Below are 70,675 nucleotides of genomic sequence, written 5' to 3' on the forward strand. Positions count from 1 at the left end.
CAAGCCTCTTTTCCTCGCTTATATTGTAAGCAGGATACCCCCCAGGGAAGGTGTAGCACTCACACCACCAATATCCTCCTCTTGCACAGGATGAGGACGTTTACCTGTAAGTAGGGACCTTGACTCCCCGCTGAGTCCCCTAGTTAAACTTCTAAACTTTTCAAGTTGATACAATGTATCAACCATTACACTACCCCACACAGGGCAATAAGGCATCTAGTGTCTGGGGTCGGGTAGAACCTGGCTCCTCTTCTCCCACAGGGCATAGTAGTGGGCTCCTATCAGTAGTGGGTTACAAATCTCTCTCGCCCTGTCCTGTAGGGCATGCATGTGGATGATTTTCTGGGAAAAAGAATATTTATACTACGTATCTGCTACAAAGTAAATAGAATAAAAAGTATAAAGAAGGAAATCAACCTTAGCAAAACTAGACTCAACAGATAATTGAATTCTAAATGGGTAAAGGACCTTAGTAGAAATGAAGAAAGAGCCAAAATGTACATGATAAATACTCAATCTCAATAATCACGAGGGGAATTCAAGTCAGCTGCACAGTGAGATATCTCTTCTCTCCAATTGGTACTTTTTTTGACTTCATTTTTTTCAGTATATATTTGTTATACAAATTGATCACATTCATCATAGGAAATTTGTACTTGTACATAAAATATTTTATTTTTTCTTATTTTCCATTTATTTTTTCTCCCCTCAACTCTTCTTCCCCTCTCATTTACAAAAGGGTTATTTCCATTTTTTCCTTCCATTCTGTTTTTCCATTTTCCTTTTGCCCTTGCCCCTTGCCGCTGCCTTGTGCCTTCCCAGTTTGAACATTTTCTTCCTAATTAACAACATCTATCCTTCATTATGCTCCTTATTTACAGATTGAGTAACTCGCACAAAAGAACCAATGTAATATTAAATCTTGTGTGTGAAACCTTTTGCACTTATAGTATTGAGTGGCTTCAGTTTTCCTATACATGATTCTGGTTTATCCTTATTTATTGCAGGATAGTCCTTGATTGTATATAAATACTGCAAATTTTTATCTATTTATCTTTTGATAGGTATATGGAATCTTTCCAATTTTTAGCTATTGTAAATTGTATTGCTGTAAAATGGGTATGCATCTATCACTGTGATATGATGCTTTAAAATATTCCAGGAAGATACCAAGAAGGGGAACACCTGGTCTAATGGAACCTCTAGTTTCAGCTTTTCTGAGGAATCACCATACTCATTTCCACAGTGGTTGTACTAGTTTACACTGCCACTACAAAGGAGAAGTGTTCCTTTTCCCTAAAGCCTCACCAGCATTTGATATTGCTTGATTTCTTGAAGGCAGCTATTCTTTCCAGAGTGAGATGGAGTCTCAGAGTTATTTTAATTTGCATATTTCAAATGAGCAGTGATGTTGAGCACTTTTCGTATATTTATTTGGGGTTTGCTTTGGACTGGATCTCTAAACTTGTCGGTCTGATATTTTTGAGTATTTTATATATTCTAAATGTTAGTCCTTGTTCTGAGGAGTAGCTGATAAAATTATCTCATCACTATCTTGGTGGTTTCTTTTGTTCTGCAAGACTCTTAATTTGATGTGATCCTCACTGATGATTCTTTGTAAGTTTTCTGTGAAATTTTACTTTTGTTCATAGCATCTTTGCTCACTCTTCCAGAGTAGATCTTTGCTTGCTCTTGAAGAGTAGACCTAGAGAAAATCTTCTACAATTTTACCTGTTCTCTCTTCAATCAGATTAAGTATTTGGTTTTTATATCTATTCTTTGATCCATTTCCATTTTAGTTTAGGTCATGACGAGAAATATGAGTATAGGTTTAATAGTATAGGTTAATAGGCATGTGGAAAGCCAGATTTCCCAGCACCATTTATTGAAGAGGCTCTATTTCTTCCAGTGAAGGTGTTTGGCCCATTTGTCAAAGACAAGGTAGCTGAACATGCTTTAAGTTGGTTATGCATCCTCCATTCTGTTTCATTGAATTCAGCTCTTTGTTTTAACAGTATGCTTTTTTTTTTAAAGTCATGGTACCTTTGTAGTATAACTTCAAATCCAAGATTGTGATGCCACTTGCTTTGCACTTTTTTTCCAAGATTTTTAAAAAAATTCTAGTCTCTTCTGGTTCCACATAAATTGTCAGATTGTTTTCTCTAATTCTGTGAGGTATGCTATTGGTATTTTGTTTGGGATTGCATTACATATGTATAACAGCTTTGGAATCATGGCCATTTTCACTATATTCATTCTACTTATACAATAACCAGAGATATATTTCCATTTTCTGATATCATGTTCAATCTGTTTTTTCCACAGAATTCTGTTTTTAATGTAAAAGTCTTTTACTTTCTTTAGTAGGTTGATTGCTAAGTATTTCATTTTTCTTGATTATATTGTGAAAGCCGTTGTTTCCCTATTTTCTCCCTCTGGGAATTTGTTATTTGTGTACAGGAATGCTATTTTTTTGTTGTTGTTGTTGTTGTTTTTGTTTTTTAGTTTTTCTCCGGTACCAGGAACCGAACTCACGACCTTGCGCTTGCCAGGCAGGTGCTTTTTGCCGCTGAGCTAAATCCCCAGCCCCAATGCTATTTATTTTTGAGTGTTGACTTTGTATTCCAGTATACTGCCAAATTTGGTTATTAATTCTGAGTCTTTTGATGGAGTTTTGTGGTTGATCTATATCAAGTATCACATCATTAGCATATACTGGTTATTTAGCTTCTTCCTTTCCTACCAATTTTACTTGTATTTCATTGTCTTGACTAATGGACCTGGGTAATGTTTCCAGAAATATAATGGATAATGGATAGGAGTAGTGATAGTGTACATCCTGGTCTTGTTCCTCATTTTAGAGTGAAAGTTTTCAATTTTTGACCATCTAGTATGTTGTTGGCTGTTGGTTTGTCATACATAAATGGCTTTTATCAGACTGAGATAAAGATCTTCTATTCCCATTTTTGTAGGGTTTTATCATAAATAGGTGTTGGACTCTCTCAGGTTATTTTCTATATCTATTGAGATGATCATGTGTTTTTTGTCCTTAGTTCTGTTAATGTGGTGTGTTACATTTATTGATTTGTATGTTGAACCATCCCTGCATCCGTGGGATGAATTCTACCTGGTCATGATGTATATAATCTTCTTGATGATTTGCTGCATTCTGTTTGCAAGTATCTTGTTGAGGATTTTTGCATCTGTGTTCATTAGGGAGACTTACCTTCAGTTCTCTTTTTTGATTGGATCCTTCCTCAGTTTTGGAATTGGTGTAATGCTTGCTTCCAGGAATGATTTTGGGAGCATTTGTTTTCTCTTTCAATTTCTTTTGGTACTGGGAATCAATCTCACACTGACATTAAACTTTAAAACAATTTGAATGAGGTGAAATGCACACACATGCAACTCTGTGTGTGTGTGTGTGAAAGAGAGAAAAACACTTAAAATAATGCAAATTGGAATTTAATTACTAACATTATATCTGTTCCCAGACCACATCTCTCTTTCTCTCTGTCTCTCTCTGTCTCTCTGTCTCTTTGTCTCTCTCACACACACAGAGTTGCATGTGTGTGCATTTCACATTGACATTAAACTTTAAAACAATCTGAATGAGGTAAAACTGAAGGATACAAAGTCATCATAAACTATGCACAGAACCTATATAGCAAGTGTAAGGACCTGAGATTTTCAAAGGAAGAGAAAGATCCACATACAAGAAATTATCACACATTGCCAAAATAAGTTGAAGGAGACATAAATAAATGGGGAAATATCCCATATGCCTAAATCAATAAAATCAATTTCATCACAAGGTATGTATTAACTCAAGTGATCAGGGATTGAATCCCATTACTCTCACAATCTTCCAGTAAAAAACAAAGCAATCCTAAAATTCATATGAAAATACCAAAATATTTAAATAGTTGCAGCAGTCTGGAAGAAGAAGAACAAAGCTAGAGACATCACACTTCTAATTTCAATGTGCATAACAAAGCTACAGCAAAGAAAACAGTATTGTGGAGTGAGATTATGGGAGGAAAGAAAAGGTTGTTGACTGAAAGTCACATTGTCTGAGAAGTAGGACTATGGACAGTGCAGTGGACAAATATTCTGTTATACCATGAATGTTTTTCAGTGCTTTCAATATAAATATCTAAAGCAGAAATCAAGATGTTAATCTCTTTAAAAGAATTTCAAGTAAAATAAAACACATAGGATTAAGTTTTCATGAAGAAATGAGTACTGTGTGAGGAAATAGCTGTGTTGTACTGATATTAACATAACGAAATGTACAAATTGTATTAAAACTTCATGTGGTACCTTACAAATGTGTAAGCCTTTCATGTATCATTTATAATTAAACAAATGACAAATGTCCCTTTCTTTCATCCTCACAGTTCACCTTCTGGTCTCAAATGAAGTGTTATCAAAAAGGATGGTTAATGTTTATATAAAGAAATTATTACACTTATAAATACATTGCCTTAAATCCTATTGAATCTATTCTGCCTTGCTTTGAAAACACTTATTTCCATGTTTTAGGCAATTTCTATTGCAATGTAATCAGTTTTTATTTATTTGAAGATTCACTCGGAACATAACATACCAATATCAGAAGAATCCCCCTCTTACTTCATATCTCAGCCGTTGTCTTTTACTGTATTTCACAGTTTTTCTTCAGTAAGGACCCAGATAATTAAGTTTACCAGATTATCTAGGACAACTTCAGTATCTTAAACTGACCATAAATATTAATAATAACTTCAAAATTGCTTTTACCATGACATGTTACATAGTATCAGGGATAACTGATGGACAGTTCACAAAGCTTTGAACAACTTAGGTTTTTATATTTGTTATCAATTCTATTTCTGAAGAATTACTGTAGAACGTGCTCAGAACAAACAGCATACATGCAAAGATAAATGTGCAGCACCCCAAAGGTTCTGTTCATTTCTCTAGTATTCCAGGTGTTTTTTAATGCTTTGTATCAGTGTTTCCTGTGGTTTTAGGATAAACATTTCAAAGCAGGGAGCTTTCTGCATTGCTTCAGCTGTGCTACCAGTGAGCCCCACTCAGATAAAACAAATCCACCTAAAGAGCCTCACCATATTAAAAGACAAGGTTAGAATGAATCCTAGGCTCCTAACTTTCATTGCTACCTGAGTCTAAGTAGACTCAGAGAAGTTGGTTATCGAACAAGTGAACTCTCTCTAAAGTAACAGTAATACCAGACATTTATACCTTTGCCATTAAACTGGATTCTCTAGAATAAAAAAAGCTTGTGATATAATTATCTCAAATACTGATAAATTATAAACACACTTGGAGTTCCCTGCAGGGTTAGATTCTGAGAAACCAGGATACAGTGCCTAAGAGTCCATGCTTATAGAGTTACAAAATTCCATTATGCGCAGTATCCCTTGTGAGACTCACAGGTTGCTTGGGAGGATGCAGAGAAGACCCACCTCTAAGGAATAGTCTCAAGGAAGTCACAAAGTGCCCAAGTCAGTACTTGAAAGTTCTTTGTCTCAAACCAATGAGTCTCCTCCCACACCTCACACCACCCGCTGACTGCTCGGACCACTCCCATTCAATCCTAGTGGGCGGCCAGCCTCACAGTGGGAGAGCTGTCCCAACATCTGATGCCTTCCTAGATATTCCACCCTCCCTGCTCTCACAGTCAGGCCCTGAAGTAGACATTCTCCTAGGCGGGGCATGTGTATATCCCCTGGAAAGGGAAAAATAAAGAGGAGACCTAAGAGAGCCAGGGCTAAAGACACAAGGATTTACCTTTCAGTGCTTTCCTTTTGTCATTGTTTTCCTTTGATTGACATGGAAAATCAAAAAATAAAAGGCTGCAACCCAATTCCTATCCTGTCTCTAACAAATGGCAGATATCTATTGTTCATAAATACACTGGGTTTTCCCCATCAAGCCAATGAAGGTTTATACTTTCCCTATTATTTGTGTGCATGCACGCGCAAGCTTGTGTGGGCTTGTGTGTATGTATGTGTGTGTGTGTGTGCTCATGTGTGTGTGTGTGTGTGTGTGTGTGTGTGTGTATTTCCTTGAGAATCTCAAATAAAGGCTGACTTGTATGTAACCCTGTAGTGGGCTGATTACTGGTGATCCACTTATAACCCCCAGCTGAACTGAGTAAGTGTGGTGCTGGGTATGGGGGGTCCACCTGGGGATTGTTGCCAGCAGCATAAGAGGCAGAACTGGAGAGAGAGAGGCGAGGCTGTTGGGAGCAGAGGACAGGCTGTTGGGAACTGAGAGAGGCTATCAGGAGCTGGTAGAAGCTGTAAGGAGCTGTTGGTTGTTTTGGAGGAGCTCGTCATGCTGGCTTTCCTGATGAACTTGGCTGTTTTCATCCTCCGAGGAGCTCGGGACCTCGTTGGCACTCAGAATGGCTTTGGTTCACTTTGGGGAGCTCTGGTCCTCACTTTGAGCATCACTTCCTGGCTCCAGAGGGGAAGATGGTGCACTGCCAGTCTCCGGGAGAAGCTTGCTGTGTTGGCTTCCTAGCCATCTTGATCATCAGAGGAGCTTGGGACCTCACTGTTGCTGAGGATGGCTGTGATGCCTTTCGGGGGAGCTCTGGTTCTTCTGAGCATCGCTTCCTAGCTCCGGTGCAGATCCCTCAGCCTGCCAGCCCATCCCTTCATCCTGCTGGCACAGACTTCCTAGATTCCACCACTGACCTTTGGGTCCTCCCAGAGCAGATCCGTGAAACAGGCCTGCATGAGATGTTGTTGTGGGCTCTGGGCCTCCAGTTGGATTCGTGGGAGGCATTGTTATGAGCTCTAGGTATTCAGCTGGACTCATGCAGGACATGTCTGTGGGATCCAGGCCCTCAGCTAGTTTACTTGGTCTGGTGTATGGACAGATTTCCTGAACTCTTTTGTACATCGTTCTTCAGATGACTATTATAAATAATCATATAGAATGTGTCCTGTATATTGTTCCCCTTGTAAAAATAAGCCCAAACCAACACAGACCCTTAGTTGGTTTTTCCATAAACTGTCATGTACTGTGCTCCACTGACAGCATGCTGCTCCACGAGATAGGGTTCCTCTCCCTGAGAGCAGAGCATAGTCTTCTGCATAGGGTGAGGGGTTTTCAGAGGCTGTGCATTGCAATGCAGATGAGCGCCACCACAAAGGCTTAGCTCGAAATCCTCCAGCCCTGAAAGCTGACTTATTATGAACAAATGACATCAGACTCTGTTGTCTTGCAGAGATCTGGTACCCTTTTAATAATATGCCTCAGGACAAACAGAACACTCCAGAATTTTCTCTGGAGCCATCTATGACACATAAGTAGATTGAAAGTTTTGGACAAATGCTTCTTCCTCACTCTGACCCCTGCCCTGCCCTGTCCTGCCCAACCTTATTCTCTAGATGTTGGTGTATATTCTGTTTCTGTCTGGGGCGGCAGGTCCTGAGAATGAAGTGCCTACACATAAAGAGAAAAAACAAGAAAAACAAGAGAGGCAAAATTCTGGGATCAGTGGGCTTCAGCCTCCAGGACTGTCACCTTGATTACCATTTTCAGTAACCTTTAATTGAGAAAGAACAAAGGCCGCAGCAGAGGAACTGGGAGGAATCAACAGGTTTAGCAAGGACAATACAACTTAATTACCACAGGAATGAGACTTGACTTAGTTAGCCATCATGTTATCATTCCTCAGGGCATATCTCAGCAAAGTGTCTAGTGTCCTCCCTTGGCTTTCCACAGGGACACAGGTCCTGCTATCATTTCCTTTCACACTAATGCTTTTGCTAGACTTCCTCCAGAATCAAACAATCATATGGCTTGGCCAGGCCCGAAGTCCCAAATAGGTAATACATTGAAAGATAAAGAATGTCCTTCTTCACGTCTAGAGAAAGGACATTATATCTTTTCTGAGAGTCTGATCACAGATCTTTTATGCTGACATTACTTATTAAGTAAAGTATGAAGAGCAATAGGCAGAGTTTGTGCTTCTTGCAGGATCCAGTGTTATCTTCCTTATGCCTCTGATTTCCTCAAAAATTGATCTTCTCTAGATAGCAGAAAAGCATAAGCTCCAGCCCACAGAGGACGTAGAAATAAAATCTATGCTATATGCGAGCCAAATTGAGTTGAGCCAGGGGCACTGCGTGTCCTCAGAGTAAAGAAACAGTTCTCTATTATCTAAGCGCTCTGTGGCTGTCACTGCTGTCTGCACAGCTGAATCAAAGTTTGCATTGCAGATTAAAGTTCCAGGCCTGTAGCACAGTGATGAAACGGAACACAGAGTTCCTGAGGGTGTGTGGGGGGAGGGATAAAAGTGAGGTGAACCCTGCTGTACCTCCTCCATCCAATGTAGGCCATTCTATCATGCATCCAAAACCAACTCAATCCCTTCACTCTTTGGGGGGGCTCTCCATTTGTTCCACCTCTACTTTCTCATATCAAACATTATTTGGTACAACTCTATTTATTCCCTGTGTAACCTAGACATCAGGTGGGCCTAGGGTCACTCTTAGCTAGACTTCAACCCTACCAATCGACAGCCTTAAAAGTCCACAGATACCCTGTAGCTGTTTGTTCATTCCCAAGGATTTATACTCTGTTCCACAATGTCCTCTATTCACCATTCTCTGTACATTATGCTTTTCCTGTAAGTTAATCACAAAGAAACCACTTTCATATGAAAGACTCATTAAAGAATTTCCCCTTTTTTTTTTTTTTTTTTCAGTACTGGGGATCGAACTCACGACCTTGTGCTTGCCAGGCAGGCGCTTATGCCACTGAGCTATATCCCCAGCCCAAGAATTTCCCTTTTTGTTAAAGACAGCACATGGCTGACAGCAGGAAGTGATACTATCCAGTTCCACAAAGGAACAATCTAATAAGTTCATATTAAGTTTTTTTCTAAGTCCCTCTCCCAGTGAGAGATCACACTTCTGCCTATGCAGTCCCTCACCCTGCTACTTTGCTCTTCCCTATCTCTCCTACATCTTATACTCGCTGTGTGTCTGGTGCTAGAGATTGAACCCAGGGCCTCACACATGCTAGGCAAGTGCTTTGCTGCTGAACTACAACCCCAGCCCTAATATTCTCCATTTTAATGGATCAGTTCTGCTCTCCCTAACCCATTCCCCAATATGTATACTTAAATATGCCCTAATTTGGAGAACTGTGTTTTATCAACACAATCTAACCCCTTAAAAGAGAAGTTAGTTATAAATGGCAATACGGTATGCTTTTGTTTTCTTTGAGATTTTAAAATCACTTTATTAAGGTATGACTGACATAGAAGAAGCTTTAGGCATTTAATGTATACGGCTTGACGGATTTGGAGCTAAGTATACATCTATAAAACTATTATCACAATCAATGACATTAACTCATCTAGTACCTCCAAATACTTATTAGTCCCTTCATTTTTTTTTTTTTTTATAGTTTTGTTGATTTTCTTTCTCCTTCTGTGGCAAAAGCCCTTAAATTAGATCTAGCTTCATTGTAAATTTTAAGTGGTATGCAACATGGTATTGTTAATCCTGTGCCTTTCATTGTACAGAACATCTACAGAACTTACTTATTTTCATGATTGAAACTTGGTATCTTTTGACCAATACCTCCCCATTTCCCTCTCCCTCCAACCCTTGGTAACTGCCAGTGTGCTTTCAGCTTATGTCAATTTTACTATTTTAGATTCCACATATCCAGTAAGAGATACCATACAATATTTATCTTTCTGGACTCTATTTTATTTCACTTTGCATATCATTACAAATGACATCATTTACTTCTTTTTTAAGGCTGGACAATATCCTGCGTATGGATGTGTAATGTTTTCTTTATCCATTCATCTGTGATGAACATTTAGTTTGTTCTCCATCTCTTAGTTGTGGCCATAAACATGGAAGTGCAGGTAGCTCTTCAAGATACTGGGTTCATTTCCTTTGGCTATATACTTAGAGTGGGATTGTTGGATCACACGGTAGCTCTATTTTTAATTGTTTGAGGAACATTCATACTGTTATCCATACTGCTATATCAATTTACATTCTCAGGACTGGTATACAAGGAGTCTCATTTCTCCAACACTTGTTGCCCTGAGATATTATTGCATTGTTTTCAACCATTTCAATCTTTTTACTATCAAGAATTGTGAAAAGCCTACTTGTAAGCTAGCAATTTAGCCTGCTATAATCTCAGAGAGGCTGGGAAGATATGACACTCTTGGTGTCGGTGACAAAGGACTTTGTTATCCATAATACAGAAGCATCTAGTCTTAGGGGAGGATCTAGGAGAAATGTTCCTCTGAATGTTCTGCTTTTCTCTTTGTACAGGATGAAAATCATGCAGTCACTGGCTTAGATGATGACTTTCAAAAACAAAACAACAGCACAGGTTAACAACACAGAAATAGGCATTGTGTGGTCTTCTCATTAGCTCTTTCAGACATTATTTGAAATCTTTTGTTGTGATGAATGTACTGCTCCATTAGCTAGTCATATACATAGGTAAAATGATAGGACCAGGCACAGTATGTTGAAGAGCCCTACAAACATGCGAGCTTTTTATTTTAAACTCCATTAACCTGGAATTCCTGGGGCTGATCATGATGATCGGAAATATCCTTAAAAGGCACATAGTAGCAATAGACACACCTCTGGTCATTTTATGAACATTAAACATAGAAAAAAAATTATTAAATAAACTTAAGTTTACATCAATTTGGGAGCATAGTCATATGGAAAAAAAAGTTCAAGCGATTTTACTGTTTTTGCTTTTGAGACAGTTTCACTACATAGTTTAAGCTGGTCTTGAACTCACAAGATAACCCAGGCCTCAAATTTCTGAAGAACCATCTGCCTCAGCCTCCCAAGTGTTGGAATTATAGGTACAAGCCACCATGCTCAGCTCTTTTAAAGGACTTTAAAACAGTATTTTAAGAAAAGAAAGAAGGGAAAAGAAAGAAATATACATATACAAGATAGCTAAGATAATTATACTAATTTCTATTAGTAGTATTTCTATACTTCTAGTAGTATTGGTAGTATTTCTATACAACTAATTTGTAAAAGAACGGTTGTGCTTACATTGTTTGATCAATTTTGCATACCTATATCTTGTAATCCAAGCAACTACTTTGAAGGCGACAATATGCAATATATTAGCCATTGTTAATTTCTTATTATCTTCTTTTGAAATTCTGTATCATTGTTTTTATTGTTTTTCTCTTTAAAATAAAAAACAAAAACAAAAGCCCACAAACCCCAGTATTTTACCTATACATCCCAAGTTGGAAATCCCTTAAGGGCAAAAGGAATCATACATGTTAAGCAACTGTTCCTAACGCCCGTGGCTGGGAATAGAGCTTAGCGGCACAGCAACTGCTCGGCAAGCGCAAGGTCCTAAATTCCTTTTTTGTTTGTTTGTTTGTTTGTTTTCCGGTACCGGGAATTGAACTCAGGACCTTGTGCTTGCCAGGCAGGCGCTTTTGCCACTGAGCTAAATCCCCAGCCCCAAAGTCCGAAATTCGATTCCCAGTACCAAAAAAAAAAAGGAATCCTGCTGGTCATTTTGAAACTATTATACGTATGTATGACATTTTTATTACATAGTTTATGTAATTAAACACGATTTAGAAATGTAATATCTTAAAATATAACAAATACTATGTAATTATATACATAGGCACATACATACATATCCCAAAATATGGTTAAACAAATAAATGATTATGTTAATGTCATTAAAAACTAAGTTTTTCCTTCCAGGGATAGAAAAAAGAAACAGAGAAACCCAAAATATAAATAAATTAAGGTGCAACACAAAAGACAATAAGAAACAGGGAGACAGATCTTTCGCAAAAGGGAAGGTAATAAAGAGGTGGTGGGGAGATAGAAGCGGAAGGGGACAAAAAAGAATTAAGATGTGTTAAGTACATGTTCTGACTCCACGATGAACGTAATCATTACGTACTGCAAACGTGGACTGACAAAAATTAAAGTACAAAAACAAAACATAGTAAATTGAAAATTCTATTAGCTCTGATTTGAATTGCCATAGTTAACGTAAATTAATGATTAGAAATGTCAATATGAGAAGAGTTCTGAAATGTACATTTTTCTCCCACTACCGACCGCATAGCCCAGGACCAGAGATAACCTGCCCCGCGTTGTCGCCACTGACACCACACACTCAAAGGGGCCAGCGCTTCTGGAAGAGATGAAGAAACGTCTGCTCTAGGGCAGTTCAGGATGAGCCTGGAATACCTGTTCACGTCTGAAACGTGGGGAGGCAGGAAAGGGGTAAAATTCTGTAGAGAGGCGAGAAGGGAACAGAAACAGCACGCCCGAGAAATGGCACGACACGGAAAAGTGAGCGTGTTCGGGCAGCTCTCATTTTCCAGGGATGAAGGAAGGCACGCGGGCAGAGCTCGGACGGGCCTGGAACGCTAGGAACAAAGCAGCTCGCCCCTTCTCTGGGGCTCCGCACAAATCAGGTTCACTCACTCCTCCTCCCACACAAAGGCGCTGGGAGGCAGCCCGCGGAACCCAGGTGGGTCAAGCCAAAGCCTGCACAGCGTTGGAGCCTTCCACGACTTCCTGCCTGACCCGTGACACACACAGAGGCCATCACTCAGACTCACTGAGAACCGGCTTCGCCGCATCCCACTCCCGTCCTCATTGGTGAGCAACAACTGCTAGTCTCAGTCGTTGTCAGTGGCAACGGAGGCGGGCATAGTTTTGGTAGCTAGGATACACATTGCATTTCCGCTTCCTTTCCCCCACCGTAGACTCCGGCAAGCCAATCTTGTTCGTTTGACCAATGGGAAATGGGAAGTAGGCGGGACTTCGTGTGTCTGGACCAAAGAGACGCGGTCTTTTGGCCGTCCAGCCCCTGTGAAGTGGCTCGGGCGCCCCCAAGGCTGCCTTTCCTCCTCCTCGTCCTGCCCCGCCCTAACCCCGCTTCAGCACAGCGCTGGCCGCAGTCTGACAGGAACAGGACGGAGCCAAGATGGCGGCGGCCGACGGCGATGACTCGCTCTACCCTATTGCGGTGCTTATAGATGAGCTCCGCAACGAGGATGTTCAGGTGCGGGGACTGCGGGGGATCTGAGAAGGACGGGGAAGAGGGGCGCGGGGGCTCGTGCGGCCGTGGCAGAGAGGGCTCCGTGTTTGCAGGGAGTGGCGGAAGGGGCGAGGACCAATCAGCGTCCAGCTCTCATTTTTCCAGGTCACCAGGCTCGATGAGATGAGGCCCCGGATTGGGTGCCGTCTCAGCGGAGGGCGGGGGCAGGGCGAGCCTCGAGGGTCCGGATCCTGCAAAGTGCGCGCGGCGGCGGGGATCTGGGACGCGGGCCCTTAGGGGGCTCGGCGAGGCGATGCGGGAGCAGAGGTCTCGATAACAGGCGGCGGGCTCCGAGTGACCCTTGGCAAATGCGCAGGCGCGTGACTTGCCCCGAGATGGGGAGGGGTCGATTGGTTGGTGAGGACCCGCGTTGCTGTTGCATTTTTTGCGTTTTTGCAGCAGAGCCAGGTGGAGACCGAGAGGCGAAGGCCGCCGTCCTGGGTCCTGCTCTCCACCCGCCTATACTTTGTGTAGATCTCCCAAGAGGAAGGAGGCGTGAAAACTCCCCTCTCGAGGGCAGAATTGGCCAAAACTAGGGGTGAATTGTGCTGCTCACCCCCCGCACACAGACACACGCACACACGCACACGCGCACGCACACACACTGCAGTTTGCGGAGCGGGCCAGGATTTCTGGTGGTGGGATCGCATGGCCCTGAAGCGGCCCGGCTGGCGTGGGTTTGAGAAGAGTTCAGACAGCAGGTCCACCTCCCACCGCGGTGTGACCTTGTGCTCGTTATTTCATCGTCCCGGGCGTCTGTTTTCCATGAAATACGGGCTAAGAATAGTCCAGGCTTCACTGGGCGGGGTGAGAAATCGAACAAGCAAAACACGATGGAGTCTGGCCGCATGGAAGGGCCCCGTAACATATTAGCTCTAATTATTGAGAGTGTCAGTTGGAAAGGTCCCATCCTTCCTTCAGGCCTTAGTTTCTCCCTTTATAAAATTGTTTGGGCCACACTTGTAAACCTGCTGAGCCCGGGCCCCGCCTACTAACTTGTGAGTCTGACTTGGGTTCTGGTCTCAGAGCGGTTGCAGCTGTACTCCTGGCTCTTCCACTTCTTGCTGATGGATGTGGGCACGCTATTTTCTTTAAACCTTGGCTCCCTTTTCTCAAATGAGGATAACTACGTAGTTCGTAGGACCGTTGTGTGAATTTATTTGTTCAGTAAATACTTGCCATGATGGGTGTGGCGCTGTGCAAGGACGGGTGCCAGGTAATCAGTGCTAAATATATAGTCTTAACACCTGTAAGAATTATTGGGAAGGAACCCAATGGGATGTTGGGACAGTACATGAGCAAATACTTACTAGGCCTCTACTCTGGGCTCTGTCCAAGGCACAGGAGCAAGACGGGGATTTCCCGTGTAGTGAAGGGAGACAGAAAATGAACAAGACACTGGGTAGAATATATTGTGAGAGGGTTAAAGTTAGGGAGATAAATAAGTCCCAAAGGCAGCACAGTTGTGTTTTCTAGAGAGAGCTCTTGGAGGTCTATGTGCTAAAATCAAGGTGTGGCGAAGGCCGAGTTCCTTTCTGGAAGCTCTAGGGAGAAAATCTGTCTTCCTGCCTTTTCCAGCTTTTAGAGGCCTCCACATTCTTTGGTTCATGGCTCCTTTCTCTACCTTCAAAGCATCTGTTTTCCTGGTCACATCGCCTGAACAGTCAGGAGGATCCGTGTGGTTACTTTGGACGCACACAGATAAGCCAGCGTCATCTCCCCTTCTCAGGGTCCTTCCTTCACCGAGGTCTCCTCTGCAGATTTGTTTTGCCATGTAAGGTAGATACTCATGTTCGGAGGATGAGAACATGCGTATCTTTGGGGACATCAGTCATCCAGTCTCAGGTGCTGTGATTGGAAAGTAGAGACTGAGGGGGAAAGTCATAGAAGGTTGAGGATAGTGAAGTGTCTTGTTTTACTTTAAAGTAATGTGACTTTCTTTTTGTTTATTTTATTGCTTATAATGTTATTGCATTGAGGTCAGTGAAGGGACACTTACTCCACAAATATTTAAGGAGTGCCAGCTGTATGTTGGGCATCGATCTGGATGCTGGGGCAATGACAGTGCACCAAAGGCAACGGTCTGCCTCTGCGTAACTCACCTTCTCGAGCAGACAGTGTGGAAGACGGCAGGTGGTGCACGCGCTCTGGAGAACAGTGAGGCGAGGGTGGGGCCGGGGAAGACTGGCGAGTGTGCCACGGTTTGAGAGAGGGTGGTTGGGCAGTGAAACCCTTACTGAGGAGGTGGTGTGCAAGCGGAGAGAAGGGCGCGGGCCTGGCGAATCCCATTCTAGGCCGGGAAATAAGCGTGAAGGTCATAGGCAGGGTTATGTAGTGCGGATTCCGGAAGAGGAAGGAAGGCCACAGGAGCAGGGAGTGAGTTGTGTGTAGTGGGAAATGAAATCGAAGCGGAAGCCAAGGCCAGACCGGTGAGCCATCATTTTAACCAGCGGTTGGCGAACAGCTGCCTGCCCTATGCTTGCTTTTTAAATAAAGTTGTGTTTTGTTTCTGTTTTTGTTTTTAATTCAGACGCTGCTCTTGTGCTGCAAAGTAACTTAGACTTGACTAGTTCTAACAGAGTGGTTTGGCCCTCAAAGCCTCCAAAGTGTACTTCCTGGCATTTTGTCTCGCCTACCTTCTGCTCCCCCAAGAGGGCAACGGCTGACTTAAACCATCTGTGTCAAATTACTGGGTTCTTGCTCTACACAAGGCACTATACTATACAGAGGCAGAACTTTTGTTCCCTTAAAGTCTTACGACTTCGAAGGAGGTTCTGTGCTCCTCCACGCTTTTCCAGATGCAGAAACTGAAGTGGAATAAGGGTAAAGTTGGCCAGCACTTTGATGCTGAGATGTGGAGGAACCAGGAAAGAAAATCAGAGGAAATAGTATCTGAGGATGGACTAGAGTTTGGAGTGGGACAAACACTTGCTAACTGTACCCATTTTCCAGATATTGGTCTTTAATAAGACTTGAAAATACTAGCGAGAACGTGAGCTGTGAGAACCCGTAGTTGTGGTAGATGTATTCAGCAAGTGTTTATTGAATACATCCTATGTGCCAGCCTCTGTTTTAGGTCCTAGATAAGTACAGGGAGCAAAGCTGCATAGCTGCTGTCCTTGTGGAGTTTCTACTCGGGTGGGAGAGACAGACAGTAAGTAGATCTACAATGTTAAGTCAGGGGTGGTGACTGTTAAGAATAACAAGGCAGCAACAGGGCATGGGGTGAGCCTGGGGCTGATGTCTTCGGCGCTTAGGGATGGCTCCCTTGAGGAAAGGATGTTGAGCAAGCTGGGGAGAAGAGCAGTTCGGGCAAAAGAAAAGGTAGATACAAAGGCCACGGTGGTACCATGCTTGATATCCTCAAAGAGCAAAAAGGCCCATGTGGCTGAAACAGGGTGAATAGCAAAGGGGTGTGAGGTGAGGGCTAGGGTGAGACTAGCTTAGCTGAAGCCTGTGGGTCCCAGGCCAAGGGCTTTGGCAAGCCTGGGGCTGAGGGAGCCTTCGCAAGGCTTTGAGCAGAGGAGTGACTGTTCTGCTTTAATTCTAAAGGATCCCTTTGGGTGTTGTATAGGGGACAGGCAGGAGCTGCTAGCCTCAGTAAGAAGCTGTAGCAGTGTTAGCATGTAGACGGGGGAAGGTGGGCAGGTGTGTCAGAAAGGGCTGGTGGGAGGTGCAGGCAGGCTAGGTGTGGTGTGGCCGGTGATGTGAGGGAGGGGAGGGCTGACGGAGGCTTGATCCCAGCCTCGCCAGTTTGTCCCCTGTGTACCTTTGGAGGAGCAGCACCTTCATCTCTGGGCCCAGATTCCCCACCTGCAAATTTGGCATCTAATTGTGAAGATGCAGTAAAATCAGCAGGTTAAGTGGCTGCCTCAGAGTAGGCATTCAGCAAATGGTGAGTTGTTGCAGTCATCAGGAGAGCTGTGGGTTTTTATACTTGGAAAGTGAGATAGGGGTGGTGATGAGGAGCGTGGGTTTATTTCTCACATTTTACCATAGATTTACTGGTGCTTTCCTTGCCTAAGCTGTCCCAGCCAGCACACCTGCACAGTGCAGAGGCCAGATTGCCGTGTGCCAGGCAGGAGTGCTGGATACTGTCTCAGCTGGGCAGGGGGGCCCTGGGGTGGAGGCCGGTGATGTTGTGCAGTGTCCTACAGTACCCAGGTCAGCCCTACAGCCTCAGTGTCAGTAGCGCTGAGCTTGGGGGACCCCGCTCTGTCCTCCTGCACAGTGCTGAGCGTTTCATATGTATTAATTGCATTGTCACAGAATGCTTCTGAGGTAGGTATTTGTTTTCTTTCTGTTGACATTTTAATTGTCAGATTTCACACGTGTGCCAAAATAGAGAAAATAGTACCACACACCCCAATACAACATTTATGTTTTCAAAATTTTGCTACATATGTTTCATCTATATCTCCCCATCCCCCTCTCGCCTTTTTTGCTAAAGCATTTTAAAAATAAATCCCAGGCTTTGGACACTTTCTCCTGCATTATTCAGTACATACCTCTAACACAGTAGACAGGTTTTTCACCGCACTTCCTTATTATACCTAACAAAGTTAGTAGCAATCTCTTGGTAGCAGTCTAACAATCCATAATCATATTACCCTGATTCACAGGGAAAATGTCCATTTTACAGTTTGGTTTGGTTTAAATTCGATTCCAGATCTGGCCAGGAGTCTTCACACTGAAATCCTAACTGACAGATAAGTTGCTACTTAGTAGCAACTCCTACTACCAAGTAGGAGGCAAAATTAAAATTTAGCCAAGACACTGAGCTTTAATGGTACATCTTTACCCCGAGCTGTAGTCCTCTGTGGAGAGATCTCACCTGAGAAGTGACCCTGAAAAGGTAGGTCTGTGATGGAGGCAGACCAGGCTTCAGATTGTGGACTGGCCATTTTACAAGTTACTCGACCCTTTGGTACCCTGGTTTCTTGTGAAATGAAAAAACTGGGCGGAAGGCACACCTGCCAGCATTATGAGATGAAATTAACAGAGCCACCGTCAGAGGCACTGAAGAATTCCCTTGTGTCCCTATCTTGGAAGCATGGTGTTCTAGGCTCCAGCTTCTTTTTTTGGAATGGCTAGGGACCAGGTGGCAGAATGTAGAAATAAGGATTTGCGAGAGTATAGTTCACGTCTAGACTTTGCTACAAATTCGATGGGTTCCCTTCTCTGTACCTCAGTTTCTTCATCTTCAGAATGAACTCAGAATACTGTCTGTCTGTTAGGTTTGTTATAAGTGAGAACATATGTAAATACCTAGTTTTGAACTTAGCACATAGGAAGGATTCTAAATAGTAATTGGGTTTTAGAAAACTTTAAAAATTGTGTGTGTGTGTGTGTGTGTGTGTGTGTGTGTGTGTGTGTATAAAATACGTATGAGCCGGCTGGATTCTGTTTCAGTGATCCTGGTTTTGTTCGCAACATCCGTAGCATGATAATCAGGAGCCAGTTGGACGTGTGCCTCCTCTCATCCATCAGCCGGAATGGGCAGTTGGCCTTGACATCCACAGAAAACGCTGGAGTGTTGTCTTTCTTCTGCTTCACGGCAGATCCAGGGGTGAGGAGAACTTGGTGTCGTAGTAGTTGGTGTGTTTCTCCCAGAGCTGTTCTCAAGATGTTTGGGCTGCCTCTGGAGCTGCGTTGTCTCGGGTTGCTGGAAGATGGGTGACATACAGAGCTGGTGCTTCTGTTGCTGCGGATGCCTTTCAGCTGTACCTTCTCAGTCGTCAAAGCCTTCGTTTTGGCTTTGCCAGGGAGAGGAATTTCCTTCTTTACTTTCAGTACTGTCTTGGTGAAAATTTTGGATTTTGATGTGCCCAGTCCCGTATTAGATCTAAGGCCAGGAATCAGAGTTTGCAACAGTCCCGTTGCTTCCTTATTCCAGACACGAGTTGGCTTCCAGATGGGAAAATAGGCATGTCCTTATAAATGCTGGTGGTTCCAGGCAAACTGAAGATTTCTTGGTGCTATAATTTCCAGGGAGATGGGGAAATCACTTGGTTTTGTTCCCCCCTTTACACTGTAATTTACTTTTCTTTCTGCTTCTCAAGAAATGTATGAGAAGTAAGTATAGTCAGTATATTGAGAGCTTCCTACGTGCCAGGTTTTGTGCCCGCCCGTCTTCCTCGTTTGAGCATCTCGGCAGTGCAAGGCGAGGCGGGCCGTGTAGTTCCCGCTTCACAGTGGGGAGCCTGAAGCTCTGAGTGCCTGGCGCTGGCCCGGGCAATGTTAGCTGATAATCGGTAAATAGATTCCAGTGCCCTAAAAAAAGAAAAAAAAACTTAGTCTTCAAAAATAGAAATTCTGATGACCATTCTCACTCTCAGGCATGCTAAACTGTTGTCAGATAAGTGCTTGGATTTTCACACACATCTCCCTACACACACGTGCACGCACGCGTGCACACACACACACACACACACACATTCTTTTCATTTAAAAATGCCTTTCATGGAATATGGAGAAAGGACGTGTGGACGCCAGGATTTTATGGAAGGAAGGTACTTCTGTCCCCGTAGCACACATTGCAGACCCCTCTCAGCCCCACGATCAGCCCCCAGCTATGCTGGTCATAGTCACTGTTTTGAGTATATTTCTCCAGATACTTTTTTCTCTGTGTGTGCTAGCGTCTGTTTTGTCTTTTTATAAAAATCTGTCCTGTGAATAAATATGGGACATCTATTCTACACCAGGCCCTGGGCTAGTTCTTGGAGCAGAGTGAAGAAGACAAAAGTCCCTTTGTTGTTTTGGTTTGGGTTACTGTGGAGGGAGCCATTGTGACAGGCACCCATGGAGCAAGGGGGAGAGAGAATGGCTCGCAGGCGAGTGCCTCGGGCGTTCATTCTGACTGAGAAGGGAAGACACGTGGGGTCAGGCTGTGCACATTGCGGGCAAGGACAGCTCTGGGGGTTGGAGAGCGGTGAGTCCTCAGAGTGGTAGAGTCCTGCAGGTACCCACAGGGAAGGCGGGGGCGGTATTGTTAGGTCTTCACGGACAGGTGTGCAGTGGGGCTTGCTGGGGACATAGACAGACCCAGTCCAGATGAAAGTGCGTGATCAAGGACAGATTGCTTGAGTTATCACTGGTGATATTGGTAGCTGTTGTATCCGGAATGCTACAGAGGTCCACCCAAGATTCATTTAAACAAGTAAGGTCCTCCCCCCGCCACCACCCGTACAACAAGTTCAGCAGCTCAAGAATGTCACAGGTTTGGGTCAGAGCGTGCCATTCTTCCACCTGCTTCCCCTGGTCACGAGAGTGCCACGGTCTTTGCTGTCTTCATCAGCTACGCTAAAAGCTGGGCCATCCTAGGTCAGACAGGTTCTTGCCATTCTCCTCCCTGTTATCTAGGAGGGGTTTTTCCTGGAGCTCCCCAGGAGACTTAGGTCTCTTTGTGCGGAGCTAGGCTGCGTGCTGAGTCAAGCTGGGACAAGTTGGGCCCTGAGTGATAGGAAAACTGTAAGGAATGGGGCTCAAATGAACTTGAAGTTTGTTTCTGACCGATGATCAAAAGGTCTGGGGGCTGTCCAAGCTTCTGTGACGCCAAGGTGTTCTGGTCCCGAGCTTTTACCTTTGTACTGTGATTGTCCTTCCCTTCCCTACCCCCCATGTTACCCTAGGGCCTCGGGATGGCGAGTGAAAACCGGAAAAACCTGGGGCTCCTCTCTAGTTCCCAGGACAGCGCATGACTTTGCATAGAAAAGTAGCACTTTTTATTTACTTCGAACTTACATTTAACTTTCCTCCTATTACGAAGTACAGTACCACAGTAGCATATCACAAACAGAATCCATGACTGAAACTATGTCTTGTTTTGATTATGCTAACCTCTATTTCAAAATTATGATCAATATTAGAGCTGCTAAGGGAGTCCATGGCACCACCACTACCACCTGCCCTTAAGAAGAAGCAAATAGGAATCTGTTGTGTTCTGGCAAAGAGCCTGACAGCTGAGGCTTGCATCCTGGCTCTGCCGCCTATGCGCAGGGCTGCCTGACCTCCCTGGCTCTCTCTTCCCTGCCTTAAGTTGGATGCCCTATATTTCCTCATGGGTGTGAGAATCAAATTCAACTTCAAAGCGCTTAGAACAGAGCTTGTGCCATAGTAAGCACCATGGGAATCATTTGCCCTTATTATTTGGCCATTGCAAAAGAGAAGAGAAACATGGGGGTGGACAAGTGGCCATCTGCCATCTTGTCCTTTATGATAACCCGAGCAAAGGTGGGGTGCCGTAGTCACCGTTACTGATCTCCCCTGGTGCTGGTGTCCTTGGCATGTGTCACTTTGTCACATAACCTGACATTAGGTACTGCCATCTCGTCACAGATAAAGAAATTGAGGATCATAAGGGTCCAAAGATTACTGAAGACCCACAGCTAATATCCAGCCTCTCAGCTTTGAACCTAGGTGGTGTGGCTGTAAAACACCAGGCCCCCTTTCTTGGACAGTCGCAGTACTGTCTTCCTAAAGAAATCAGTGGACATTGTTAAAGAAATCCAAATTAGCATGTTAAGGACAGCTCGCAACCAGGACAGAGGAGATGTGATTCTGAGAACCTGTGTCTTGGGACGCTTTCCTCAACGACGGTGTGATGTAGTAAGTGACCCAGACTGCCTGGGCTCTGTCTGTGCCTCCATTGCTTTCCGCCCAGGGGCAGTTTCTCCCCGTTAGCATTCTCACCTGTACAGTGAGGATTCTCGAAATAAAACCTCAGGGCATGCTTGCTTCTCAGGTTAAATGTGTTCTTTGTCCACTTCAAACACTCGCAAACAAACAGCAGTCAATTACTATTGCCACTGGCTGTGGTAGTGCATGCCTGTGTAATCCCAGCGCTCGGGAGACTGAGGCAGGAAGACTGCCCGAAGTTTGAGGCCAGCCTGAGATACTTCGTGAGTTCGAGGCCAGCCTGAACTACTTGGCAAGACACTGTCTCAAAAAGCCAGGAAAAAAAAAGTTGCTCTTGTCACTGAGTTTGTGATTAGTATTGTGATTATTACCACTGTCCTCTGGACTGCTGCCCACCTCTGGTGGCGCTGGCCTGTAGCCCAGCTGAGAGGATTTAACCCGAGGGAAAGGAGGAACTCAAACAGCATATGTCAGTACAATATTTTATAATGAAAAATTGCAGGCACAAGAATGTGGAAAGACTAGTACCAAGGACAATAAAATGCAGCCTGCGAGTCAGATTCTGCCTCCTGCCTTCGATGGCACGTCTGGTTCTGCAGCTGCTGTGTGAAGGTGCAGCCGAGTGGTTGGGACAGAAACCCTGTGGTCTGCAAAGCTGCAAGTATGGCTTGACACTCTAGAGAGTTCCGCTGACCTCTCAGCCGGTACAGTGAGCGCCTGTGCGCTTACAGCCCAGGTCCGCTGAGCGGAGTGTCTGCCAGATTTGGTTTTCCTTTCTGTAGGTCTGTGTCTGTGTACATTTCATTTTACGGCTGAAAATGAGTTGCAGGTCTTCTAGTACTTCATCCTGAGGTCCTTTAACTGCCAACATGAACTTTTGGGGCCCCCTGAAGCTCAAGTGGTCCGAAAGCCTCTGACACTGTAGGACAAATATGACAAACTTGGCGTGTGCATTTCTCACCAGAGCATTTCCTGATGGTTAGCAGTTTGTGACCCCAGGGAGACACTTAAACCTGACCAGAGACCACTGCTTGTGCGGGACGTCAGTCACTTCTAGAGCTTTTCCTGTCGCGTGGGGCCCAGGAGGAGGCAGGCAGAGGGAGCCTGCTCCTTACCTTGTCCCAGTCCCTGTCTTCTGCCCCTTCTTCCGGGAAGAGGGCTCCCCTGTGTGACCGTCAGGGCTCCCTCTCCAGCTCCCATGTTCCACCGTCACTTATGACCTCATTGTGTTCTTGAGACGCTCCGGGTTCTGGGTTGGAGAGGTGCCGGTGGAGGTGGAGTAACAGCACGGCTTCCACAGGCGGCCAGCACACAGACAGCTGGCTTTGGACCTGAGCCCTGTCAGTTCTGGCCTAGCTGGCGGCTACCTTCCTGAGCCTCAGTTTCCCTCAGTTTCCTGCGGGTGGAGAGGTCTCAGGTTAGACCTGTTATCTGTGTCAGTTTCTCCAGGGCTGCTGCAGCAAATCACAAACCAGGTAGTCTAGAACAACGTGTTTAACCTTTCACAGTTGTAGAGGCCAAAAAGTGTGACATCAAGGAGTGGTAGGGCTGGTTTCTCTGGAGGCTCTGAGGGAGATGGGTTCCGTGTACTTCTGTCCTAACTTCTGGGGGCTGCTGGCAGTTCTTGGCGTGGATTGTGGATGTATTGCTCTGAAATCTCCATCTTCCCTTGGCCATGCCTTTTATGGACTTCTGTGTCTTCTCCCTTTCCCCCTCTTAAAAGGACACTGTCGTTGGGTCTAGGACCAACCCTCTGTTTAAAAGTTGTGTATTGGAAAAACAAACTGCTTGCTTTTCCTCTGTTCCCATACCACAATAAACGGAAAATTCTGTGGCCCTAAAAGTTACGAGGCTTTCTCCCCACCAGCAAACAAGCAGACACCAGCTGTGTAATCCGGTAATCCAGCTGCTACCAGGAGACGGTGTCAGATCCCGGGTTGAGGGTTCGGTCCTGAGGTGCTTCCTCCTCAGTGCTGGCCTTAGATGCTAGTTATGAGCCCTGGGTTGCTTCACTCGTGCTTCTGGCCCGCTGGCTATAAAGGATACCCACAGTGCCCTTCTGAGGTTCAGTTAATTTGCTCAAATGCCTCACAGGACTCAGGGAACTAATTATTGTTAGCTTGTTATGAAGGATATTTCACAGGATGTAGATGAAGAGATGCCCAGGGCAAGGGATAGGAGAAGGCTGCTGTGCCCTCTCTGGGTGTGCTGCCCTTCGGGAACCTCATGTCCAGCTGTCTGGAAGTTTTTCGCACCTCTCCTTTTGGGGTTTTGTGCAGGCTGCCTTGCATGGGCACGACAGAAGCTTTGACAGCTGTGCCAGGAAATAATGGGACAAACAGGCTGTGACCTGAAGCTCATAGACTGAGCCGGGAAACCTCGAAAGACCTGTTTGCTTCCGCGTTCTTCTTGGCCTGTGTACAGCACCCTCCCTCCAGGTGTGGGACAGAACCCACTCCAAAGTGGTGGTCTTAAGGTTCAGCATCAGACGAGGAAGGTCAGAGAATTCCATTGTGGCCCGCTCTCAGAGAAAGGCTGGAGGGTTAAGTTACTGTGGCTCCTGTATGGGGAGAGGAATTCTGATTTCTGTGGCCTGCCTCGAGGTGGGAGTACAAGCTAGGAACAGCGACTGAAAACCAAAATATGTGTATCCAGATATGACAGGCCAGTATGCAGCCCACTGTACTAGTGATCAGACCAGCAGTACCGCTGATGATGCGCCTCTTGTTCCTATAGTAGATCACGATAGTGTTTGTTCTTTCATCATCATTGTTAGCCGGTGGGCCTGGGTTTGGATGCCTATTCCATGACATCGTAGCTCTGTGATGCTGGGAAGGAACTGTTGCTCCCTGAGCCTGTTTCCCTTTGTAAAATGGTACAGAAAATAGCTCCAGTCTTACAGGGCTGCCGTGAGAATTAATGAGATCATGGGTGTGAAGGCCTAGTGTAACACCTGTCCCAGGGTGAGCATGCTGTAGATGTGGCTTCTGTTGTTGAAATGTAGTGCCAGCTGATTAGGTGGTGCTCGGTGCAAAAGGAACATGAAGCAGAGCTCAGGGTGTGTTGGCAAAGATGGTGAAATCTTAGAAAGATCTTAGAAAGTGCAACTGAGTAGGTGCTGTTCTCTGTAAGACTCAAAGGATGCTCTGGCTTTTCTGCTGATGCTGTGACCTTTGTTGTTGTTTAACGGTTCACTTGTGGTCACAGAATTGCTTGGTAGGTGCTTACCAAGTTAGTGCTGAGCATGTTCACACAGAGGCAGCAAGGCTTCCAGGGACCGACCTGACTGCTTCAAGAGCTGTGGATCTCTCCTGAGCCTGGGATCCCTAACATTCTCCCCTCTTGTCTTGTTCTTCTATTAGCTGCGCCTCAATAGCATCAAGAAGCTGTCCACCATTGCCTTGGCCCTAGGGGTTGAAAGGACCCGAAGCGAGCTCCTGCCCTTCCTAACAGGTAAGGAGGTGAACGCCCAGTGCAGTGGGTCAGTTGGGGGTGGATCCTGCCAGAGTTGAGAGAAACATCATATTCTAAGTGTCTGCCCCCTGCTGTGGAGCCGGACAGGGATCCAGAGGAGGTGGAATGCAGTGCCTGAGGGAACGGTGTGAATCAGCGATGGCATGCTGTGGCATGCATGCCAGCGGTTTACCACCACTGGTCTGTGTGACGGTGGCCGGCCCCGTGGAAGGGTCTATGTACAGACAGAACCCATTTGAATTGCATCTCCAACTGTTGGCTGGTGATGTTGGACAGGTTTCTTTGTTTCGTTGTTGCTTACATTTCTCAGGTATAATATAGAGATAATCATGCCCACACTATAGCATTCACATGAGCATGAAAGATCAATAATAATTGCTTACTATGTGCCAGCTGGTATCTAGACAGGTTTTGGTGAAATTAGTTCATGTGATGTGACTACAGTGTTGCCTGTGTGCTTGAACATAGGCCCCCATCGCCATTCACCACATCAGTCTCATGGCAGCACCCAGAGGCAGCTAATGCTAGTGTTCCCATTTTGTAGGTGAGGCAGCTGTGTTGTACTGAGGAAAGTAACTCATTTATCTGAATCGAACTATTAAGCAGTGACTAAGGGAGGATATTTGTATAGTCATTCTGGCTTCAGACTTGCCAGTGTTAATTCATAGCACAAGTTGGGGATTCTGACTGCCTGATTTCAAATCCAGGCTTTCCCATTTTTCAGGGCAGTGACTTTGGGCAAGATGTTTCACATCTGCCTGTGTTAGATCTTCATGGGTAGACAGGTTCCCTAGTGTAAGCTAGTGTGCAGATTAAATGGGAGAGTGGGAGTCCTGTTAGAGCTTGTGATAGCGCCTGGTAGCTGCTAAGTGCTGCTTAAACGTTAGCTGCTAGACTGTTACAAAGCCTGCTGTCCCTGAGGAGGTGTGTAGACACCCAGTGCCGTGTCTGTAGTTAATACCACACCCTCTGCTCACTGTTCTCCCTGCCTCATACTGTGCACCGTTTAAAACTGCAACTGCAGGTGAGAGTGCTCTGTCACTAGTGAATGTTCTTCCGTAGCCAGTCATCTCACCTGGACCTAGGGATGATCCCGGAGAGGGAGGCGGTCAACATCATGTCCTGACCCCATCTGAAACGGGGAACGGAGGCCAGGCCTGAAGAGCTTCACTGACTTCCCACAGTGGCAAAGCTAGCGACTGAGGAGTGAAAGCGTCTGACCAAACACGACCTGAGCCTTAGGTGACCGTACACTCGGTGCTGAGCAGGTGACCCCAAGCCCTGTGGCTTCCACTGATGAACTGCTGGAGAGACTCCAGCTTTGGAGTCTCCCGTGGACACCTGGAGCGGGGAGCGAGGCACGACGGGATAGTGTGTGTTTACAGGTTAGCAGGGAAGACAGCTGGAGGCGCCTGGGTTTGGAAGCAGGCAGCTCTGCCACCAGCCTGCTGGGAAAGCGTGGGCGGCTCACCGTGTCTCCTCATCTCCCTTCCCAGGGATGGGCTCTACGCAGTCCTGACCAGAGCTGCGTGAGGACGAAGTGCTCCATTCGGAGCCTGGTCCTAGGAAGCATTCAGCACTCAGTAGGTGCTGCTGGCAGTTCTGTGAGGAGGTGGCGAGAAGGCAGCCTGGTGAGGGTGACCAGCGGGGCGACGAGCGAGTGGTCTCCAGGGAGTGCTCGCGGAGAGTCGGGGGAGGTAGAGATGGTGGGTAGGGTTTTGCTGGCCTTAAGTTGAAGGTCTAACCCTGTAAATGGGGACGGGAGCCACGTACAGTGGAGGGTAAAGGGAGATGAGATGTAGAAGAGCAGACGTTACGTACGTGCAGAGTTTGTGTTGGAAGCGCGGGTGAGGAGGAGAGGGACCGAGGCAGGAAGTCCGCCTGAGATCAGCCGGCGGAGAGCAGAGATTGTGGAGTCAGCGTATCTGCATTCAGTCCCGCCGCGTGCGCTTTGTTTCCTCCTCTGTGAAACAGGAATCGTCGTATAGTACATACAGGAGTCATTGTGAAGATTGTTTGAGCTCAATACATACAAGTATTATTTTATTATATCGTAGCCTCACGTGTAATAATATAATGTTAATAATCAGATAGAAAGCGCTGTGGGGAGAGCTGGTTGGGAGCCAGGAGGCTGGTGAAGAATGCAGGATTTGCAGGTTTCTTTGAGCTGTTGGCTCAAAGTAATGTCATCGTACTCTTTCTGCTTCGGGCTTCTAGCCATAACAAGTGGCACATGCGCTGTGTCTTTTGGGAAAAGCACTGTTTCATATCAAACAACCTAAAAGCCCTTACGAACTCTTACCTATGGAACACTGAGAATGGGTTTTAGGAAAGGAAAACCTCTATATTGTATTAGTTTTCCAGGGACGAAATGTCACAGATGGTGTCTAGAACATCAGAAATTGGTGTTGCGGTTCTGGAGGCTACAACTCTGAGGTTGAGGCATCAGCGGATTTCTCCGGAGGCCTCTCCTTGGCTTGCAGGTGGCACAGACTCGGGGTTTAAATGCAGCTGGACAGCAGGGACTCAATCAGCGTGTTTTACCCGAGACCAGCACACCTCACTGCCTTGGGAGGGGCGGCTGGGCCCGGGGAGAGATGCCTTTGGGTTAGGCGTAGTGTGGAACAGTCACTCAGCAGCCTCAGCTTTGCTCCTGCTGTGCTGAGCGGGGGCACACGGGAGCCAGTCCAGCGCACAGGTGACCGCAGCCTGCGATAAGGACGCTAGGGGCACAGGGAAGGTACAGCTAGGGAAGGGGCCAAGCTTGGTGGAGGGGCATCCCGGACGTCCTTCAACGAGAGGTGGCTGAGCCAGGTCTGAAGAGATGGGAAAGAACGTCCTGGCAGTCGGGAAGGAAGTTCCTGGCTGATCCAGTAGTGCTGAGGGTGGGAGACAAGGAGAGGTGGAAAACAAAACCTCCCCTTCCCCGTCCTGTGCTGCCTGCCCCTTGGAGGGGACAGCGGCCGGCACCACTTTTAGAGCACAGACGGGCTCAGCAAGGTGGCGTCGCTCACCCAGCAAAGGGCAGAAGTGGGACCTGGGCGCTGTCCTGCAGGCCACGCTTGTAGCTCTGTCCCTGTGCCGGCCAGGGGCAGGTGGGGAGGCTGGGCGCAGCCAGCGTGAGGGAGCGTCGCGGCGCCTGCCTGCCTAAGCACGGCTTACGCGGGGTGGGCTCGCTCTTGGTGGGGGACGCGCGTAACAGAGCCGTCTTGGCCCCACAGACACCATCTACGACGAGGATGAGGTCCTCTTGGCGCTGGCGGAACAGCTGGGAACCTTCACCACTCTGGTGGGAGGCCCAGAGTACGTGCACTGCCTGCTGGTGAGTCCGGGAGCTGGGAGACCCCCACCGCTGTCCTCGTCCTGGGGGTCAGGCTTGGGTCCTGCCCGCCAGGGGCAAAGAAGGGTGTAAGGCAGGCTGGAGATCACGTGAGAACAGACGGGCCTCAGACGTCAGGTTCTCCCCGCAGCCCGGTGGGGCCGTTAGTACTGTATGCGGAGCTTGCGCTTGTCGCCGGTGCTGGTCCCTGGGCCACATCTGACCAGTGTCAGGTGAGGCTCTGCACTTACTGGGTGTGTGACTTCTGAGAATAACTGGACCTCTCAGTGTCCTTTGTAAACGGAGCCATTAACACCCTCCTCCATAGCTGACTTAAACAGCACTTGGTACGTAGTGAGTGCGACAGTCGCTGTGATTGTCCTTGTTCTGGCCGCCCTGTAGCGTGGGAAGCGTCTCTTAATAGAGAAGCCGTGTAGAGCTGCCGGAGTTGAGCAGTCTGTCAAGGTCACATGGCTAAGAAATGGCAGAGCTGTGGTCGGTCTGACTCTGGCAGACCCAGCCCGCTGCCTGTGCGTCCCTGTCTGCGTGTGATTGCTAGAGACGCGCAGGTCGGATACTAAAAGGAGCTGCTGTTGGGACGAGGGTGAGGGAGAGACCGGTGGCCTGGCTTGGGAGCCTGGCGTGTAGCTGTTCCGGGCCTTTGCAGGTGCCTTAGCCTCTCTCTGGCCTAGACTCCTCTAAAGTGAGGACAGCACTGCTTCCCAGGATTCAGTGAGGCCGACCAAGCAGCGCAGCATGGAGTGCAGCAGTGGCCCTGCTACAGAGTATGTAGGTGTCAGCCAGTGTCGGTGGCGATCGATGCACTCTGAAAAGCCAAGGACAGCAGGGGCCCTTTCCTCAGGAAGGGACTGGAGTAATTTTAGGGTTCCCGGACCGTAGCGAAGCCCTTTCAAGGACTTCCCAGTGCAGACCTTCGAGGGAGGCTCCGTGGGTTTAGGGTGGGATGGGCTGATCAGAAGACTCAGAAATGAGCCCCCAAGGGGCCCAAGGTGGCCGCAGGCCTGAGGTGGCGGGGAGCCTGTCCAGTGACCCGTGTTCTCGCCACAGCCACCCCTGGAGTCACTGGCCACGGTGGAGGAGACGGTGGTGCGGGACAAGGCGGTGGAGTCCTTGCGGGCCATCTCGCACGAGCACTCGCCCTCAGACCTGGAGGCCCACTTCGTGCCGCTCGTGAAGCGGCTGGCGGGTGGCGACTGGTTCACCTCCCGCACCTCGGCCTGCGGCCTCTTCTCCGTCTGCTACCCGCGCGTGTCCAGTGCAGTGAAGGCGGAGCTTCGACAGTGAGTCCCGCCCTGCCCGTCTTCGCAGCCGGCCCGCGGCTCAGTGTCCAGTCCAGATCTGCGTGGGCCCCTGGTGTCCCGCGCTCTCCAGCTCTTGCCCACCACCTCCCCATCCCTCAGAGGGCCCGTCCTTGTCCTGAGAGTGATCTGCGGACACTGCGGCTGCCCCAGGGCTCCTTCCATGGACTTCTTCCACCCACTAGTTATTAAGAGTCTTTATGTGGAGAGTACTTAGAGCAGAAGCTGGCACGAAAAACACTCAGTGCAGGATGTCTGATGTTACGCAGGCCTGCCCCGGTCCAAAACCTTCTCAAACGTCTGAGCATCACGCCACGCCCCCAGCCCCTACTCAGTCCACAGCACTTGTGCTTAGGTGCCTGCCTTGGTCCCTGCCCCTCTAACTGAGGCGCTCAGTGCTGGAGGAGGCTTGCGGTGGCGTTTTAGTTGAGTATTTTACGTGGTCATACAGACGGTTTGGAGCCCCTACCGTGGATGGGTCCCAAGGGCCCCACCCCTGTTACCTCATTCAGGCCTCACCCTGGCCCAGGAGCTACTTTTGCTGTCAGCCCCACTTCAAAGGCCAGGAAGACTGAGAGGGGTCATCACCCGACCAGAGCCCACACTCGAGTGCCCACGTCAGCGGTGCTCAGTGCTCCTCCCTGCTGTGCTGCCTGCTGCCTCGGGGTCCCCAGGGCCTCCTCCTGAGCCCCGTCCCACCCCCAGGTACTTTCGGAACCTGTGCTCAGACGACACCCCCATGGTGCGGCGGGCCGCAGCCTCCAAGCTGGGGGAGTTCGCCAAGGTGCTGGAGCTAGACAACGTCAAGAGTGAGATCATCCCCATGTTCTCCAACCTGGCCTCTGATGAGCAGGTGAGATTGCGCCCGGCCCCTCCAACGTCCCCTCCCTCTGGCGGGCCCCGCACTGGAGAGCGAGCCCCAGAGCTCAGCCGGGCCTCTGTCAGCTTCCCCTTGCCCCAATCCTCACCCCAGGACTCTGTGCGGCTGCTGGCCGTGGAGGCGTGCGTGAACATCGCCCAGCTGCTGCCCCAAGAGGACCTGGAGGCCCTGGTGATGCCCACCCTGCGCCAGGCTGCCGAGGACAAATCCTGGCGCGTCCGCTACATGGTGGCCGATAAGTTCACAGAGGTAGGCCAAGGGCTTCTGACCCCTGTAGGTGGGACACTGAGCCCTTCTGAGGGGAAGGGCTGAGCCACGTGCAGGGGCTGGGGTTTTCCAGCGGAGCAGCACGGTCCTCGGGTGTTGAGCACTGAGATCTCTTTGAGGGTACTGTTGGACTCCGCTGCTGTAGCATTAGAATGTTTTTGGATCAGGTATCAAAGTACAGCTAAAGTCCCCTGAATAGTAAGGAGACCTATTGCTATTTGTAGTGCGAACAGGTCTACCAGGTAGGTGCCCTTGTGGTCTTCCTTTTGTTTCTGAGGAAGCCAAGACTTAGGTGGAAAGCCTGGCCTGGGGTCAGGCAGTGTTGCTGGGTTTGGATCTCTGGGTGGTTCCTTCGCCCATGCTGTGGCCCCCGTTCCTGTGGCCCTTTGTTTGTCCTCATCGGAGTGGCTGCCATGCCTTCTTACTCTCCCCGCCCCTGTGGTCCCTGTCTGCAGCTCCAGAAAGCAGTGGGGCCTGAGATCACCAAGACAGACCTGGTCCCTGCCTTCCAGAACCTGATGAAGGACTGTGAGGCCGAGGTGAGGGCCGCAGCCTCCCACAAGGTCAAAGGTTGGTGCCGTGCCCAGAACACAGCCGGGGGGGGGGGGGGGGTGTCCAGGGGGATGGGGGCGGGATCAGGGCGTCACATCTCACCCCTCCCTAACTCCCTCGTCCGCAGAGTTCTGTGAAAATCTCTCAGCCGACTGTCGGGAGAACGTGATCATGACCCAGATCTTGCCCTGCATCAAGGTAACAGGGAGCTCGTTGGGAGGAACAGCGTGAGCCTGAGGCTTCCACAGGAAGGGAGTCTGGGCACTGGGACAGCCAGAGGCAGACTAGGTTCCCAGGCCTGCAGGACCTTGAGGCACTGTCACTGAAACAGCTGGGTGTCCTGACTCCGGGCAGAGCCCGCGGCCTGGGGCTGACCTCGGAGGAGGGCAACCCCACGGTGCGGCGGGCCGCAGCCTCCACGCTGGGGGAGTTCGCCAAGGGCGAGTTCTGCGTGCCCTTCAGAAGGGACCGAGTGTCCTCACCCACAGAACTTGGGACTGGGGCAGGGGTATTTAAGCCTAGGAAGGAACGACAGTGTGCGTCCCCCTTCCCCTTGCCTGTGCTGCGTGAGTGCGAAGGGCCGGTGGTGGCCGTTTTCTCAGCGCTTCCCAGAGCTGCCTGCTGGGTCTTCGGTGCTGCCGCGGGGTTCCCTGACCCCGGGGCCTCCCCCTGCCTCTTCCTCTCAGGAACTGGTGTCAGATGCCAACCAACACGTCAAGTCCGCCCTGGCCTCCGTCATCATGGGCCTCTCACCCATCTTGGGTAAGGACAACACCATCGAGCACCTCCTGCCCCTCTTCCTGGCTCAGCTGAAGGATGAGGTAAGAGGCCCAAGAGGGATGTCAGCTCTGTGTTTCTAGAGGTGACGCAGGGAGACTCCTTCCCCAGGTTGACCAGGAGTCCCGTACTCTGAAGAGGCACCCAGGTCTTCGCTGAGCTGATTGTGGGCACAGCTGCCTGTGCGATCACTCACCTTTTATCAGCCGTCGCTTTGTGTCTCCTCGCCTCTGTGCTTGTCTTTTCCTGGGCCTTGGGGGTATGAAAAAGGAAAAGCGAAACAATCTTGATTCTCAGAGGGCTTCAAGACCAGTGTGGGACGGGCATGTGGGCGGGCACTCTCGTGGGTCCACTGAGGTGCTGTAGGTGCTGGCACGGGTCCTCAAGCTCTTTAGGGCTCAGAGAAGGGTGCTGTAACAGAGACTTCAGAATACTTGGGCTTAAACAAGACAGGATTATTGCTCTCACAGCAGTCCCACCCTGGGGGATTAGCCCTGCTGACCTCAGCTCTGGCTGACTCGGAGGTGACTGCCACAGTTTGTACATGGAGCGGGCACCAGACAATAGGCCTGGTCCTCCTCGGGCCAGCAGTCATCCTGTCTGCTTACAACACCTCACACCCCCATTGGCCTGAACTGGTCATGTGACCACGGAGGACAAGAGAGGTTGTTGTGCGTGGTGACTGGAGAGGCCAGGGGTGACCGTGGGGGAAGGACTTGGGATTTGAACCTGCGGGGAAGTTTCGGAACTGGGACAGATCTGGGTGTCAGAAAAGATCCCTGAGGCCAAGACAAAGAAGAGATGAATAAGGTGGCTGGAATGTTCAGGACGACCAAGGGAGGGGTCCACGGGGGCTGAGCGGGGCCAGGCTGACTAGTGATGTTGCTTGTCTGAGTCTCTTTTTCCCTAATGGAGCGCTTTCATAACATTAGCTAGGTGTAGATTCACACAGGTTTGCAGGCAAATTAGCTCCTATTCCAGACAGGTGAAGGTGGTCACATCGGCAGTCCCTGCTCCAGAATTCTCTTTTGAGAGAGAGAGGATGGATAAGCAGCTCTTAGTCATTGCATGGTTTTTTTTTTTTTTTTTCTGAGACATAGCTCTTCAGGGAACCTTTGGGACCTGGTGGGCTCAGGTCCCAAAGAGCCGTTAGTTGAGGGACCTAAGGTAGAACAAGGCAGAGGATTATGTTTGGTGTAAAACTTCTGGTGGAAGACATTTTTTTTTAAGGTTTTGCTTTGGTAAGAGGAGAACATGAATGCCTCTTGGTACCACTAGGACAAGGAAGCTTTCGTATACATTAGATGCAACGTCCTTGTGGGGAGAGCTGAGGCAGCTTGCGGAGGAGTCATTCATGTCAATGTATGCATCGTAGGTGAACAGTGTTGCACAAACATTCCAAGGAGTGGCCTATTGAAAGGGTGTGACAGAAAAGTAAGACAGCAGGTTGATGAGCACCAGCAGTCCTGCCCTCTCCCCAAGTGTCCTGGGCTCGAAGAAGCAAATTGTTTCAGTGTAAGGAGGGCAACTGTTGTTTCTGAGACGTCTTCTCTAGCCTCAGACAAGCTAGCACAGCATCAGCTGTCTTCCATTCCTCACAGAGAATCTTGTTGTTTTGATAAAAAGGGATTTATATTTTTTACAGTTCCAAGTAAGGTTCCCAGTGACTGCATGTTTTATTCATTGTTTGCCGTGTCTGAGTCGCAAGACTACCCTTCGGTGGAATAACCTAGAACAACCTGCAGACCTCAGGAGAGTTGATTATACTCGCATATCCCTTCAGCACAGTCAGGGACACAGATTGAAAACAGCAAAAGAAAAGCATGTGGGAGAGACCAACCATGTTGCCATGTTTCTCCCCGTGGACCCGTGGGGACGCTATTACTCCCCAGGAACCTGGTGGGCAACGTGTATGGAGAATTGCCAACTAGAGGCTCACCTGAGGCTCAGGGCCAGGGCTTCCTTGGTGGGCGGTGGCACAGCCCTGGATCGCCCTTGTGGCTGACCTTAGTTACTCAGTGTCCACCTCTTCAGAGGTCAGACGGATGCCAAGCAGCCCGAATCCCCACCGTAAACGGCAGTGATGACACAGACCGTCCGCTGTGGTTCAAGGCGCAGGCAAACCAAGACACTTTCACTTAGTGCGACGCGCGAGGGGCCGAGAAGTTCTGTGCAGCGCGTGGGCCAGGCCTTTCTTTGGAATGTGCAGAACTGGACCAGCTGCGCCTGTTGAACACTCGCTCACGTGGTCATTGACTTAGTTCAGTACTTCTCCGCTGCGCCGCTCAGCGGGCATGTAAAGCGGAGTAACTTACGGTGTCCGCCGTTCAGGAGCACGTGATCCAGGACAGGGCTCCAGTATGGGTAAAAGAACTAATGAACTAACTGCGTCTGTGTGTTTCCTTTACAAATGTCTTCGTCTGCTTTATGGCAGTAGCTGGGATGTTTTGGTGCACACTGAACCAGAGCTCATAATGTTGGTTATTGGAAGCAGTTCAAAACCATGCTTTCAGAGGGGAGGGAGCTGAATAAGAAAAAGAATTAAGTTGCATTATGTACGTGTACCACCTGCCAGAATGAATGTGTATACTGCAAACATGTGCCAATCAAAATTAAAAAGAACATTCCCCCAAAAATGCCTTCTCTCAGCAGACACCTTTTGGGCTGGAGATGTATGTGTATGGTGCATGCTCTGGGGTCCAAGCTGGCAGAGTCACATTATGGGGCACACACTGCAGCCCCACCTTACTCTTTTTTTTGTTGTTTTGTTTTGTTTCCGGTACCGGGAATCGAACTCGCGACCTTGCACTTGCCAGGCAGGTGCTGTGCCGCTGAGCTAAATTCTCAGCTCCTCACCTTACTCTTAAGAGCCCCAGCCACCCTTTGCGGCTAGGTGCCTATTCCGTGTCACAGACAGACGCCCATTGAGGAGCTCCCGCTAGCTGAGAGCTGTCAGAGAGCAGAGCCAGGATGAGAGCCATGTCTGCGCTCCTGTTACCCCGCACGGCACTGCATTTTCTCCTTGCAATTCCTGCAAGTTAGAATGGCTGTGTGTCTTGTGATCCTGCTACACGGCGTAAAAAGCTCCCCAGTTAACCTGTGTTCCCTGCTTTGTGTGTGCCTCCAGCGTGTCCCCAGGCTTAGAGCTGGCGTGGGTGAAGTCGCCCTTGGGGGAGGTTGGTTCTGTGAAGCGGGTGGAGTTGAGCGGTTGCGCGTGCAGTGCGTTCTCTGAGTTCCCCTGTGCTGTCCGCAGTGCCCTGAGGTGCGGCTGAACATCATCTCCAACCTGGACTGTGTGAACGAGGTGATCGGCATCCGGCAGCTCTCGCAGTCCCTGCTCCCTGCCATCGTGGAGCTGGCCGAGGACGCCAAGTGGCGGGTGCGGCTGGCCATCATCGAGTACATGCCCCTGCTGGCCGGGCAGCTGGTGAGTGAGGAGGCCTGGGGGCTTGGAGGCCTGGTGTCGGCCAGGACGGCTGCCTCGGGCCTGGGAGAAGGGCTGTAGGAAATAGGTCCTTAGAACTAGGTGGAGTTCAGTAAGAGGGTGGAGGGAGAGGGGTGCCTCAGGCGAGGTTGAGAAGGGTCCGATCTGGGGTGGGCGTAATTCTCCTGGGATCGGTGGTACCACTCCCTGCCCCCTCTTCCCTGAGCCCTTACCACCTTTTCCTCCCAGGGAGTGGAATTCTTCGACGAGAAGCTGAACTCACTGTGCATGGCCTGGCTCGTGGATCACGGTAAGTCCCCCGGGAGGGCAGAAGAGAGGAGACAGCTCCAGGAAGGACGGGAAGGTGGGCCGAGGCCCTTCCCTGCCGTTGGATGCCACAGGGACCCGCCGCCTTGCTGTTGGAGCACCCTGAGCAGTGCGTGCTGGGCGGGAACATAGCAGGTCGCCCAGGGCTGCCTGGTGGCGTGTGTGAGAGGGCCCCTGAGCAGACAGCCTGTGTGAATTCCGCCCTCCTCTCGGTCAAAGCTTACAAAAATCTCTTGCCACCCTTCGGCCGTACATTTACTCTGTGAAACATGGGATTTCTCATCCCAGTCTCGGGGGTATGGTGAGAACTGCTCATTGTTTTGTTCGGCTGGAGGAAGATACTAGTTAATGCTGCTCTTTACCAAACACTGTATGAAGTCCTACGTGCTAAATAATTAGCGTGGCCAAGCCCCTTCTCAGAACCGGTTGGCCTTTCTGTATAATGAAGCCGAAAGTGGAGGCTTGGAAAGGTACCGTGTGAGAAGACACTGCATGAACCGTGGGCTGCTGCTTTGGTTCGGTTTGGGCTGAGTTTATTGGCTGACCAGTGGCCCAGCCCCACAAGCTGCTCAGGAAGTGATAGCAAGTATGACTCTTAACTCCCGTGCCCCTCAGCCCTTCACCCGAGTCACCTGCCCTCTTACCCTCACCTGCTGCAGTCTATGCCATCCGCGAGGCAGCCACCAGCAACCTGAAGAAGCTGGTGGAGAAGTTCGGGAAGGAGTGGGCCCATGCCACGATCATCCCCAAGGTCCTGGCCATGTCTGGAGACCCCAACTACCTGCACCGCATGACTACGCTCTTCTGCATCAATGTGAGCATCCGCCGCCCGCCGGCTCACCCTCGGGAAGCTGGCGTGCCTGGGAGGGTTGGGGAGGAGCCTCTGCTGAGACAGCCAGCTTGGAAGTGGAGAAATGGCAGGGAGCCCGGGCGCAGGCATGAGTCCTGGGGAAGTGCGGGTCATGCCTTGAGGCTTCCAAAAGCGAGGTCACGGGGCCGCTGTGGGCAGGGACTTGCATGGGGGAAGACCCAGGCAGGGAGACGGCCTGTGTGAGCCGTGATCTCTAGAACTTCCCAAGAACCCTCTGCTTCCCTGCTAAGCAGATGGGCACTTTCGGTAAGATGGAGTGGCTGAGCTGGCGGCTCCAGAGTGAGACCTCATTTTAAATTCTGACTCTACTACACATTAACTGTGGACCATGGGGAAATTACCTGACCACTTAATGCTTAGTTTTTCTCACCTGTAAGGGATTAATGCTGCTGGTTAGCGTAGTGAAGGTTAATCTTGTTATACATACAGAACGCTTAGAACAGTTATACCATATAGAAGAAGTATACTTATCTATTTATGTTCATTATCATTACAGTTATCTCATGTACTGATAACATAAATCACTCAGAGCTAGAAAGTAAGGGATGAGATTTAGAAATAAATGTAAATGGTCTAGTAATTTCTTCCCGTGCCATTGCATTCTGGAGGGATCTCAGGTTAAGAATCAAGGCCCATCCCCAGAGAATGAAGTAAGTCTGAGGACAAAGACTAGGACATCCCAGAGTGGAAAAATGGTGTTAGGGGAGTTGGGAGCTTCCGGAGATAAACTGTCCTTGGGGTGGTCCTTCTGGGGCCAGACCCTTCTGTGTTGCCCAGCCTCGACCTGGACCAGATGTCCAGGAGGCCTGGCGGGAGGGAAGGAAGGTGGGGCGTAGCCGTGAACTTCTCATAATCACCTCTGTGCCCCTCGCTGTCCCCTAGGTGCTGTCGGAAGTCTGTGGGCAGGACATTACTACCAAGCATATGCTGCCCACAGTCCTGCGTATGGCTGGGGACCCAGTAGCCAACGTCCGCTTCAATGTGGCCAAGTCCTTACAGAAGATAGGCCCCATTCTGGACAACAGGTGAGGCCTGGGGGCTCCCTCACACGCTAGCAGGGGCTTTTTCTGGGCATCTTGGTCTTTGACCTGTAAAGATACAGCTCAGGCTTTGAGGCTGGGACTGCTCTCTGCTTGCTCTGCGTACTCAGGCCCTGCTTTCCCCTTCACAGTGTCAGTTTGTTAACTGTAGAGTGAGAACTCACATGGCCTGCACCATAAAATGGAATGAAAGAGCAGCTGGCAGCTCTGCAGACTAGCAATAAGTTACTAGAAAATGAAACTAACAAGATTTTACAGATAAACGGTGTGACTGAAAAATACTGTGAGGGCTGAAATTCTAAAAAAAATTTGCGGAGACACTTGCATTAATTCCACTCAGAATCCTCCTCCTCATTTCAGATGCACTCAGTCTGTCTTTCTGAAGCAGTTCTGCAAGTCCTTTTTCATGAGTGTTTTTAGTTGGGTTTTCATGGCTGCCTCCGTGTCCTGACTCCATTCAAGGTATTTGCCTTTCTGCTTATTTTGACTTTGGGGAAGAGACAGAGGTCACACGGCGCCAGATCCAGCAAATGAAGTGGATGAGAACGCACTGTAGCGTTTCATGGCCGGCCTCTGTCGGAAGGCACGTGGCAGCAGCGGTCAGCGTATTTTTCATCACTTCTCTTAGACATGAAAGACTTCCACACTGCTTCAGAAAATGGCAAGAATCAAGGGGTAACTGTTTGAAGCAAGGGAGAGTATTTCAAGAGGGATTAATGGCAGTGTCTCTTGCACGATAATAAATTTTTAAATTTAAACATTCACCATATATTTTGATAATACTATGTGTGTATATACATATATACTATATATAGTTTATACTTACATGTGGGTGTGTAACAAACATCAAATAGGAATAAACTGAAAGATGTGTAACATCTCTGGTAAAAACTATAAAACATTGTTTTCAGAAACTTATGTAGGACCTACACAATATCCATGCATGGGACGGTTCCCTGAATTCATCTTTAAACTTGGTGTGGACCTATTAAATATCAGCAGATTCATGAGTGGAAAACTGGTTGATTCTGGAAACATTATAGGAATGCAAAGACTGAATTAACCAAGGTGTCTTAGGTACTTTTCTCATTGCTGAGACAAAATACCCCAAACCTACAAGTTAAGGGCGGAAAGGTTTACTTAGCTTACGTCTTGTAAAAGTCAGTCCATAATTGGCTGGCTCCGGGGCAGGGTGGTGTGGCAGACAGGCATCACAGAGGAGAAAGAGTCCATGGTGGGCAGAAGGGAGCAGAGCAATAAAGGACGACCGCAGCTCTTTCTGTCCCTTATATCTTACCCAGGCTACGTAGGGCTGGTAGTACTTACACCCTTCATCCTAGTGCTCTTGATCCCAGCACTGCACCATGAATTAATCCCAGTGTCACATATCCTAGATACAGCCACCTCTGAAAAAGCCCTAGCTATGACCACATGAGACTTTGAGGGGAAACTAGACAGAAGCCATAACACAAGGCAACCCCAATGAATAGAGTTGGACAGCTTCCTCTCCCAGATACAAAGACTTACGATGCCACTGTAATTAAAGCAGTGAGGTTGCAGCACAAGGAAATTCACAGATAACTGCTGCACAGAATCAGGGCTATAGCAATGGACCGAAGAACTCATGAAAGCAGGCACCGTTGCAGTTCAGTGAGGAGATGCTCATATTTTCCAAAAACGACCGGAGCACTCGGCTGTCCAAATAGTGAAGAAACTGCCTTGGTGCATAAGCAAATTAATTTGAAATGACAGCCTAGATAAAAGAAGACTTCTAAAAGAAAATGTAGACGTCTTCCTCACTTGGGTGGACACAGATCTACTAGACAGTAAAAGAAAGAGATGGAGAAAGTAGCCTTCAGCAAAACGAAGAACTGTGTATCACAAGGCAGCATTTCATAGTAAACTAGCAAGCCCCTGGCTGGGGGAGTATTTGCAGTAACATTTCTCCTAAAGGGCTCTCCCGGAATGCTTGTCTGGAAATAGTAAGACGAGTCCCAGAAAGAGACGGGCAAACATTTGAACAGACCCTTCAGAGAGGGGCTCTCCACATGGCCAGGAGGCAGCGACAGGGCACTCAGCATCGTTAGGACAGAGAAATTCAGGTTACACCCCTGTAAGGTATCGCTGCGCACTGCCGGCAGGGCTGTGAAGACGCCGCGCTGCTGCTTGCTCACCCCGGCGGCGGCGCCGCCAGCGGCTGAGCCTTCTGAGGACGGGTGGGCAGTGGCGAGGGTGAATGCCCGTGCGCACAGGGGCCAGCCCTCACGCGCCCGCGTCCGCATCCCGGAGAGCAGTGCTCCTTTCTTTGAAAGAGTGTTCACCGTAGCTTTACGCATAGCAGCCGTGAGGTGGAAGCAGCCCTAACGCCTGTCCACAGGAGAGGCTGAGTTCCGGTTGATTCATATGGTAGAAAACCATTCAGCAAGGAGAGGGGATGCCTGCCGTAAGCAGCAACGTGGTGACTCTTAGGCCTTGTAGTAAGGGAGAAACTAGACCCAAAACAAAGTGCCGTGGACATAAAGCTCAAAAATAGGCAAAACACGTCTAGGTGTCCGGTGAGAGCAGGGATCCGGGGGCAGGGCAGCTGGCTCTTACGGGAAGGACATGCGTGGAGCCTGCGCAGCTCATTTCTCAGTTCCGCAGCCCCAGCCTTCTGTTTTTTCTCTCAGATCTGCCTTGGTTTCCCAAAGCTATTGATAGTCGGTGCAGGCAAGTTTCCTGGGGCTCCTGTAGATGAGGGTCGATGCTTCGTGTGGTCCCTTGCAGAGCCAAAAACGTCGCTTTTGACCCTTTCACCAGGCCCGTGACCTGTGCCCGGTTTGGGCAGTGCCTTCCTCCCGGTCCGGGCTCGACCTGAGCGGGCATGGAGTGATCGCTCCTGTTTCACCCTGGGTGCACTGTTGGCCCCGGCAAAGTCCCGTTCCGTCCGTGAGCGGCTGCGTTGCTCAGCCGCAGACTTTAGGTTCCGTCTCCCGTGGTGTGCCTTCCCGGACTGCTCTGACCAGCTGCTCCAGGCCCCAGACACAGCTCCTTGTTTGTCAGACTGGCGCCCTCCGAAGTAATTGCACCGGCGGCCTCAGGGCCTTCTGATGCGGGGGTGTGCATGTGTCCATCCGTCGGCCCGGGCTCCCGAGTCGCCCCTCGCTCTGCCTGTCTGTCGGTGTGCAGCTCTTGCTCAGGGAGCCCTCTGCGCACCTGTGGCCCGCTGCCCAGCCCGGCTCACTGTCTCCTCCGCTCCTTTCGTCTGTCCAGCACCCTCCAGAGTGAAGTCAAGCCCATCCTGGAGAAGCTGACCCAGGACCAGGACGTGGACGTCAAGTACTTCGCCCAGGAGGCTCTGACCGGTAAGGCCTCGCGCGCTCAGGGCCCTCGCGGGAAGGCGGTCTGCAGGGCGTGGGTACCGGGCGGGGAGCAGGGCTGGAGCAGTTGCGGGGGCCGAGAGCTGCGTTCTGAGTCCGGCCCATCCCTGCTCTCCAGTTCTGTCCCTCGCCTGATGCTGAGGAGAAGTCAACACCGGCCACCGATGTCCGCCCTCCCGCCCCACCGCGTGCCTCCCTCGGGGAGGCGGTGAGCGCCGTGGACGGCCTCTCCCTGTGCATGGTCTGACCCCAGGCGCCTCCCCCAGCACGGTTCCTTCTCTCCCCAGCCTGAGAAGACTGCTCACTGTCCACCTCCCAAGGGGCTGGGGAAGCACAGGGTGGGACGGGGCAGCGGCCGGGGGGAAGGGGCTGCGCCTGCCCGGCCCGTGGTGGGGAAGAGATGTGAGTGTCCCAGGTCACGGGTTCCTGCTGCTGTAATGGGGACCCCTCGCCCTCTGTTATCCACCTCCCTTCCTTCCCCCTCCTCCAGTGGTTTTTTGTGTCAATTGTGCTGTTTTTATTTTATTCCTTTTATCCCCTTTTCACAGAGAAATAAAAGTCTAGAAGGAGTCCTGTGGTTCTTCGCCATCTAGCACGGAGGAGCGTGTGCCACCCCAGGGCCACACGCTGTCCTTCTCTGTGGGGAGACTTGTCCTGGAGCTGTCGCGTGGGTGTCCCAGAGTTGGGAGGGTTCTCTGGGGTCCAGCAGCACTGCAGCTGGCCTGGAGGTGGGGGTCCCCAAGGCGTCTCTGGCCTGCAGCCCGTGGGACAGTGCACTTGCGCAGACATCAGCAGGGCACGTGGCGAGCAGGAGCAGAGGGGTCAGCTTCATGCTGTGTGCGGTGGGGGCGGCAGTTGCCCAGACCCTGGGGCGCTTGTGAGCACCAGGTGAGTGAGGACCTTCCCGGTGGGAGCCCCGTGTGGCTCGCCCCGTGTGGTCAGGGCTGGCTGCAGTGGCCCGCACGCCGCTGCCGATGAGGCCCTGTGTCGGAGACACGGGTACGCAGGACGTACAGTGAGTGGAACGGGGACTGTGGAGAACAGAACCGTTCGTTCTCAGAATCTTTTCCTTTTCTTAATACAGAAGCTCTGAGTTTTGGCGGGGGTACTTGACTGCCCAGAGTCGAGGCGTTTCCCCTGCTGCTTGCTCCTTCCTGGGCCCCAGCACGTGGCATAGAGAGCCAGGCTCCTACCGGTACCGGGGGAGCAGAGGCAGGACTGCTCGCGTCAGATCTGCAGATGGCTGTGCTTTGGGTTTTGTCATTTTTACTGGTCTCTGAATGCTTTTTCCAGAGGGTATTTTTTCTAATAACATAATTTAAAAATACATGCCTTCCGGCAGCAGGACCTGGAGTGCGTGGCCCTAGTGAGCGTGAGGACGAGGTGGGTCAGTGCCTCCGTCAGCCTCCCTCCGTGGCCCGGTGCACTGGGGAAGCCAGCCTGCTTCTCGGTGGGTGCAGAGTTGACCAAACCCTTCCCTGAAGGCAGGCTCCTGGGTCTCCCTGAACCAGCACCCCAAATATGGCCCTGGCAGAAAACTCTCTTTAGAACAAAATGTATGTTTGGGAAAACCAGACTTTCTCAGTTACAAAAAAAAAAAAAAAAAAAAAACCAGCTTCCTCAGATGAGGATCTAGAATGAGAACTGATACATTTTTCCTACCTGTATGAACTTCTTATTTGTAGAAACTTAGTGTATAGAAGACTTTGTATGGCCAGAAACAGCAGACTCCCAGAGACAGCCTAGGGAGTGCTAGGGAACCTTTTGAGCTTTTAAGGATATAGGCCGCAGGCATGTGTGCCATAGGTTCGCCACCCCCGACCTAGGGCAAGGGGAGCGAAGCCCGGGGTGCAAGCGTTCTGGCACCTGCTAATGGGGCCAGGTTGGGTCACAGGCTCCCTGAGGGTCCGAGAAGGGGGAGTGCCTCAAACATAATTGCTGGTATTAGGAACTTCCCTGTGTTTCTGGACGTCGAGCCCTTTCTCTCATCTACCTGCCAGCAAACAGACCTCAGTGGTCCCCAGCAGTAGCTGGCTGGCTAAAATATTTGCCATTTGTCGCTGGCGCCATGTGTGCTCATGCAGGAGGAGGAACTGTGACCACAGGGACGTCTGTTGGTGATTCACCTTGGGCTCCGGTTACCGCCTTCTGCTGACATTCCTCTTCAGCGTGAGGTCTAGACTAAGCCTGGCCCACCTCTGGGACCTGGCTCTCCTGATCCTCTGCATGCCCCTGCTCATGAACACAGTTCCAGGCTGAGCGTTGGGCATGGCCTGGGGTCTCAGAGCCGCACACCCAACGACTGTCAAGGTCTCTCTGCCTTTGGCCTACTTGAGTTGAACCTACCGAAACAAGTGACTTTCCTCTTGTGGAGAAGCCTGTCCCTTCTGTGGTAGGAATGAGGTCATTCACCGGGGTTTCTGCAAACCCTCCTCCCTCGAGTCAATGAACTCCAGTCCTGCGTTTCGTTGCTGTCCTGATTGCAGATTCCTCAGGGTCTCCCCTCTTCATTGGAGGCTAAATGCTTATTCTGGATCTTAGATCTTGTCCTAGGTCAGAATGCCACAAACTGGTATTGGGCAGCTTACATTAGCTTATGAATGGCAGAAGTTTATTTCTCACAATCTTGGAGGCCAGGAAACCTGAAATCAGAATGTCAGGTGTAGAAGCCAGTTGTGGCTCAGCCTGTGAGTTCAAGACCAGCCTAGGCATCGAGACCCCGTCCCAAAACAGGGAAAGATGCTTGCAGGTTTGGGGTGTCTGATGAGCGCTCACTTTGACTCATAAATAATGCCTGCTGACTGCGTCCTCACTTGATAGAAAGGGCACATGGCCTCCCCTGAGCCCATTTTATAAAGGCGCTAGTTCCCTTCATGCAGGTGTCGCCCTCGCAACCTAATCACCTTCCGTACGAGTCTCACAACACCCTCCTGACGTGTGCGGGCCAGGTGTCTTCTCAGAGGATGATGCCAGTGTCCGGAGTCCGGACCTGGGAGTCTGAGCTGCGTCACTCTGTCTCCTCCTATTATATCTCCCCCCGTCCCCAGGTGAACAAGATGCAGTATGCACGCCATCATTTTTCACTGCCATAGGTGGACAGAAAATGCAATAGGAAAAGTGGCCCATTTCTGAGCTGGCTCTGAGCGCTTTCATTGAGAGGGAATAATTCCAGCATCTCCAGAGGCGGTGGCCCTAGGACCTCATAGATGAAGGGTCCCCTTTCATGTAGAGATTAAAGATCTCCTTGGAGATTCTGGGGTCACACAGGCACAACCTTAACTTCCAGCGGTCCGCCTTTGCCACCCTTCCTGCCTCTGCATTGAAGCTGGTGAAGGTGGGCCTGGCACTCCAGTCACTCCCCTCTGTCTAGGCAAATGGCAGACAACCATTTACTAGTATCCCAGTTTATATCTTGTGTGTGTTCCTTCTCTCTTCCTTATTTTTAGTGTGAATAAAATCCTCTTCTTTGTCTGGGAAACAGACTTGTGGTCCTTCTGTATCATTGGTTTCTTACTGTGCAAAGACATTCTCCTCCTGGAATGTTCTCTCCTGGAGAGAACAAAGCTCTGGCAGCAGAATTATGCTTCCTGGGGCCACCACTTCCTGTTTCTACATGACCAAGGTTTCCCTCACCTCCGCAGCCCTCCAAGTGAGCCCTGTCGTGGAGGTTTAGTCCAAAGGCCTTGGCGTGGATGGCAAATGACGAAGTGTTGGGAGAGAGACCGCATTCTGCAGGGATTCCTCCCTCTCGCTAGGCTTTCTCTGCCGGGGAGCATGGCAGGGCTTTAAAGTAGCAGCCTGAAAACAACAGAACAACAAAAAGACAACAGCTACAACCTTTGATGATAAGAAGAAAATCCAGCCGTTAAGTGAACAAGAAGCTGATGAATCTGTTGGTGGTCTTTCATCCTAAACTTGTAAGAAGTCTTAAGGATAGAAAGGTGGGGTGGTGCGTGGGCTAACTGAGTGAGACTAACACCAACAACAACTAGTTTAATAAGAGTACCTGTAAATCTTAAGAAAGTTAACTTTTATGTAAATTTCTATTTGTTGTCAAAAAATATTTGTAATCACTGTATAACTGGTCAAGTGAACGCGTATTATTTTTAGGTTGACACTGTCCATCTGAGGACTAAATATGCCGTTTGTAAAACAACATTTGGTACATGAACAGTAACTTGTAAGGGCTCTCTTCTATATAGTATGCATTGCATAAAACATGAAAAAATGGTCAGTAAAGCTCTCAGCATGTGTGCTGTTTGTATTCAGTAGCATTCAGGTTAGAGGGAAAAGCTGTCATTTAATCATTCATAACCTAGTCTGCAACTGTTAGCTTGACCTAAATGAGCATTTTCTTATCATAGAAATAAGATAATTTATACATTGGGTGGTAAATTTATTTCTGGTCATTAATCCTAAGCTTGTAAGAGCTCTAAAGCTGTCTTGGGCCAGGGATGTAGCTCAGCGGCAAAAAGGCCCGCCCGGCAAAGGCAAAGGCCCGAAGTTGAATCCCAGTACCAAAAGAAAAAAAATTAAAAATAAAAAAATTAAAGTTGTCTTGATTCTTGTCAGTGCTATTACCCTATGTAGACCTGTTAAAGGATTCAAAATTTTGCCTCAACAGTAAAAGCTAAGTTTGACGTTTAAAGAACTTCTGTGTAATTATAATTGTTACTGCTAACACAATTCCAATGAAAATACCAACAGCATTCTTCCAAGAACTAGACAAAAATAATCCGAAAGTTTATGGAAGCAGAAGAGACCCAGAAAACAAATCAGTCCTGAGCAAAGAGAGCAAAGCCGGACATAGCACAAACCCAGATTTCAAGTTATACTACAGAGGTATAGTAATGAAAACAGCATGATACTGGCACAAAAATAGAAATGGAGACCAATGGAATACAGTAAAAGACATGGAAACAGCCCCGTGTACACTTAGCCATCTGATCTTTGAGAAAGGGTGAATAAATGCTGGGAACAGCCTGTTCCAATAGTGCTGAGAAAAGTAGTTATCTACATGCTGAAGAGTGAATCTAGGCCCATATATCTCACCATTTTCTAAAATCAAATCACAGTGGATCAAAGACCTACATATAAAAAGAAACACTAAATTTGCTGAAAGATAAAATAGGTAAATCACTTGATGAAGTAGGCCTAGTGAAGAACTTCCGGAACGACCCCAGTGGCACAAGAAATAACACCAAGAATCAACAAACGGGATCACATCAAAATAAAAAACTGCACAGCAAAGAAAACAATCAACAGAATGAAGAGACAACCTGTAGAATGGGAAAAAAAATTTTGCCAGCTACTCCTTGAACAGTGGGATAGTATTTGGAATATATAAAAACTCAAAAGGCCCTCCCAAACAAAAAAATAAATAAAAAAATAAAAAATAAAAAAACGGCTAACTGCAAGCAATACACGCTTTTGGAAAAAAAAAATACAAATGGCCAATAACTATATAAAAAATGTTTAGTATCTTTGGCCACTAGGAAAATAGAAATAAAAACAGTATTGAAATTCTACCTTAATCTAGTAACAATAGCTATCATCCAGGACTCAAATGCTGCAAAGGGTGTAAGGGAGACTTTCTGCATTGTTGGTGCAAATGTAAACTAGTACAAATAATAGAAATCGGTATGGAAATTCCTCAGAAATTTAAAATGGAAATTCTATTTGATGCAGCTATATCCTTCCTGAGCCTGTACCCAAAATAGTCATTATAATACAATAATGTGTGTGTGGCTTCTCTTATATGAGAAACCAAAAATATAAATAATTTAAAGAACAAAATAAAAGTGATATGGGAGTTAAAAGGGATGTAGACTTTCTGGAGATGGGAGGGGATGTGGGGAAGGGGAGAGGGAGGTGATTGGGCAATGAGTATATACCAGGAGTAAATCAAGGAATTTTAAAAATAAATTAACTGAGACATATCAACATAGAAATCTAAGACAAAAAATAGAATGTCTGTAGTAAGACCACCAAATATGATGGAAAACATTCTCAGTACTGGAAAATATTCTCAATACTGTCAATTAATATAGTAAACAAAAAATACTCTTGAAAATTTTAAATAATCGTTTATTATATCCATTTGGGTACTTTTTCAAGAGATATACCTAGGAAAGAAAGTAAAATGAAAAAATATTCCACATATTTAATCAAACAACTAGAATGACAAAAAAGTGCAATTTATAATCAGATTTAAATTTTTAAAATTACTATTACTGTAAATTTTATATTTTACATGTTTTTAGTACAATTTTCTAGTATTATTGCCTGATGGATAGCAATCATCTGATTAATATGGGTGTACAAACCCACACCCATGCACATAGACGCATACCTGCACATAGAAGTCTCATGTACTTAGGAGTGTATATTTACACACATATACATGTGTGTATACCATCACAGATTACCTGAGTCTGGGGAAGGAAAGAATCAAAACCAGAATTTTCTTCAAAAACATACTATTTGCATGTTCCTCAGATCTGGAGATTTTGCATTCTTATCCAGGCAAAGCAAAACCTGGATGCACTGGAGTCACTATTCGTTAGCAGACAGGAGCTAAGAGTTGGGAAATACCCACCCCTATTACAGTTGTGCTTACCAGGAGCCAGTTGGGATTATAAATAAGAGAAAAAAAAACTTGCAAGGTGCAGGAGAGTGTGTAAAAGCAGACATAGGTGCTGACCAGGAAAATGGTGGTTTTAGTAGCTCTGGACTCTGGAGAAGATCCGGGACTGATACTAGTCCTATGGATTTTTCTCATCTGCTGCTCGTGTCTGTGCAGGATGGAAAACATGGAGCTGCTGGTCCAGAGCATGAGCCCCACAGACAAAGCATCAGGGAGGGACAGCAGGACTACATGCAATAACTGTGCAGATCTGTCATGATAAATAGCAGAGCAATGTCCAAAATCTTGTAGGCTTGCGAGGTTTTTCTTGTCTCTGTTCCCAGTTATGTACAAAAGAAAAATAACAACTACAAGGCTGTATAGGATCCAGATCTGGCAAAAGGAGGAGCCAACGTACTTGGGAGCTGCAGTGGATTGACAAGTGGTGGTCAATTTGTTTATAACCCTCAGCTGAACTGAGTAAGCGTGGTGCTGGGTGTGGGAGGCCCACCTGAGGACTGTTGCCAGCAGCATAAGAGGCAGACCTGGAGAAGAAGTGAGGCTGTTGGGAACTGAAAAAGGCTGTTGGGAGTTGATAGAAGCTGTGAGGAGCTGTTGGTTCCGTTGGAGGAGCTCGTCATGCTGGCTTTCCTGATGAACTTGGCTGTTTTCATCCTCCGAGGAGCTCGGGACCTTGTTGGCCCTGAGAATAGCTTAGGTTCACTTTGGGGGAGCTCTGGTCCTCACTCTGAGCATCGCTTCCTGGCTCCAGAGGGGAAGATGGTGCACTGCTCAGTCTCCTGGAGAAGCTTGCTGCATTGGCTTTCCTGATGAGAACTCAGCTTTCCTGATCATCGGAGGATCTTGGGACCTCACTGTTGCTGAGGATGGCTGTGGTACCCTTCAGGGGAGCTCTGGTTCTTCTGAGCATCACTTCCCGGCTCCAGTGCAGATCCCTCAGCCTGCTAGCACACCCCTTCATCCCGCTGGCACAGACTTTCTAGATTCCACCACTGACCTTTGGGCCTTCCCAGTGCATGAAACAGGCCTGCATGAGACATTGTCATGTCTAGTACCACTTCATGGCAAAAGGAGGAGTCTATAACCTCCTGTCATGTCTATAACCACTTCACTGGCTTCTAGTTGGATTCGTGGGAGGCATTGTTATGGGCTCTAGGCCTTCAGCTGGACTCATGCAGGACATTATCATGGGATCCAGGCCCGCAGTAGGATTCATGGTCTATAGTGTGTGGACAGATTTCCTGCACTCTCTTGTATATGATTCTTTAGGTGCTATTATAAATAATCTTATAAAATATGTGTCCTGTACTATATTGTTTCCCCTTGCAAAATAAATCCCGAAACCATAACAGGAGACTTCGCTTTAAACTTTGCCCACCTGGAGTCCCTGGGGTTGATGATGATGGCCTGGAACACACTCATGAAACAGGTGCTGCCAGTGGACCCGCCCCTGTCCACTCTGATGGAACAGTAGTTTGCACCCCACATCACCAAGGAAAACTTGCCAAACGAAAGCTGACATTGTGTAGGGTACTCCTGTACACAGATGAGTTAAGAGGTTGGCTACCATCAAGTGCTTAAGAATCAGATTTATGGACCTTAACCTGCACCCAGTGAAGTGAAGGAACAGATAATGGCAGAGAAGAGAGGAATTGCCCAGAACTCCGCACATAGTTTGTAGTAAGATCACTCCTATAACCACTTCACTGGCTTCCATCCTGCCAGCTTCGTGTCTTCTGGACCATAGGACAAGGGAAGATGAAGCATAGCTGCTCATACTGGGCCATGAGGACCAACAATCTTCACTAGCCAGTGGTTTTCACCAAGACCTACTCAATAATTTCTTTATTAGGCAGATTCTAAGTTGTTGTTGGCCTATAAGAATTGGTTTACATATTTAGAAAGACTTTGTGATGTACATATCCCTACCGTGAAGGCAGAAACAGTGATAACTCATTCTTCACCATCTTCAAGGCAGGCAGTAGTATGACTAAGCAAAAAGAGGAAGAGAACTTCAGCAACGGAGGGTTAAGCACCTGTCTAAATTTGGACACTGATTTTAGCCAGGGTGGAATCTTACCTGGCTGAATGGAACAGAAACAGTACAATGAACAATCACACTTCCCTCCAAGCTGTTTCACCAGGTTCTTTAATAATCCAGCTCTACATTTAGGTTTTTATATCTCTCTGACCTTCTAAACTGGCAGTACTTTGTAATTTTTGTTGTTACAAGGTTCCATTTGCTTGTATTCTATTGGCCAATGGCAGTTATGTGTGACTATTTAAATATCTTAAGAAATGTGGCTTCACAGAAGGCTAACAAATGACTCGCTTAATGTTCTCTTAGGAATCAAGTACAGCGGCACCTATTGTGGGAACTGTTCAATAATCCCACACCACATTCTAATATTTGGTTCATAAAGCACCAACATATGACCAAAGACTATATGGTAAAAACAAAATGATCACTGATTTCAGATGATACACGAATGTGCTAAAGTTCAGTAACACTATTAACAACGAGGCAAGATGGGTGAATTACACTCCAACCAGTGCCATATGTCCAGACTGGCATATGTGCTGCATGATGTCTTATACACTTAAAAAGTGAAACAAGCCCAGCCTGGGCAACTCAGTGACTTAGCAAGAATTTGTCTCAAAATAAAAAATAAAAAGCCTAAAGATGTCGCTCAGGACAATGCCCCCATGTTTAGTTCCAAGTACTGAAAAGAAAAATTTGAGATAGATTTTGGGGTCACATGTACAGATTTAACAGTGTTATCATTTTTAAAAAAGTTTAGGATCCCCACAACATTGAGCAGAATGTAGAACTTCCCATGTCTCCTGCACAACGCTGAGCCTCTCCCACTAGTAAATTCTCTTGTCAGAGCAGAATATTCACTACAGTTAGAGAACATTTTTCCAATAGGCGAAGACAAGGTGATACACAGCTAACAAATGTTGGGAAACCATAATAATTATGTTAACTTGTCTTAAATGTTTCTTAGCAGGCTTAGGAGGGAAGTAGCCTCACTATAAACACAGAGTACAGATGTTCCCAGAATTGATAGAAATCCTGGCTGCCTTGGTTGTGTCAGACACTCAGAGTTTGAGAAAACTTTCTCCTCAAACGATTGCCTTTAGACATACTACCTGCACTGAACAAGATGATTCTTGTAGGTTCTTCCTACACCACAAAACCCACCAGGAGACTATAGGAGCACTTCTTGGAATCCTAACAATTTAGGCTGGGATTCCCATAACAGAGGCTGAGCAGCACGCTGAATTTAGAACAACATCCATTTGCACCTTCAAGTTCAGGTTTCATTGTCACTTGAATTAATGCACAACGTCACTGGAAGTGAGGGTCACATTCAGTTGGGATCCATCAGGGATTGGTGAGGGACAGTCTAGGACCGCCATTTCTTTTTACTGCTTAAGCCCATTTCTCTGAGCTCTTCCACTTCCTGTGTAACTTTGGCATTTACCCACAATCAAACCAGAATTCCTTTTTCTGGAATGATACTTGACCCAGGCATTTTTTGTGTATGTGTGGTACTGGGAATTGAACACAGACCTTTCATAGTGAGGTATCTCCTCAGGCTCTAAATTTAGTTTAGACATGTTCTTTTCTAAAATGCCAAGGCTGGGCTCAAACTTGCAATCCTCCTGACTCAGCCTCCGAGAGTGCTGGGATTACAGGCGTTCACCACTGTGAACAGCTTGCTCGGAGTCTTAACATGGGTCTTCCTTACCAACCGAACCTCTTAGAACCTTGGTATGGGTTTTCCGTACACACTTCACCTCTAAAGCTGCAGTGAAGATACCAGTGTCTTTCTATCTATAAAGTTGGTGATCACAGTGTAATGATCTCTATGACCAGGACAAGTATTTCAAGGAGGCAGCAGTTCCTGAGATACGGGTCTTGAGTCTGTGACCTCACCTCCCCTCAGACCTGCAATCATCATTTCGTCTGTAGCAGCTATGAGTGTGCAGGCTGGGGAGCTGAGAATGTTTCTGAACACCTTTACCCCAGGTGATAATTGTCAATAATTACAAGTTCTTTGCTAGCATCTCAAGAGAACAGCAGAGTGTGGTGAGGCTCTTACATGATTCCTGAAGGAAGACAGGTCTCACCGGGAGGAGGCAGGAACTACTGAGGCCTGACAAGTGGAAGACTGCCAGTGAAGTATGATTTAGTGGGCATGGTTGCAGGAAGAGGTGAATGCATGTGAAGTAGGATGTCCTGGACGTAGGCAGTGGTACAGGACAGACATAAGTTTTGTAAAAAAGGGATGGAGTCCAGGAGAGACAAGGACCTGAGCAAGACACAGAACACACATGAGGCAGTGATGGTAATGGGAAGAATAGTGGGAAGGAGAGAGCTAAACACCCAAAGAGAACCAAGAATAGCAAGAGAAATATGAGAAAAACCAAAAGATGGAAATATTTACTAAGTTGCTTGCCAAGAAAACATGCTAAAAGTCAGTATAATGAAGAAATGGGTGACAGACACAGGTTTAAATAGAAATTTCTATGGATTTTCTTTATCGTTTTGGCTGATCCATATGCTGATTACTGTGTCAATTGTCTTTTCTTGGTTGTTTTTTTTTTCTGACAAAAAACCTTGGATGAAATCGATAATGTCAATGTGTAGGGTGAAAAATAGATGTACTTACTATGTAGGGATAGAAGACACTGGCGACAGAACCCCAAACACAGGGGACAAGAAGATTGGAGATGTATGGAAAATAATATGCCAGAGAATTGTGCAGGCCCTCAAACTACTTTAATAGACATCCCATGAGTGATGCAGAATACCTTCAAAAATTAAGTGAAAGCCATTCAAGGCTGCGCTTATATGCTATGCCCCCTCCACTATGAACATTTGTTGTCAATCTTTGGAAGCATTGATTTCTTTTAAACCATTTTGTCCAGAACATTGATGATATAGCTAGTTCCTAAATTGTTCCACCACAGTGACACAGAAACCACAGCCTTTGATCTCTCAATACTTCATAACTAGACTGTTAAGACAGTCTCCTTCGGGTTTGTATCCAGTGGAGGACAGAAACAGTGCTTGGATGTGCTGGTGTTCCTGTCTCCCTAAGCTGAAGGCTTCAAAGATCCTGAGTAAGAATTTGTTCCTTACTGAAAGGGGGGATAATGTGAGGATACTGAACACTTGCGAGCATCAAGGAGGCAATGTGGAATTTTGAATAACTAGAAAAATATGAATTATTTGAATAATTATTTTGAATTTTTGAATAATTTTGAATAATTTGAATAATTTTGAATAATAATAACAAAATCTTGAATAATTTGCTGTTTCTGATTTCTGTGATAAAATGTCTGATGCTGAATAATTTACAGAGGAAAGTGTTTATGTATATCACAATTTTGATTGCTTGAGGCAATGCAACAAGATCAGCACAGTTTGTGTGAGAGGCCCCTGCAGTACCACACAATAGCTGGTATTATCATAGCATGGTTGTGCACAAGAGGAAGAGATTAAAAGTGGAAAAGGAATCTGAGGGGAGAAAGAGACCAGTCTTTCCATCTGCTAACAAGTCTCTCATGTGAATTAATCAGGCTCCCCCAAAAGCTCCTTTTAAAATTTCCAATGTCAGATCACCTCCATGACCTATGGGGCTCATCACAGCCATTTTCTAATAGAACACACTTGGGAGATAAACCTCATCCAAACCTGAAAATCCTGCGAGAAAGACAATCCACCTCTGTTACAAAGAGGGTAAGCTCTAACGTGTTAGTCTCCAAGGCTGGGACAAGGTGTCTCCCCAAGGAATCTTAAAGTACTAAGTTAGTCAAGCCAACTTTCACTCATGGTGTCAGCGGTTTTAGACCATAGTCAGCCTGCTCCAACACAGAATCATCATGGTGAAAGATTATGGCCAAAAGACACCACAGGAGGGCAAGCAAGAGTAATGGTACTCACTCCGTGGCAGCCAGGAAACAGAGGATGAGAGAGCCAGGTCGGAAGGGAGCAGAAACAAGTTATACCTTTTAAAGTCATGCCATCCAGTGACCTACTTCCTTCAACAGGGCTGTACTCCTAAAATCCCATTAGGCTATGAATTCATTAACATGTTGTCATTGTGAATTGTGCCCCAGTAGAAATGACTATGCAGGTATCCCTAGAGAATACTGGCTTTAATTGCTTTCGGTATACTAAGGAATGTCATAGATTAATAGAATACGGGGTCTGTTTTTAGGTTTTTTGAGGACACTCCATGTAGACTTCTACAGTGGATATATGAATATATAATCCCAATGGCAAGATAGAAGGATGTTGTTTCCCTGAATTCTCTCAAACTGTGAAGCTAAACTGTGGTGTCAACTTGAATAAGAAACGCCTAGTGGATTAGTTTAGGACAGTTCTGGATGTGTCTGAATGATCAGCTTACTGAAGAGGGAAGGCCCACTCTGGATGTGGATAGCACCAAGCAATAGGCTTGTAGCCTGGATGAAATAGAAAGAGAAAGAAGGAAGTCTGGCTTTTGCTTCTTCAGAGAAACTGCAGTCTTTACCATTGGCTTTGGACATTCATCACCAGTCTTCCAGCACAGACTCTTCAGCCTCTGATGCAGACCCTTCAGCCTCATGGTAGAGACCCACAGGGTACCCTGCAGTGAGCTGCAGCCCTTCAACTTCATTCAAGAGGTTCTCAGTCTCTAAACTAACTCAAATCTGGAAACTGGTTGTGGGGCTGTGATTCTCTGTTTACTATGAGTTGAGGTCTTTTTCTTTCATTTGTCTTTCATTTTTTCCAGTGGTATAAACCTAGTAAAAATTCAGTAGATTTCCTGTCTATTATGCATTTGGTATTGCTGTGTCTTCCTAGCCAATACCATAGGCCTACAGATGTCAGATCATTTGAATCATTGCTTTGCCTCTGCTGAGCATTATGGTAACTATGTGCAGCTTGTCTTTGGGAGCTCAATGCTGCCACTCGACCCCTGCCACTCTGGAATCCAATTAAACCGACTGCCTCTAAGTTCCCCAATTGAGTGACAGGTCCCAGTCATATGGAGAAGGTCTGGCATACCGAGAAGAGCAATGAAAGGGCTTTTCAAGAATGCTGGTGCTTCCCTCATGAATGTTTCTGAAAGTGTCAGCAAAGCATACACTATCCAGATTATCCTAGTGTGAAGTATTAGGTTGAACATGACAAATCAGAGTTCCCTTTTCCCTGAGCCTTTGAATCCCCTCCACAGTAAACCAAAGAATGTCAGGCATCTCTATTTCAATCACAGTGAACCACCTTTTGATGCATACTTCTGCCCACAAGCCAAATAATCCATTCACACTTTTGGAAAATTCTACAAGCTGCAACATTAAATTCAGAATCTCTACTTAATAATCCCACATTGATAAACTCAGCCTGATCCAGACATCTGTTTCTGCCACCCTTAATATTCATCACACCCTTAATATTCATTCCCATACGTTTCCTCAGACCTGTACTTATAGATGTTGGGAAACTCAAGAAGTTCTTTGGAAGTATAGTCAACCTCTTCATGGGTCACTCTTATGGTGGATACATTGTGTCAACTTGAGTCTACAGGCTAGGCTAAGTGACTCAGCAGTTCTACATAACGAGCCTGTTGAAGAGGAGGGAGGGCACGGAGATGGTGTAGGCATGGGCGGATAGCCCAAATATAATATAAGGAGGGAAAACAGTCTTGTTCCCCGTCCCCTTTTGCTCTTCTTGCTTTTACTGTCTTCTGCCAAGTTGAAGTGTTGGCCCTGAGCCCTGCCACCCTGCCTTGGAGCCAGCTGATTATAGAATGAGCCTCCACAAACTCTCAGGTAAATACACTTTTCCTTCATTAATTTTGGGCATTGGGTGTTTTGTTTCAGCAACCAGAGAAAAGCACCTAGAACAGTCACATGGTGTGCCTCACCTTCAGGAGGAAGGACTCATGTATATTGTGAATAATTTCTACTGTCAATCTTTCTCCCATCCTTTCTCAAAGGGACCAACAGCAGCAACAATAAGGTGTTTCTAAAATTCAAAATCCAGACATTGAATAGGATCCTGAAGCTCAGAAAAAAATAGTAAGAACCAAAAAAATGGAGCTACATCAAATTAAAAACCTTCTACAAAATAGAGTACACCAATATGAATGAAGAGATTGCCTTTAGGATGGCAAAAAATCTTGGCAGCTAATATTGCAATAGGGGCTAATATCTAGGATATATAAAAATCTAAAAAGCCCCTTAACATCAATATATCAGATAATATAATCAATAAATAGACAAAATGAACAGACACTTTTTAAAAGAAGTACAACGGGCCAATAAATATATTTTAATTTCTTAAGCCACTTTATCTACCATGTGAATGCAAATCAAAATTACATTAGGATTTCCTCTCACTCCAGTCAGAATACAAAACACCAAGTGCCTGCCTAGCTCAGTTGGTAGAGCATAAGAATATAAAACACCACATATGCTGGTGAGGATACATGGAAACAGGAAATGGCCCACATTGCTGGTAGAAATGCTAATTAAGAAAGACATTATAAAAATCAGTACAGGAATGTAATTTCATCAAACAGCCTAAATCTAAAGCGACAGTTATACCTAGATACATCACACCTTGTTAGGTTCATTTTACCCATCAAAAGTCACCGTTCTGAGTTCACAGCCTCAGTCATTAGTGGATTTTTCCTTAGAACCTACCTAATAATTATTTTTGGAAACCTTCACAATTTTGTGGAAACCACAATTACACGCCACAGCAGATTTTTTGGTGGGAGGTTTGCAAGTAGCCAATGCAAGAGCAGTCTTCAGTTCTGCTTGCTGCGGCTTGACTGCTGCCCTGTGATCCCTATCTGACAGATACACAAGTTTCCTGCATCGTAACAGGCCGATGCATGTAGCTCTCTCGAGTGCTATTGGTTTGTCCTTCTTAATGGCCTAAGATCCCTAAGATGCAGCCAAAATGCGCTGCACCTTAAGGTTTTGTTAATACAGTACTTTATTGAATTAAATTATGTAACTGTGGGAGACATCGTATATTTAAGGTTTAAATGATAAAAATGGGCATTTGTATGCATTTTTCTGACCTTATTTGAAATTCATATTTGTTTCACAATTCATGGGAGCTCTAGGAATGTAACCCCCATGAACTTCAGAAGTCCCGTATACTCCAAGGAATTAAATTAGCATCTTATTGACATAGCTGTTTACACATAATTCACAAGAATGAAGCTATGCAAGCAAACGTGGTACCCATAAAATGCATGAAAGGTTCAGAAATACTGGTATGTATACATAATGGAGTACTGCTGTACCATAAAGAAGGATAAATGGAATCATTTATAGGCAATTGGATGCACTTTGAGACCATAGATTAACTGAAATAAATCATGCATAAAGCTTAAATATGTCATTGTTTCTCTTATATGAGAAGGCAAAAATATAAATAAATTAAAGAGTAAAATTAAATGTAAATAGTAAGAGTCACAGATTGATCTTTTGCAAAAGGTGGTTGGAGGGAAGAGAATAAAGAGGGATAGGGATGAAAAGAGAATTTACATGTGCTATGTTACATGTGCCAACTCCCTGTGAAGGATGAGGATATTATGTCCTGTGGACACATACTAATAAACATAAAATTTTAAAAAGGAGAATGCTGCACAGAAGCAGGGAATGCAATTAGATATATATGTCTCTCTGCCACTTGCTCTTCGAGAAGACCTCCATATCTTTTAGTCTTTTCAGCCTTCAGAGGTCATGAAAATGTAAAAGCATCTCCCATAACTTTAAAGGTCTCTCTGGAGATATTTACAAGAAAGTTGTAACTTTCTTTGTTAATGAGCAACTATGAAAAAAGTTCTTCTGATGTCCTTGGTTCCCCAAACCTCCAGGGTCATTTTCAATACAGGTGCAATGATAATTGCAATTCACAGAGGAGGGAGGTTACAGATGGATAAACCTTTATGTGAGGGTCTAGCTGCCTCCCTCACCTGCACTGCTGGTTGTGCTGAGCACCGCAAGGAACCCGACTTCTTGAAGAGAGCAGGTGTCAGGTGAGTAGTTTGTATTTCAGCCTCAACGGTAGAGTCAGTAAGGAAAGAGAGTGTGACTAAGTGCTTACATGAGGATCAGGTATTGTGGGGTGGGAACAGGTTAAGAGCAAAGGTAGGCAAGGACAGAAGTAAGTCTTTCATTGTGTGCTGTGCTAGAGAGAGAAATGAGGGTCTTGCAACCCATACCACTTCCTGGTGCCTTGTAGAGTAATTAAAACTTTACTGTGGATGAACATTTGTGAATTATCACCACGATAAAGAAATAGGGCTTTAGGAACTGAAGAAATGGAGTACTGAAACATAGCCGTTCTTCACAGAAATTAGAGAATAAAGGATAAATTCATAGCTCTTTCTTCATCCCTTTGATTCTTTTTTTTCTGTCTTTCTTTCTTTCCTTCTTTCTTTCCTTCCTTCTTTCTTTCTTTCTTTCTTTCTTTCTTTCTTTCTTTCTTTCTTTCTTTCTTTCTTTCTTTCTTTCCTTCTTTCTTTCTTTCTCCTTTTCTCTGTCTCTCTCTTTCTCTTTCTCTGTCTCTGTCTCTGTCTCTCTCGGTCTCTATCTCTGTCTCTCTCTCTCTCCCTACAAACAGGTATTTTGAGACAAGGTCTCATTATGTAGTTCAGGATGGCCTTGAATTCACCATGTCACCCAGGCTGGCCTCAAACTCGCAACAATCCTGCTTAAGCCTCCTAAGTTTTATTTTTGGCCAATCTGCCTTCATTCACATAGCTGTGAAGAACCCTGAATACAGTGACTCCTGGCACATTCTGTTTTAAAGGGAGTCAAGTTGCACCTCTCTACTCAGCACCAGACACCTTCAGATTTCATCACGGTTCGCAGGTTTGAACTTTTCTTCTGTCCTCACAGATTTGCACCGTATGTGCTCCGGCATAACCTGTGTCTTGAGTTTCTTTAGCCATGGTGGTGAGCCCCAGGCACTGCAGAAGTACAGAACTTCATATAAATTTTCCCAATTACAAATGTTTGCCCACATTTTTTAATGTTTTAATCTACTGTATTCTGTACTTGTATTTCATAGTTTGTGTGTGTTTGTGATACATAATGACTTTCACCTTGGAGAATCAGTTCATATACAAATCATATCTTGGTCACTTTTACATACTAATCTTTCCCTGGTCCTTCCCTGTACTCTTGTCCTCAGATTTTCATGCTCTCACTTTTTATTTTGTTTGTGATTGCCAAATGGACCACATACATATCTCAAAAATGATTCAGAGCACTATTTTGCTTGATCCCATGACAAAATTAGCGTCGAAATACACACCTTTAAAAAAAAAAATAAAACAAAAAATGAAGTGCACCACTGCCATTCTTCTGAGAAGTGTCTTATTCACATCATCCACTGTGCTTGTTGGTGCATGTGAGTTTCACCCTGTACAGACATGTGTGGCACATCACACATATTCTTAGCAGTAACACCTCTTCCAGATAATTACTCTGACTTCTTTTAGTGACAAGTATGTGTAAAGAGCGATAGAGCCATCTCAGCTGGTGAGAGCACAGTTGAGCAGAAGTTCACAAATGGAACACAATTCTCTGTGTAACAGATAGACCAAGACACACGTAGTATGGTCATTTGCCCAAAGTTCCCATCTATCTCCTCTCAGTAACTAACCCCAAGGTCATGGTATTCTTGCACATACTTGAAGAGTGGAGCAATAAAACATAGGCTTGCATCATTTCTCATGTTTCAGATATTGCATCACTAATGTCTGCTCAATACTTTATATAAATGGACTCTGGAATTTTTTATATTTGTGATTTGTATGCCCTTCATGAGACCTTTAGAGAATTCAATTTAATTACTGAATATTATTCATGTTTTTCATTAGCATTGCTACGTTTCATTTCATGGCATGAATGTCAGTTCATTGGGCATGTTAGTGGGCATGAAGATAGTTTTGAGTTTAGGGCTACTGTGAGTCAGTATTCATGTTACTATAGAGAATGTGTAGGTTTTGTCTCCGTGATGCATTTATGATTGTTTCTGAGTAAATTTATAGAAATGAAATTATTACAACATAAGGTGGCATTTCAAACACTTATATAGATGCTACTGAACAGTTTCCCAAAATACTTGTACCTACTTTACACAAAAAATTTCATAGTTTATTGATATTCTTACCAACTTTGCAATTTTCTGTCATTGGAATTTTACCTTTCTGGATGGTGTATGATGGTATCATTTAGTGATCTTACTTGAGTTTTTCTGGTTAATGAGGACACAAACGCTTAGAGTATTCTCATTACCAGCTAAATAAATTCTTTTTCAGGAATTGAACCTGAAATATTTTTTCAATTTTTTATTTTTGCATCATCTGTAGGAATTCTTTAAGATGAATCCATGTGTGTCTGTGTCTGTTTTTTCCCTTTCTGTTCTAGCTCCCTGTTTTTCTGACTCTGTCATGCCCTCATTCCACACAACTATGTTTGTATTTTGATGAAAATAGTTCTGTCACATCATCCATATGGTTAAGATGTTTTATAAGAAATAATTTTATATCCTTTGATCACACAAATAATTTTTACTAAAATGTTTTATATTTATCTTAAATATTTACACTAGAATTTGACTTTGATCATACTTAAGCTTTTCTCTCGTGTGAATAAGGTAAGTTTTAGGTCTTACTGAAAATGTTGGAATTTCACTCTTTCCATGTTGTCCTTTCTCCCCCCAGGTTAACAAGGACTCCTGCATAGCAATGGCTGAAAATGTGCAGAGAATTCTGTCTGTGTCCTCTTGCTTCTTGAAACAGTTCTAATTCCACAAAAGCACAACACTAAAGTAATTTTTGGCATTAAATCTCTACAATGAGCCTTGCTCAGAGAAATGATTGTCAGCATAATTCAAAAGAAATTTTAGAAGGAAATGACAAAATAGCTTGCAGGGATTTGGCACTAGGAATACTCTTTTTGTCACAGACTGTGATTGGAATTCTGGGAAATTTTTCTCTTCTATACCATTATGTTTTCCTTCACCATAGGCAAAGCAGATTGAGATTTATAGATTTGATTCTCATGCACTTGTGTATAGCTAATTCTTTAGTTATTCTTTCAAATGGATCTTCCCAGACAATAGTAGCCTTTGGGTCGAAATATTTATTCAATGAATTTGGTTGCCATGTTACCTTGTACGTCTTCAGAGTGGGCACAACGATGTCAATTTGTAGTGTATGTTTCTTGAGTGTCTTCCAGACAATTATAATCAGCCCCACTAACTCCTGTTGGAAATATCATAAAATAAAATCTCCAAAATACATTGGCTTCATCATATCTTTCTGCTGGTTGCTACATATGGGAGTAAATTTCATTTTTCCTCTGTATATGTTACATGCATCTGGGAAACTAGAAAGCAGAAACATCACAAAGGAAAGACATCTGGGATTCTGTGCTGTTGTAGATTATGGGACTACCATGAACTCAGTCTATATTGCATTAGTAGTATTGCCTGAGGTTTCTCTTATTGTGCTAACAATATGGGCCAGTGGTTCTACTATTTTTGTCCTGTACAGACATAAACAGCAGGTTAAGCACATTCATTGCACTAATGTTTCCCTCAGATCCCCTGAGTTGAGAGCCACCAAAAGCATCCTTCTCCTGGCAAGCACATTTGTAACATTTTACATCATCTCCTCCATCTTTCACAGTTTCATTGCCCTTTTTTATAACCTCAGTTGGTGGTTGGTGAATATCTCTTGCCTCATTTCTCTGTGTTTTCCAACTATCAGCCCCTTTCTGGTCATGAGTCAGGATTCCTCTATATCCGTGTTCTGGTTTGTCTGGATAAGAAACACGAAACATCTCTTTTCAGCAGAAATATATAATTGTATATTTTCTCGATCCTTTGTGTTGTGTACTCCTCAATTCATTATGAAAGGCACTACCTAATTGCAATGAGAGATCACGTATCTTTCTTAAGAGGATTGCTGCACATTTCAGTTGGTTGAATGTGGGACCTTCATGGGAATAATGGGTATGAATAAAGCACATTGTCTCAATTTTGGTGCACAGTGTCCTGTTCATATCTATCTGAAAAAGTGTTTCTTTAGGCAAATTGAATGTATTTACTTCTAACTGTTGGCTTGACCGATGACAATCTTTACTAATTGTTTGCTCAAGAAAGGATGCTAAAAGTGAGTATGATGAAGAGATGGGTGACAGACACAGGTTTAGAAAAATCTTCCTGTGGGTTTTCTTTGTCTTTTTGGCAGATCCATATGCTGATTTTTGAGTCAACTGTCTTTTCTTGTTTTTTTTTCCAACAAAGAACCTTGGATGAAATCGATAATGTCAATGTCTAGGGTGGAAAATAGATGTACTTACTATGTAGGGATAGAAGACACTGGCGACAGAACCCCAAACACAGGGAACAAGAAGTGTGTAGATCTATGGAAAATAATATGCCAGAGAACTGTGCAGGCCCTCAAACTACTTTAATAGATGTCCCCTGAGTGATGCAGAATACCTTCAAAAATTAAGTGAGAGTATCAGCCATTAAAGGCTCCACTTATATGCTACGCCCCCTCCACTGTGAATATGGGTTGTCAGTCTTCCGAAACATTAATATCTTTTAAACCATTTTGCCCAGAACATTGATGCTATAGCTAGTTCCTAAATTGTTCCACCACATTCATACAGAAACCATAGCCTTTGCTCTCTCAATACTTCATAACTAGAATGTTAAGACAGTCTCCTTGGGGTTTGCAACCAGTGGAGGACAGAAACACTGTATGAATGTGTTGGTGTTCCTGTCTCCCTAAGCTGAAGGCTTCAAAGCTCCTGAGTAAGAATTTGTTTCTTACTGAAAGGGCAGATAATCTGAGGATACTGAACAGTGGAGAGCATCAAGGAGACAATGTGGAATTTTGACCTTCCATGCAAAGGAGGAAACTCTACATCGGAATTATGTGGAGAAGAAAACCTGAATATTTTGCTGTTTCTGATTTCTGTGATAAAATGTCTGATGCTCAATAATTTACAGGGGAAAGTGTTTTATGTATATTACAATTTTGATTGCTCAGGTCCATGCAACAATATCAACTCATTTCTGGTGAGAGGCCCGTGCAGTACCACACAATGGCTGGTATTATCATAGCATGGTTGTGTACAGGAGGAAGAGATTACAAGTGGGAAGGAATCTGAGGGGACAAAGAGTCTAGGCTTTCCATCTCCTAACAAGTCTCTCATGTGAATTAATCAGGGTCCTCCAAAAGCTCCTTTTAAAATTTCCAATGTCAGGTTCCCCCATGACCTATAATCTCAGAGTAGGTCTCCATCACAAATATTTTCTAATAAAATACCTTTGCAAGATAAACCTTATCCAAACCTGAACACCCTGAGAGCAAGACAATCCACCTCTGTTACAAAGAGTGTAAGCTCTATTGTGTTAGTTTCCAAAGCTGGCACAAGGTGTCTTACCAAGGGATCTTAAAGTATTAAGTTAAGCTAATTTGACTCATGGTGTCAGCAGTTTTAGACCATGGTCAATTTTCTCCAACACACAATCATCACAGTGGAAGTTCATAGCCAAAGGACATCAGAGAAGGGCAAGTAGGAGTAATGGTACTCACTTTCTGGCAGCCCGGATACAGAGATTGAGAGAGCCAGGGTGGAAGGAACCTGAAACTGGTTATACCTTTCAAAGTCATGGCATCCAGTGACCTACTTCCTTCAACAGGGCTAAACTCTTAAAATCTCATTAGGCTATGAATTTATTAACCTGTTGTCATTGTGAATTGTGTGACAGTAGAAATGGCTATGCAGGTAGAGAATGCTGGCTTAAGTTGCTTTCAGAATACTAAGAAATGCTATAGATTGATACAATGCAGGCTCTGTTTTCAATTTTTTTGTGGACACTCCATGTAGACTTCTACAGTGAATGTATTAATGTAAAATTTCAATTTCAAGATAGAAGGATGTTGTTTCCCTGAATTCTCTCAAACTGTGATGCTAAACTGTGGTGTCAACTTGAATAAGAAATGCCTAGTGGATTAGTTTAGGACAGTTCTGGATGTATTGAATGATCAGCTTACTGAAGAGGGAAGGCCCACTCTGGATGTGGATAGCACCAAGGAACAGGCTGGATGAAATAGAAAGAGAAAGAAGGAAGTCTGGCTTTTGCTTCTTCAGAGAAACTGCAGTCTTTACCATTGGCTTTGGACATTCATCACCAGGCTTCCAGCACAGACTCTTCAGCCTTCTATGCAGACCCTTCAGATTCATGATAGAGACCCACAGGATACCTTGCAGTGAGCTGCAGCCCTTCAACTTCATTCAAGGGGTTTTCTTTCTGTAAACTAACCCAAGTCTGGAAACTAGTTTTGCGTTGTGATTCTCTGTTTACTATGATTTGAGATCTTTTTCTGTTCATTTGTCTTTAATTTTTTCCAATTGTATAAACCTAATAAAAATTTAGTAGCCTTCCTGTCTCTTTCACATTTGGTATTGCTGTGACTTGCAAGCCAATACCATAGGCCTACAGATGTCAATCATTCGAATCATTGCTTTGCTTCTGCTGTGCATTATGGTAACTATGTGCAGCTTGTCTTTGGGAGCTGAATGTTGCCACTGGACCCCTGCCACTCTGGAATCCAATTAAACCAACAGCTTTTAATTTTTCCAATTGAATAACAGGTCCTAGTCATATGGAGAAAGTCTGGCATACAGAGAAGAGCATGACTGGGCTCTTCTGGGATGCTGGTGCTCCCCTCATGAATGTTTCTGAAAGTGTTATTACATGGTCCTCTTTCCAGATCATCCTAGTGTGAATTACTAGGTTGAACTGAGAAATGAGAACTCCTATTTCCCTGAGCATTTGAATTCCCTACAGAGTGAATCAAAGAATGTCAAGCATCTGTATCTCAATCACAGTGAACCACATTTTGATGCATACTTCTGTCCACAAGCCAAATAAAACACTAACACTTTTAAAAATTCCACAAGCTAGCCAAGCAAAAACCCAGGGACCTGAGCGGTTCTCTGTCCGCTGCCCCCCTCCCCCACTGGAGCTGATCTGAACCTCGTATACCTTCGGGAACTCTGGTGAGCTGCTGCCACCCCCACACATGAGCTTCGGAGCCAGGCAAAATCTTGGACAGCTCAAAGGGCCTGGGATTCCCTCCACAACCCTCCCCTCCTCCTATTTGGAGCTGGGCTGCACCTCAGACAGCTCTGGGAATTCTAGTGAGTCGGTTCCACCACTGCTCCACCAGTTTCAGAGCCAAGGGGAATCCCAGACAACCTCAAAGGCATTGGGTGAGCCTCCCTACCCCCACCCCATATCCTCACTGGAGCTAAGCTGAAACGTAGACAGCTTCAGGGACCTCAGTGTCTGTGCAATTACCCCCCTACACTGGTGTGTGAACTGGGTGTGGTAGTGGCAGTATATGGAGATGTGGTGACCATGACTCACCCTGTACTACACCCCAGTGGAAACAGGGCTGAAACCCAGACAATGCTGGGAACCCCTGAGTGGGAGGCAAGCTGAGCCACAGATAGCTGTGAGAGCACTGGGAGTCACACTGTGCCCACACACACACACCATCGAGGGAATCACACAGAACACTGGGGTCCTTTGGGTTCTTGCCCCACTACTATGACATCATTCTGGGAGGGAGCCTGAGCTCCAGGGAACCTTGGCATCTCTGAAAATGACAAAATGAAGGAGCAAAATGCATTCTCAGACCTCTGCCCCACCCAGAACAAGTCCATCAGATATTGACACAGATGAGCTTGGAAGTCATACACCTGAAATTTCTGAAATGATAACAACTGAAGAAAAGAAGCAACTTCATCAGGCCATAGAAGACAGCAGATCAGAAATAATCGCTGAGATAAAAAAAGAAATGATAACAATAATGAAAGAACTGGTTAGCACATGTAAGAAAACAGGAAAAAAACTAGAGGAGCATAGTAAATTAATGGAAACCTTGAATGAACACTATAGGAAAGAACTGGAATACATGAAACAGATTCAAACAGATATCCAGGAAATTAAAACGTTGATGGAAAGCTGGCAAAACTGCTTGAATGAAGATGAAGATAGACTTTCAGACCTTGAAGACAGCATTGCTATGAATGAACATGAAAGAACGGATGTCTTAAAAATAACAATTTAACAGCAGTAAGATGAAGCAAAGAAAAACAATGTAAGAGAAATGGGTTTCAATAGAACATCAGATGTCAGCACAAAAGATATAAAAAGACTATTTGTGGAAGTAATTCCCGAAAATTTCCCAAGTATGGAAAAAAAGTTGGATATTTAGGTGAGTGAGGCACATAGAACTCCAACGAGCTGTAACCAAAATAAAACTACACCTACACATATAGTTATCAAGATCCCAGAAATTCAACAAAAGGAGAGAATATTAAAAGCTGTTAGAGAAGAGGAAAAGATCACCCATAAAGGAAATCCCATCAGAATCACAGCAGATTTCTCAACACAAATCATCAAGGCAAGAAGAGCTTGGAGTTAAATATCTCATGTCCTGAAGGGAAACAGCTTCCAATCCAGATTGTTGTACCCTGCAAAGCTATTCTTCAGAATTGAGAGAGAAATAAAATATTTCCACCTGAAAGACCAACTAAAGAACTTCATGAGTGCCAAACCAACCCTACAAAGAGTACTAAAAGATATTATAGAAAGAAATTTTTAAAAACTACAACTTTAGGAACAACAACAGAACATAAACACCAAGCAGAGCAAGCAATTAAACAGAGGGAAGCAAGAGGAACCAACACCAGGAAAACAGCATGACAAAGATAAGCTAATACATATCAGTTATAACTGTTAATGTAAACGGACTCAATTCACCAACCAAAAGAAGTAGACTGGCACATTGAATCAGGAAACAAAATCCAACAAGATGCTGTATACAAGAAACACACTTAACTCAAACAGAAAGGCATAGACCAAAAATCAAAGGACGGAAAACAATACTCCACGTGACACATACCCAGAAAAAAGTGGGTGTAGCTATTCTGTTTGCAGACAATGGGAACTTCAAACCGAGATAAATTAAAAGAGGTAAAGAAGGTTAATACATGCTTGTGAGGGAAAAACTTCAAAAGGAGGAGATAACAAACAGAAACATCTATGCACCAAACACAGGGGTACCAAAATATATACGACAAATGTTAACAGACATGAAAAATGAAATAAGCAGCAACACAACCATAACAGGGGACTTCAATGGCCCATTGTCACAAAGAGATAGATCAACTAGACAAAAATTAACAAAGACATAACAGAACTAAACCAAACATGTGAACAAATGGACTTAGTAGACCTGTACAGAGTGTTCCACCCAACAGCATCAGAATGCACATTCTTTTCAGCTGCACATGGGTCATTCTCTAAAGTACACCATATGCTAGCCCATAGAACATGCTTAAGGAAATGTAAAGGAGTTGAAATTATCTCATGCATATTATCAGACCACAGTGCAATGAAACAAAATTAATGACAGGAAATGGCAAGAACTCCATAAGTACATGGAAGTTAAACAGCACCCACCTGAACAATCAATGGGTCACAGATGAAATCAAAGGGGAAATGAAACACTATGTACAATCAAACGAAAACGCAGACCCTGTGGGATGCAATGAAAGTAGTTCTCAGAGGGAAATTTATACCAGTGAATTCCTACTTCAGGAAAACAGAACGAGCACAAATAAACAATCTTATGCTACACCTCAAGCTTCTAGAAAAATTAGAATAAATCAAACCAAAAGCCCAGAGGAGGCAGGAAATTATGAAGCCCAGGGCAGATATTAATTCAATGGAGACTAAAAAAAAAATACAGAGAATTAATGAATCAAAGAGTTGGTTCTTTGAAAAAATAAATAAAATTGATAAACCCCTAGCCAACCTTATTTAAGAAAAGGAAAGAAAAACCTGAAATACATGCAATAAGGAATGAAAGAGATGAAATCACTACAGATCCTGTAGAAGTTCAGAAGATCATGAGTAACTGCTTTGAAAATCTTTACTCTCACAGGATGGAAAACACAGACGAAATGGACAGATTTCTAGATATGTATGAATTAACAAAGCTGAATGAAGAACATATAAAAATCCTGAATAAACCTATATCAGCAAGCAAAATTGAAAATGTAATAAAAAAACTTGCCAATGAAGAAAAGTCCTGGTCCTGATGCATTTACAGCTGAATTCTACAAGACATTTAGAGAAGATTTAATGCCAATACTTCTCAAACTCCTTAAGGAAATGGAAATTGAAGGAATTCTCCCCAAATCATTCCTGGAGGCAAGTATTATCCTGATATGAAAACTAGAGAAAGACCCAAGCAAAAAAGAGAACTACATGCCAATATCCCTAATGAACATAGATGCAAAAATTTTCAACAAAATGCTAGTAAACAGAATGCAACAAATCATCAAGAAGATTATACACCATGACCAAGAGGGATTTATACCAGGAATGCAGGGATGGTACAATATACACAAATCAATTAATGTAATACACCATATCAATAGAGCCAAAGACAAAAATCATTTGATCATCTCAATTGATGAAGAAAAAGCTTTTGATAAAGTCCAACACATATTCATGAGAAAAACCTTACAGAAAATTGACTTAGACTTTACCTCAATCTGATAAAAGCCATCTATGACAAACCAACAGCTAACATCATTCTAAACGGTCAAAAACTGAAAGCTTTCACTTTAAAATGAGGAACAAGACAAGGATGTCCACTGTCACCACTCCTATTCAATATAGTTCTGGAAATATTACTTCACAGCAATTAGACAAGAGAGAGAAATAAGAGAAATAAGGATAGAAAAAGAAGTGAAATTATCATTATTTGCAGATGACATGATGCTCTACACAGAAAACTCCAAAAACTCCACCAAAAGGCTCATGGGTTTAATAGGCAAATTCCGTAACATAGCTGGATACAAAGTCAACACGCAAAAGTCAATAGCATTCCTGTACACACACAATAAGCAGACTGAGAGGGAAATCAGTGAAACCACACTTTTCAGAAAAGTATCTAAAAAAATGAAATACTTAGGAATCAATCCAACAAAAGAAGCAAAAGATCTAAGCAGTGAGAATTACAGTACTCTGAAAAAAGAGATAGAAGATGATTTCAGAAAATGGAAAGATGTTCCTTGCTTATGTATAGGAAGAACCAACATTGTGAAAATGGACATACTCCCAAAACTGTGGTACAGATTCAATGCAATCCCCATTAAAATTCCATTAGTATATCTCACAGATCTAGAGAAAACCTTCCTAAAATTCATCTGGAACCAGAAGAGGCCTAGAATAGCAAAAGCAATCCTGGGAAACAAGGAAAAGGAGGAGGCATTACAATCCCTGACTTGAAATTATACTGCAAATCTACTGTCATCAAATCAGCATGGTACTGGCAATAAAACAGACCTGAGGATCAATGGAACAGATTAGAAGATGCAAACAAAGCTAGAAACACACTCAACCACCATATTTTTGACAAAGGGGCCAAACATGTTCACTGGGAGAAAGATATACTCTTTAACAAATGGTGCTGGAAAAACTGGCTTTTCTCATGCCAAAGACTAAGAGTAGATCAATGTCTATCACCATGCACTAAACTAAAGTAAAAATGGATTAAAGATCTAACTATCAAAACAGAAACACTAAATCTACTGGAAGAGAATGTAGGTAATACTCTCAAAGACATAGGTGTAGGCAGAGAGTTCATGAACAAAAATCAAACTACATGGGAAATACTTCAAAGAATCAACAACTGGGATCTGATCTTATTGTAAAAAGTTTCTGCACATCAAAAGAAATCACCAAGAGAGTAAAAAGACAACTCACTAATTGGGAAAAAATTTTATCCAACCACCCCTCAGACGAAGGACTCCTATCTAGAACATATAAAGAATTTTTAAAAATCAGGCCCCCAAAACTCAAAGACCCAATCCAAAAATGGGCATCTGAGATGAATATGCACTTCTCAGATGAAGAAATCCTAATGGTTTATAAATTTATAAAAAATGTTCAACAACATTAGTCATTTGAGAAATGTAAAGTAAAACAACACAGAAAGTCTATCTCACCCCAGAAAGAATGCTTATCATCAAGAAATCAACCAATAGCCAATGCTGGTGGGGCTGTGGGGATAAAATAACTCTTCTCCACTGCTGGTGGGAGTGTAGACTGGTGCAAGCACTGTAGAAGTCAGTGTCCAGTTTCCTTAAAAACAAGGACTAGTGGTTCCATTTGACCCAGCTATTCCCTTTCTTGGTGTCTTCCCCAAAGAGTAAAAGTATCATACCACAGTGATATACACACACCTATCTTTATAGCAGCACAATCTGTAATAGATAGACCATGGAAAAAGTCCAAATGCCCATGAGTGGAAGAATGGATAAAGAAGATATGGGTTTTTTTTATTATTTTAAAAATAAAAGGAGGAAAACATTAACAGACAGACAACATTTTACAAAATAGCAAGGGAACAGTACAGACAGTACAGAGTTACAAACAAAGTGGTAGGGAATTAACAATGCTTGTTGTATTACATATTGCTATCTTCAAAGTGGTTTCTCATGAAAACAGATATAGACAT

The 70,675-nt window shown here is 45.6% G+C and overlaps 2 protein-coding genes across 2 annotated transcripts; both read left to right on the plus strand.

The window, feature by feature from the left end:
- Window positions 1–12,925: 12,925 nt before the first annotated feature.
- On the plus strand, window positions 12,926–41,617 carry Ppp2r1a (protein phosphatase 2, regulatory subunit A, alpha). The gene is made up of 15 exons (XM_005412660.2): window positions 12,926–13,086; window positions 25,122–25,212; window positions 28,455–28,555; window positions 29,621–29,853; window positions 30,577–30,724; window positions 30,845–31,000; window positions 31,474–31,588; window positions 31,698–31,768; window positions 32,257–32,391; window positions 35,601–35,774; window positions 36,021–36,081; window positions 36,758–36,912; window positions 37,852–37,994; window positions 41,262–41,353; window positions 41,487–41,617. The coding sequence occupies exons 1-15, from the start codon at window positions 13,009–13,011 to the stop codon at window positions 41,501–41,503; spliced, it is 1,770 nt and encodes a 589-aa protein (XP_005412717.1). The 5' UTR covers window positions 12,926–13,008; the 3' UTR covers window positions 41,504–41,617.
- A 19,265-nt stretch (window positions 41,618–60,882) lies between these two features.
- Window positions 60,883–61,979, plus strand: LOC102027795 (vomeronasal type-1 receptor 4-like). The gene has a single exon (XM_005412733.2). The coding sequence runs from the start codon at window positions 60,903–60,905 to the stop codon at window positions 61,977–61,979; it is 1,077 nt and encodes a 358-aa protein (XP_005412790.1). The 5' UTR covers window positions 60,883–60,902.
- The last annotated feature ends 8,696 nt before the right edge of the window (window positions 61,980–70,675 follow it).

Source organism: Chinchilla lanigera, unplaced genomic scaffold, assembly GCF_000276665.1.
Source record: "Chinchilla lanigera isolate Chin_1 unplaced genomic scaffold, ChiLan1.0 scaffold00157, whole genome shotgun sequence".
In the NCBI taxonomy this organism is placed as follows: domain Eukaryota; kingdom Metazoa; phylum Chordata; class Mammalia; order Rodentia; family Chinchillidae; genus Chinchilla; species Chinchilla lanigera.

Coding starts and splice junctions, on each gene's coding strand:
- LOC102027795 (XM_005412733.2), top strand. CDS start 60,903: ATGAGCCTTGCTCAGAGAAATGATTGTCAGCATAATTCAAAAGAAATT.
- Ppp2r1a (XM_005412660.2), top strand. CDS start 13,009: ATGGCGGCGGCCGACGGCGATGACTCGCTCTACCCTATTGCGGTGCTT. Junction 32,392..35,600: donor TGGCTCAGCTGAAGGATGAG/GTAAGAGGCCCA, acceptor TGCTGTCCGCAG/TGCCCTGAGGTGCGGCTGAA. Junction 36,913..37,851: donor CTACGCTCTTCTGCATCAAT/GTGAGCATCCGC, acceptor GCTGTCCCCTAG/GTGCTGTCGGAAGTCTGTGG.